This window comes from Mustela nivalis (assembly GCF_964662115.1).
Source record: "Mustela nivalis genome assembly, chromosome: 3".
NCBI lineage: Eukaryota > Metazoa > Chordata > Mammalia > Carnivora > Mustelidae > Mustela > Mustela nivalis.
The window spans coordinates 128,246,466-128,318,554 of NC_139022.1; positions in this window are offsets into that span (position 1 = coordinate 128,246,466).

The following is a 72,089-nucleotide window of genomic DNA, read 5'->3' on the forward strand; positions in this document are numbered from 1 at the left end:
CTCTATTGGGAAAGCCTACACAGGGGTGAAAAGACTGCTGAATCTCTACAGCCAGCATCCAGCAGATCCTCTACTGTCTCTTTAAATTCTACAAGAACTTACAATGACAGGAGCACAGGAAGCACACCATGGCCCTCATATATATATATATTTATATGTATTAAAACATTAAATTTCTTTTCTTCTTTTCTTAAACTGTAAAAGTGGTGAAGATTCAGTGAGAGGAGCATTGTGCCTAAAGTCACATAGCTGATCAGTGGGAGAAGCAATATTTGAAATCTACAAGTCTGACTCCAGTGCTTGCCTCTTAACCACTAAATCAACTGTGTCGAGTCATTGAAGGGAGTTTCATTTAATATAATTATTATTTAATTTGCATTCATTTTCATAGCTACTCTTTTGCTTAGATCTGAAAAAATATATTTTACTTACTGTCACCTATTTTGGGTAGAAGAATAAAGGTTGTATTATATTTTAGATCTATTGCTTTAAGCTGGAAGACAAACAGTTGGGAGGCTGGGAGTCTTGTGTTCTATGAGGAAATAAAGATCCCAGAGTAAATAGTCTTGACTTTTAGGGTAAAGCGGAATGGAGAAAACAAAGATGAGCATAAGGGGAGGCAGGTTTCATATTATTTAAGCAATGGCAGGCACCCTGCCCGAGGAGTAGAAGCAGAGAGGACTTCACTTTTTTATGGGAAAGGGGTGGCAAGCATTGAGAGAGTAGGCAGCACCGTTGGAATCTAATCTTAACTACCCCTGTTTCTTCTGGGAAAGGGCTCCATCTATGGGTGTATGTTGAACAAATGTGAAAAACACAGTATGAATCAGGTGTGTGCAGAGACCTTGCTGTTCTGAAATGGAGCTTTCGAGGTTTGCAGAGCATTCCTATAATACAGAGTTTACTCTTGCTTGCCATCAACTGCTGACATTTTCCTTCTGCCTTTCAGGTTTTGAAAGTTTAATAAGTTTGAAATTCATGGTCAAAAGATGCAATTTTAGGGTAACTAATTTCAGCACAGATTTTTCACATTTCTAAGTATATTTTAGTCAGGCAGAATTTTCATTTTTAAACATTTCTGTATCTGTTGCTTATATTTTTAGTCCCAGGAGACAACTCTCAAGTTATTTAAAGGCAAAGATTTTTACAGATAATTGCTAAATTTGCAAGTTTATTGGATGCATATAAGCCTCAGACCAAAGAAAACTAATTAAAATCTAACTTGGAAAAATAGCTGCGTCTGCTCATTATCTGATTATTTTCAAGTTCAAAGCTTCACTTTTATTTAAATTGAACTGCTTTTGTGTTTTTCTCCATCTTAGTTTGAAAAACTGTTAGGATAGAAAACCTAACCATTTTAACCATCTCCCATTGAAGTGATTAATTTGAGGTATAATTTACTCTCATCCAAATTCAATTAATATACTAGAAAAAATGGATCCCTTTTTGTTGATTACTTTTAATTGGTTCTAGTTTAATAAGCAAACATTGCTTTAATGAAGTTTCTGAGTTTATTACGGTATGAGGTTGTTCACTCCATTTCCAATATTAACTTGTCACCTTAAGGCATCGCTGCTTTATACTAGTCCAACTTGTCTTTCAGGGATGGAATTGTAAGTTTAATTTTATGTGCCTATTCTTATCTTGGTAGGGGATGAATGGGGTACTATATAGATGACTATTTTAACAACGATCTGCTCAGTGAGAACGTGTTGTGATAGAGAAGCACTGTCTGTCAGCAGAGAGGGAGAAAGGAAGAGACAGTTTAGGGAAAGGAGTGGCTGTGAGAAGTAACAAGCAGCAGCTGTTCTCTGTTACTGTGTTACACATTGGAGAAACATGGCCTGGAGGTTCTAGAGTCAACTGAGTCACTAACTACACATATTTTATACAAGGCGAGTTAACTCCCAGGCTCTCCTCTGCCTCATGTCAGAAATGAGGGGTCAAGCCCGGTGATTTCACTGCCTCTGAGATTCCATAATCCTGTATTGTTTGATTGCTCTGAAAATTGACCATAGTCCATTCAGTCCTTGGTAGTTAGTTCATTGCAAGCCCATCTTTTTGAATGCTTTGGTAAGAAAAATAAGAAAGAGCCTTCCTAGGAATTGAGGGAGAGTCACCCAGAGAGGCAATCTTATTCTTTAAAGATACCAATTCCATCCACTTCAAGAAGGTCAGATTAGTTTGCCCTAAATCTCTGCTTGAGTCATTTATTTTTTTTCAGAAGTTCTACATTTGGAATTTGCTAAAAAGTAGCTCTATTCTTACTCAGTATTTTAATATGTGAGAATTGGTATTTATCTTTCCCATACTTAAATTTTTTAGGTTAGCTTAATATTTGGAGGTATCTATTCAAGGAATGCTATTTTTCTTTCTAAAAAGTTCATAAATGTTAAAATAATTTTCTTTTCTACATTCCTCGAGTTCTTTTTGTTTCTTGTTGTATTTGTTTTTAGCAGACTTTAAAATGTAGTTTTAGATTTATACAAAAGTTGTGAAGATAGTACAGATTCCCCACATATCCCACATCTGGTTTCCTTTATTATTAATAAATTACAATAATATGATACATTAGCCCAACTGAAAACCTATATTAATATATTCTTTTTTTTTTTAAAAAAAGATATTATTTATTTATTTGAGACAGAGAGTGTGTGAGAGAGAGAGAGCATGAGCAGGGAGAGGGAGAAGCAAACTCCCCGCCGATCAGGGAGCCCTATGTTGGGTCCAATCCCAGGACCCTGGGGTCATGACCTAAACTGAAGGCAGATGCTTAAGCTGACTGAAGCACCCAGGTACCCCTTATATATTCTTAACTGAATTGCAAATTCAATTCATTTCCTTGGTTTTTGCTTAATGTCTTCTTTCTGTTCCAGGATTTCATCATAATACCACATTACATTTAGCTGTCATGTTTCCTTAGAATCCTCTTTGCTGTAAGAGCTTCTCAGACTTAACTTGTTTTTGATGATCTTGCTAGTATATATATATATTTTTACATTTTATTTTATTATGTGAGTATCATTGCCACACAATATTACATCAATTTCAGGTACACAAGTGATATAAGTTTATATATTATGCTATGTTTATCACAAGTATAGCTAAGCATCTGTCCCCATACATTTCTGTTACAATATCATTTACTGTATTCCTTATGTACTGATTTTTATTCCCACTACTTACTCATTCCATAACTAGAAGTCTGTATCTCCCTCTCCCCTGCTCCCATTTTTTCTAACCCCTTACCAACCTTACCTCTGGCAACCATCAGTTTGTTCTCTGTATTTAACATTCTGATTTTGCTGATTGTTTTTTAATTTTTTTTAGGTACCATTTAGGAGTGGAATCATATGGTATTTGTCTTTGTCAGTTTGACTTATTGCACTTAGCCTAATACCCTCTAGGTCATCCATGGTGTCCATCCTTTTTAATGGCTGTGTAATACTCCACTGTATAAATTTACCACATTTCCTATATCCATACATCTATTGATGGACACTTAGGTTACTTTCATGTCTTGGCTATTGTAAATAATGCTGCAATAAACATAGTTGTGGATATATCTTTTTGAGTTAGTGTTTTCACATTCCCTGTGTAAATACCCTATAATGGAATTATTGGATCTTATGGTATTTCTATTTTTTTAAAAGATTTTATTTATTTTTTTGACAGACAGATCACAAGTAGGCAGAGAGAGAGAGAGAGAGAGAGAGGAGGAAGCAGGCTCTCTGCTCAGCAGAGAGCCTGATGTGGGGCTCGATCCCAGGACTCTGGGATCATGACCCAAGCCAAAGGCAGATGCTTTAACCCACTGAGCCACCCAGGAGCCCCTGGTATTTCTATTTTTTATTGTTTTTGAGGCACCTCCTCACATTCCCACCAACAGAACATGAGGCTTCCCCTTTTTTTCACATCTTTGCCAACACTTATTGTTTCTTGTCTCCTTGATTTTAGCCAGTCTAATAGGGTGAAGTGATATCTTATTGTGATTTGTTTTACATTTCCCTGAGATGATTATTGATGTTGAACATCTTTTCATAAGTCATTTGGCCATCTGCATGTCTTCTTTGGAAAAATTACTATTCAGGTCCTCCACCCATTTTGTAATTAAATTTTTTTGTTGTTGTTGTTGAGTTGTGTAAGTTCTTTATATATTTTGGATATTAACCTCTTCTTGAATATATCATTTGTAAACATATTCTCCCATTCAGTAGGTTGTCTTTGTTTTCTTGGTTTCCTTTGCTGTGCAAACACCTTTTATTTTGATATAGTCCCAATAGTGTAGTTTTGCTTTTGTTTTCCTTGCCTTAGGAGGCATACCTAAAAGAATATTGCTGTGGCTGATCTCAGGGAAATTACTACCTGTGTTCCCTTCTAGGATTTTTATGATTTTAGGTCTTAAATTGAGATTTTTAATCCATTTGGATTTTATTTTTGTGTATGGTGTTAGAAAGTAGTCCTATTTCATTCTTTTACATGCAGTTGTTCAGTTTCCCAGCACTATTTGTTGAAAAGACTTTTTGCACCTGTGTATTCTTGTCTCCTTTGTCATAGTCTAATTGACCATACAAATGCGGGTTTATTTTTGGGTCTTTACTCCTGTCCATTGATTTGTGTGTCTATTTTTGCCAATACCATACTGTTTTGATTACTATGGCTTTATAGTATATCTTAAAATCTGAAACTGTGATACCTCTAGCATTGTTCTTTCTCAGGATTGCTTTGGTTATTTGGGTTCTTCTATCAATCCATACAAATTTTAGTATTATTTGTTCTAGCTTTGTGAAAAATGCTGTTGGTATTTTGGTAGGGATTGCATTAGATAATATGGACATTTAGACAATATTCTTCCAATCCATGAGCATGACATATCTTTCCATTTATTTGTATCATATTCAATTTCTTTTATCAGTGTTTTATGGTTTTCGGAGTATGGGTCTTACACCTCCTTGGTTAAGATTATTCCTAAGTATTTCATTCTCTTTCTTTCTTTCTTTCTTTTTTTTTTTTTTTAAAGATTTTATTTATTTATTTGACAGAGCAAGAGCACAAGCAGGGGGAGTTGCAGGGAGAAGGGAGAGGGAGAAGTTTTCCTATAGAGCAGGAACAGCCCAATGCGGGACTCAATTCCAGGACCCCGGGATCATGACCTGAGCCAAAGGCAGTCACTTAATCAACTGAGCCACCCAGGTGCCCTAGGTATTTCATTCTTTTCAGTGAAATTGTTAATGGTATTTTTTTCAATTTCTCTTTCTGTGACTTCTTTGTTAGTGTATAAAACCTTACTGATTTGTGGGTATTAATTCTGTATTCTGCCACTTTATTGAATTCATTTATTAAAGTTTTTTGGTGGAGTCTTTAGGATTTTCTATGTATACTATCAGATCATCTGCATATAGTGACAGTTGAACTACTTTTTTTACCAATATCAATGGCTCTTAGTTCTTTCTTTTGTCTGATTGCTGTGGCTAGGACTTCCAGTACTATGTTGAATAAAAGTGTGAGTGGACAGCCTTGTGTAGTTCTTGACCTTAGAGGGAAAGCTCTCATTTTTTCCTCCATTGAAAATGATGTTACCTGTGTTTTTTTGTATATGATATTTATTATGTTGAGTTATGTTCCCTCTAACCCCATTTTGTTGAGAGTTTTTATCAAGAATGAATGCTGAATCTTGTCAATTCCTTTTTCTGTATCTATTAAAATGATCATATAAATTTTATCTTTTGTCGATGTGGTGTATGAAGTTGATTGATATGCAAATTATTATATCATCCTTGCATCCCAGGAAAAAATCCCACCTGACTGTAGTGAATGATCTTTTTCATGTATTGTATGTGGTTTGCTAATATTTTGTTGAGGATTTTTGCATCTGTGTTTGATGACCTTGATCGTTTTGAGGAGTACTGTTCATGCATTTTGTAGAATGTTTTTCAGATTGGATTGTGATTTTTCTCATGTTTCAGCTGGTGTTATGGGTCATCATATCCTATTGAGAATACCTATTATCAACATGAGTTCTCCCTGTTGATGTTAACCTTGATTGCCTGCCTCAGGTAGTATTTGCTAGGTTTCTCCATTATGAAGTTATTTTCCACCCCCTTCCATAATTGACTCTTTGGAAGGAAGTCACTGTGAGTAATCTATATTTTGGCCATAGGCAATTATGCTTTACCTCCCTGAGGGGTAGTATCTTCATAAATTCATTGGATTGTTCTTACATGAATGGCTTTTCTATTTCTTCTCATCTATTTATTTATTCAGTCAGTTGTTTATATTTATATCAGTTTATAGATATTTAATACTTTGGGTTATAATGTAACACAACTTTATTATTGGTTACTTTAATTGTTCCAGCTTTGGTCTTGGAGAGCTCTTGTAAATGGCTGCTGTGCCATTTGACATACCCTCCCAATTTGTTTATTAAAAAATTCTTTGAGATATTCCATACTCATCTTGTATACTTACTGCCTTCTTCAAGGAGTTTTCTTTCCTTTTCTAGGGAATAGTATTAGAAATAAAGATCTGCGGGGCTCCTGGGTGGCTCCATGGGTTAAAGCCTCTGCCTTCCGCTTGGGTCATGATCCCAGGGTCCTGGGATCAAGCCCCGCATCGGACTCTCTGCTCAGACGGGAGTTTGCTTCCCTCCCTGCCTGCCTCTCTGCCTACCTGTGATTTCTGTCTGTCAAATAAATAAATAAATAATCTTAAAAAAAAAAAAAGAAATCAAGATCTGGGCTTTGGGTGGGCTCTCTGCTTCTGTATTGTTCCTTTCAGGTCTTCACAGCTGACACAACAAGGAACTATATGTGTGTATACTAAGTTGTGCATAAGTTGTACTTGTCTGTATAAATATTTCAATACATTTCCACCTGTATCTGTATAATCTAAACATGAGTTTATGCTATTATCTCCAACTTTAAACCATTGCCATATTAATCATTCTAGTCTTACCCCATGCTTGTGTGTTATCTCCCACTCCAATATTTACAAACATACTACCACCATCTCTTCTCCATTTACTTTGTTTATTCCCAGACACATGTATAGATGTTTAGATTGTTCATCTAAACTCTAGGAAAAGCAACTTTATCAGAGTACACTACTTACGTAAAATTCCTTTTACCATTTCTCTTGTCACAGCTGCATTCCATATTTGAATTTTTTTAAAGATATAAATGACGTATAAAAGTATTAGTTCCGGACGCCTGGGTGGCTCAGTGGGTTAAGCCGCTGCCTTCGGCTCAGGTCATGATCTCAGGGTCCTGGGATCGAGTCCCGCATCAGGCTCTCTGCTCAGCAGGGAGCCTGCTTCCTCCTCTCTCTGCCTGTCTCTCCATCTACTTGTGATTTCTCTCTGTCAAATAAATAAATAAAATCTTAAAAACAAACAAACAAAAAAAAAACAAAAAAAACCTATATTAGTTCCATGTGTATAATGATGATTTGATTTTTGTATATATTGTCAAATACTTACCACAGTAAGTCTAATTAATAGCTGTTAATTAGTTAAAAATTATTTTTCTTGTGATGAGAATTTCTAGTATCTACTCTTCTAGCAACTTTCATATATATACTACACTATCATTGATTTTGGCTACTATGCTCTATATTATATCCCCATGACTCACTTGTTTTATTTTTGGAATGTTTTACCTTTTGACCTCCTTCATACATTTTGCTATGTATGCCACCTGCTTCGGGTCATCAATATGTCCTCTGCATTATTTATGAGCTTGGTTTTATTTTTGTTTTGTTTTGTTTTTCATTCCATGTGTAAGAGATCATATGGTATTTATCTTTCCTGTCTGGCTTACTTCACTTTGCATAATGCTCTCAAGGTCCATTATGATGTTGTAAATGGCAAGATTTCAATCTCTTTTTATGGTGAATGGTATTCCATTTTGTACATGTTCAACATTTCTTTATTCATTCATCTATCAATGGACATTTGAACTATTTCCATATCTTGACTATTATAAATAATGCTGATATAAACATAGGTATGTATACATCTTTTCAAATTAGTTTTGTTGTTGTTTTTCCTGTTTTCTTCAAATAAACACCTGGTAATTGGATTGCTGGATCATATGGTAGTTTATTTTTAATTTTTTGAGGAAACTCCATACTGTTTTCTGTAGTGAATACAATTTACATTCCAGCCAAGAGTGCACAAAGGTCCCTTTTCCTCCACATCCTTGCCAGTATTTGTTATTTCATCTTTTGATAATTGTCCTTCTAATTAGTGCAAGGAGATACCTCATTGTGGTTTTGTTTTGTACTTTCCCTATTGATTAATAATGTTGAACACCTTTTCATGTATCTATTGACTATATGTATTTCTTTTTTGGAAAAATATCTATTCAAGTCCTCTCCCCATTTTTAAATTGTATTTTTTCCTTTTTTTTTTGCTGTTGAGTTTTGAGTTCCTTGTATATATGGATATTAACCCCTTATCAAAATACATGATTTGCAAATATTTTCCCATTCCATTTTTTGCCTCTTCATTTTGCTAATGGTTCCTTTTGCTATCTAGAAGCTTTTTAATTTGACATAGTCCTACCTGCTTATTTTTGCTTTGTTGCTTGTGTTTTTGTTTATTTTAATTAAGTAGGCTTCCTCCCATCATGGAGCCCAATGTGGAGCTTAAAATCATGACCCTGAGACTAAGACCTGGCTGAGATCAAGAGTCAGATTAAAAAAAAAAAAAAAACTTTTATTAACATATAATGTATTATTTGCCCTAGGGGTACAGGTCTGTGAATCATTAGGCTTACACATTTCACAGTACTCACTGAAGAACGTACCCTCCTCAATGTCCATAACCCAACCATCCTATCCCTACCTACAACCCCTTAGCAACCCTCAGTTTGTTTTGTGAGACTAAGAGTCTCTTAGGCTTTGTCTTCCTCCTGATCCCATCTTGTTTCATCTTTTCAATCCTTACCCCCACAACCCCTCACCCTGCCTCTCAAATTCCTCATATCAGAGAGGTCATATGGTAATTGTCTTTCTCTGATTGACTTATTTTGCTCAGCATAATACCCTCTAGTTCTATTCATATTGTTGCAAATGGCAAGTTTTTTTTGGATTACTGCATAGTATTCCATTTGTGTGAGTGTGTGTGTGTGTGTGTGTGTGTATCACATCTTCTTTATCCATTCATCTGTTGATGGACATCTAGGTTCTTAGGTACTTTCCATAGTTTGGCTATTGTGGACATTGCTGCTATAAACATTCAGGTGCACGTGCCCCTTCAGATCACCACATTTGTATCTTTAGGGTAAATACCCAGTAGTGTGATTGCTTCATTGTAGGGTAGCTCTATTTTCAACTTTTTGAGGAACCTCCGTGCTGTTTTCCAAGAGTGGCTGCATCAGCTTGCATTCCTACCAACAGTGTAGGAGGGTTCCCCTTTCTCCACATCCTCACCAACATCTCTCGTTTCCTGACTTGTTCATTTTAGCCATCTTGACTGGTGTGAGGTGGTATCTCATTGTGGTTTTGATTTGTATTTCCCTGATGCCGAGAGATGTGGAGCACATTTTCATGTGTGTGTTGGCCATCTAGATGTCTTCTTTGCAGAAATGTCTGTTCCTGTCTTCTGCCTATTCCTTGATTGGATTATTTGGGTTTTTTTTGGTGCTGAGTTTGATAAATTCTTCATAGATTTTGGATACTAGCTCTTTATCTTATCTGTCATTTGTGAATATCTTCTCCCATTCTGTCAGTTGTTTTTTGGTTTTGTTGACGGTTTCCTTTGCTGTGCAAAAGCTCTTGACCTTTTTTCTTGTGTGTGTTTATTCATTTTTTTAAATTAAATTAAATTTTTTTGTGTCTGTGTTCTGAAATTAATTTTTTTGCACCTTACCCAGTGCTCCATACAATACGTGCCCTCCATAATACCCACAACCAGACTCACCCAACCCCCGGCATCCCACCCCTCCAAAACCCTCAGTTTGTTTCTCAGAGTCCACAGTCTTTCATAGTTTGTCTCCCCCTCCAATTTCCCCTACTCACTTCTCCTCCCCATCTCCTAATGTCCTTTTGTGTTATTACATTTGCTCCACAAGTAAGTGAAACTATATGATAATTGACTTTCTCTGCTTGACTTATTTCACTCAGCATAATCTCTTCCAGTCCCATCCATGTTGATATAAAAGTTGGGTATTCATCTTTTCTGATAGAGGCATAAAACTCCATTGTATATATGGAACATAACTTCTTTATCCATTCATCTGTTTTTGGCTCTTCCACAGTTTGGCGGCTGTGGCCATTGCTGCTATAAACATTGGGGTACAGATGGCCCTTCTTTTTGCTTATCTTTGGGGTAAATACCCAGTAGTGCAATTGTAAGGTCATAGGGTAGCTTGATGTTTAATTTCTTAAGGAATCTCCACACAGTTTTCCAAAGTGGCTGCACCAACTTGCATTCCCACCAACAGTGTAAGAGGGTTCCCCTTTCTCCACATCTTCTCCAATACTAGTTTACTGTCTTATTGATTTTGGCCATTCTAAACTGGTGAAGGATGGTATCTTAGTGTGGTTTTGATTTGAGTATCCCTGATGGCTAATGATGATGAACATTTTTTGATGTGTCTGTTAGTCATTTGTATGTCTTCTTTGGAGAATTGTCTGTTCATCTCTTCTGCCCATTTTTTGAGGTGTTTATCTGTTTTGTGTGGGTTGAGTTCCAGGAGTTCTTTATAGATCTTAGCTATCAGCCCTTTGTCTGTAGTGTCATTTGCAAATATTTTGTTCCATTCCGTGGGTTCCCTCTTTGTTTTGTTGACTGTTTCCTTTGTTGTGCAGAAACTTTTGATCTTGATGAAGTCTCAGTAGTTCATTTTTGCCCTCGCTTCCCTTGCCTTTGGTGATGTTTCTAGGAAGAAGTTGCGGTGGCTAAGGTCAGAGAGGTTGCTGCCTGTGTTCTCCTTAAGGATTTTGATGGATTCCTGTCTCACATTGAGATCTTTCATCCATTTTGAGTCTATTTTTGTTTGTGGTATAAGGAAATGGTCTTTTTCTGCATGTGACTATTCAATTTCCCCAACACCATTTGTTGAAGAGGCTGTCTTTTTTTCCATTTGACATTCTTTCCTGCTTTATCGAAGATTAGTTGACCATAGAGTTGAGGGTCCATTTCTGGGCTCTCTATTCTGTTCCATTGATCTATGTGTCTGTTTATGTGCCAGTACCATCTTGTCTTGATGATGACAGCTTTGTAACAGAGCTTAAAGTCTGGAATTATGATGCCACCAACATTGACTTTCTTTTTCAACATTCCTCTAGTTGTTTAGGGTCTTTTTTTGGGGTCTATATAAATTTTAGGATTATTTCTTTCTTTGAAGAAAATTGACGGTATTTTGATAGGGATTCCATTAAATGTGTAGATTACTTCAGGTAGCATAGACATTTTCACAATATTTGTTCTTCTAATCCATGAGCATGGAACATTTTTCCATTTCCTTGTGTCTTCCTCAATTTCTTTCACGAGTACTTTATGGTTCTCTGAGTACAGTTCTTTGCCTCTTTGGTTAGTTTTATTCCTAGTTATCTATGGTTTTGATGCAATTTTAAGTGGGATCAACTCCTTGATTTCTCTTTATTATGTCTTGCTGTTGGTATATAGAAATGCAACTGATTTCTGAGCATTGGTTTTATAACTTGACACTTTACTGGATTCCTGTATGAGTTCTAGCAATTTTGGAGTGGACTCTTTTGAGTTTTCCATATAAAGTATCATATCATTTGCAAAAGTGTGAAAGTTTGATTTCTTCTCTGATGATTCAGAGAAGAATCATCTTTTATTTGTTTTTGTTGTCTGATTGCTGAGGCTAGGACTTCTAGTCCTAGGACTAGGACATAATACTAGCACCTAGGATTTCTAGTACTATGTTGAATAGCAGTGGTGATCATGAACATCCCTGCTGTGTTCCTGACCTTAGGGGAAAAGCTCTCAGTTTTTCTCCATTGAGAATGATATTCTCTGTGGGTTTTTCATAGATGGCTTTGATGGTATGTCCCCTCTGTCCTTACACTTTGAAGAGTTTTGATCAAGAAAGGATGTTGTATTTTGTCAAATGCTTTTCAGCATCTATTTAGGGCATCATATGGTTCTTGCTCTTTCTTTTATTAATGTGTTGTATCACATTGATTGATTTCCAGATGTTGAACCAACCTTGCACACAAAGAATAAATTGCCCTTGGTCTTGGTGAATAATCCTTTTAGTGTACTGTTGTATCCTATTGGCTAGTATTTTGGTGAGAATTTTTACATCTTTGTTCATCAAGGGTATTGTAATCCTGTAATCCCCTGGTTTTGGGAGCAAGGTAATGCTGGTTTCATAAAATGAGTTTGGAAGTTTTACTTCCATTTCTATTTTTTTGGAAGAGTTTCAGGTGAATAGGTATTAATTCTTCTTTATATGTTTGGTAGAATTGCCCTGGGAAGCCATCTGGCCCTGGGCTCTTGTTTTTTGGGAGATTTTTTTTTTTATAAAGATTTTACTTATTTATTGACAGAGATTGCAAGTAGGCAGAGAGGCAGGCAGAGAGAAAGGAGAAGCAGGCCCCCTGCTGAGCCAAGAGCTCCATGCAGGGCTCGATCCCAGGACCCTGAGATCATGACCTGAGCCAAAGGCAGAGGCAGAGGCTTACTCACTGAGCCACCCAGGCGATTTTTTTTTTTTTTTAATTTATTTGATAGACAAGTAGGCAGAGAGGCACGCAGAGAGAGAGAGAGGAAGGGAAGCAGGCTCCCCCACCGAGCAGAGAGCCTGAGGCGGGGCTCAATCCCAGAACCCTGGGATCATAACCTGAGCCAAAGGCAGAGGCTTTAACCCACTGAGCCACCCAGGGACCCCACCCAAGCGATTTTTGATGACTGCTTCGATCTCCTTACTGGTTATGGGTCTGTTCAAGTTTTGTATTTCTTCCTGGTTCAGTTTTGGTAGTTTATACATTTTTAGGAATGCCTCCATTTCTTCCAGATTGTTAAATTTGCTGGTGTATATTTGCTCATTATATGATCTTATAATTGTTTGTATTTATTCGGTGTTAGTTGTGATCTCTTCTCTTTAATTCATGATTTTATTAATTTGGGTCCTTTCTCTTTTTGATAAAGTCTGGCCAAGGGTTTATCAATGCCATTAATTCTTTTTTTTTTTAAGATTTTATTTATTTATTTGACAGAGAGAGATCACAAGTAGGCAGAGAGGCAGGCAGAGAGAAAGAGAGAGGAGGAAGCAGGCTCCCAGTGGAACAGAGAGCCCGATGCGGGACTCGATCACAGGACCCCGAGATCATGACCTGAGCCGAAGGCAGTGGCTTAACCCACTGAGCCACCCAGGCGCTCCACCATTAATTCTTTCAAAGAGCCAGCTCCTAGTTTTATTGATCTGTTCTACTGTTATTTTGGTTTTTATTTCATTGATTTCTGCTCTGATTTTTATGATTTCTCTTCTCCTGCTGGGTTTAGACTTTCTTTGTTGTTCTTTCTCCAGCTCCTCTACATGTAGGGTTAGATTGTGTACTTGAGACCTTTCTTGTTTCTTGAGAAAGGCTTGTATCGCTATATACTTTCCTATCAGGACCATCTTTCCTGTGTTCCAAAGATTTGAACAGTTGTGTTTTCATTTTCATTTGTTTCCATGAATTTTTTCACTTCTTTCTTAATTTCCTGGTTGACCCATTCATTCTTTAGTAGGATGCTCTTTAGCCTCCGTGTATTTGTTTTTTTTCCAACTTTGCTCTTGTGGTTGAGTTCTAGCTTCAAAGAATTGTGGTCTGAAAATCTGCAGGGAATCATCCCAGTCTTTTGGTACTGGTTGACACCTGATTTGTGACCCAGGATGGGATCTATTTTAGAGAATGTTCTATGTGCACTAGAGAAGAATGTATTCTCTTGCTTTGGGGTGGAATGTTGTGAATATATCTGTGATGTCCATCTAGTCCCATGTGTTATTTAAAGCTTTATTTCCTTCTTATCTTTTGCTTAGATGATAAATCCATTTTAGTGAGGGGGGTGTTAAAGTCTCCTACTATTATTATATTATTGTTAATATGTTTCTTTGATTTTGTTATTAATCAGTTTATATAATTGGCTGCTTTCATGTTAGGGGTATAGATATTTAAAATTGTTAGATATTGTTGGAGAGACCCTTTAAGTATGATATAGTGTCTATCCTCATCTCTTATTGTAGTCTTTGGCTTAAAATCTAATTTATTTGATATAAGGATTGCTACTCCAGCTTTCTTTTGATGTCCATTAGCATGGTCAATTGTTTTCCACCCCCCTCACTTTAAGTCTGGAGGTATCTTTGGGTCTAAAATGAGTTTCTTGCCAACAGCATTTCAATGGGTCTTTTTTTTTTTTTTAATTTTTATTTTTTATTTTTTTATTATAAATTTTTATTTTTATAAACATATATTTTTATCCCCAGGGGTACAGGTCTGTGAATCACCAGGTTTACACACTTCACAGCACTCACCAAAGCACATACCCTCCCCAATGTCCATAATCCCACCCTCTTCTCCCAAACCCCCTCCCCCCAGCAACCCTCAGTTTGTTTTGTGAGATTAAGAGTCACTTATGGTTTTAATCCATTCTGCTACCCTGTACATTTTGATTGGGGCATTAGCCCATTTACATTCAGGGTAACTATTGATAGATATGAATTTGGTGGTGTTGTATTGCCTGTAACGTGACTGTTATTGTATATTGTCTCTGTTCTTTTCTGGTCTGTTCTTTTTAGTTTTTCTTTTTGCTTAGAGGACCCCTTTCAATATTTCTTGGAGGGCTGGTTAGGTGTTTGCACATTCTTTCAGTTTTTGTTTGTCCTGGAAGCGTTTTTCTTTCCTTCCATTTTCATTGACAGCTTAGCTGGATGTAGTATTCCTGGCTGCATACTTCTGTCATTTAGTGCTTTGAATATATTATGCCAGTCCTTCCTGGCCTGCCAGGTCTCTGTGGATAGGTGTGCTGCCAATCTAATATTTCTGCCAATGTATGTTACAGGACTCTTGTCCCAAGCTGCTTTCTGGATTTTCTCTTTGTCATTGAGACTTGTAAGTTTTACTCTTAGATGTTGGGGTGTGGACCTATTTTTATTGATTTTGAGGGGGGTTCTCTTTGCCTCCTAGATTTTGATGTTTGTTCCTTTTCCCATATTAGGTAAATTCTCTATTATATTTTGTTCCAATATACCTTCTGCCCCCCTCTCTCTTCTTCTGTTTGGGATCCCAATTATTCTAATATTGTTTCATCTTATGGTATCACTTATCTGTCAAGTTCTCCCTTCGTGGTCTAGTAGTTGTTTGTTTCTCTTGCTCAGCCTCTATATTCTCCATCATTTGGTCTTCTATATCACTAATTCTCTCTTCTGCCTCATGTATCCTAGCAATAAGAGCCTCCACTTTTTATTCCACCTCAGTAATAGGTTTTTTGATTTCAACTTGGTTAGATTTTAGTTCTTTTATTTCTCCAGACCAGGATTCTCTAATATCTCCCATGTCTTTTTTGAGCCCAGCTAACATCTTGAGAATCATCATTCTGAACTCTAGTTCTGACATATTATCGATGTCCATATTGATTAGGTCCCTAGCCATCAGTACTGCCTCTTGTTCTTTTTTTTTTGTGGTGAGTTTTTCCACCTTGTCATTTTATCTAGATAAGAATATATGAATGAGAGAGTAAAAAACTAAAAGGGTGGCAAAGACCCCAGAAAAATATTAGCTACCCAAATCAGAAGAGACCCAAAGCCTGGGAAAAATAGGGGAAAATATGGGGGAATGGGGGGGGGTTAAAATATACATATATATATGACTAGGGAATAGAACAGAGCTACCCATTTGATTTGGGGTGTATTCTGGTCTCTTAGAAGAAACTACCTTCCAAAATTTTACAGAAAGAAATCTTACATATATAAGAATTAAGGGTGAACATGATGAAGGGATGGAATATGACTGTTAAAATGAAAATTAAAGATTCTTAAAATGGAATTGATAAATTGATTGGAAAAAGAAAAAGAAAAGAGGAGAGAAAGTGATCAGGGCTGGAGCCAGATATAGGGTCTATTTTGATCTATTAGAAGAAATTAAATCCAAAATTTTAAAGAAAAAAACCCCTATATGTATACAAAAAATAAGGTTAATTACAATGAAGGGAGAGAATATGAGTATAACAATGAGGATTTAAAACCAGTTTTTAGAAAACATATTGATAAGATAAAATAGTTAAAATGTTAAAAGAGGAGAGAGGAGAAATTTAAAACATAGAATTAAAAAAGATAAAATTAAAAAAATTTAACTTTGCAAGACCAAAAGATCATGGGGGAAATGCCATGAATTTTATGCATTGCTTTCTCTTAGCTCTGGAGTTCTGCAGTGCTTGTTGATTGGTGAACTTGGTCTTGGCTGGATGTTCTTGCTCATTTTTTCAGAGAGGGACCTGTCGCAGTAAATTCTCAAATGTCTTTGCCAGAGATGGAATTGCACCGCCCTTGCCAGGGACCGGGCTAAGTAATCCGCTTGGGTTCACTCTTGGTAGCTTTTGTTCCCTGGATGATTTCTGTAGAGCTTTGAAGGACAGGAATGAAAATGGCAGCCTCTCAATCTCTGGCCCAGAGGAGCTGAGAGCTCAGGACCCCCCTCCTCAGTGCACCCTCAGAGAAAACTAGTCAATCCCTCCCATCTCCCATCTCTGGCCACACTATGTGCTCATGTAGCCTGTGACTGAGCATTTCTATCTCTGGTGCACAGGCCATTTGGAGTCTCTAAACCTAGCAGATTCCTATAGTGTGTTCCTATACTATTCCTCCTGGAGGAGGAAGGTGGGTTCTCTCTGCATCTGCCACTTGTGTGGTCCCTGCTCGAAGAGCAATGGTTCATCTGTGTCTTGGGTCACGGTTTAAGATAACCTCAAGCTGAGAGCCCCACCTCTGCTATGTCTCCATAGCTGGCTTCCCTGCTCCAACACCTCCCAGATTTACCACACTCAGATACCCCCAGTCTTTCTATGACCCTGAGGGTCCTGAGACCACACTGTCCCCATGAGGGCTCCACCCCCACTTAGCTTCTGGAACAACATACCTGAGTGGAGCAGACTTCTGAAAGTTCTGTTTTTGTGTTCTGCTGCTGCACCACTTGCTAGGAACCTGCCCCCCCTGCAGTATATCTTCCCATTGCTTTGGATTCACTTCACACATCTACCTTCCCAGAAGTGGTTGATTTTCTGTTCCTAGAATTGCTTCTCTTCTTCTGTCTCCTATTGAGTTTGTAGGTGTTCAGAATGGTTTGATAACTATCTAGTGGAATTCCTGGGTCCTAATGATATTTCAGTCTCCTACTCCTTCACCATCTTGCTTCCTTTCCAAGAGTTGGAGGTTTAACCAACTGAGCCGTCCAGGCATCCTATGTTCTTTTGGTGTTCTATCCAAATAATAATTGCTAAGACCAGGGTCAAGGAGCTTTCTCCCTTAATATGTTCTTATAGATGTCTTATGTGTTCAGATATTACATTTAAGTCTTAATCCATTTTGTTTTTGTGAGTGATATAAGATAGGGGTCTCATTTCTTTCTCCTGTGTGTGACTATTCAGTTTTGTTTTCCTAAATCACTTTTTTAAAAGATTTTATTTATTTATTTGACAGACAGAGATCACAAGCAGGCAGAGAGGCAGGCAGAGAGAGAGGAGGAAGTAGGCTCCCTGCTGAGCAGAGAGCCCGATGTGGGGCTCGATCCCAGGACTCTGAGATCATGACCTGAGCCGAAGGCAGTGGCTTAACTCACTGAGCCACCCAGGCGCCCCCCTAAATCATTTTTTGACGACACTATCCTTTCTCTCTTGAGTATTCTTGCCCCCCTGTAAAATATTAGTTGATCTTATATGCAAAACTTCATTTCTGAGTTCTTGGTTCTGTTCTGTTGGTTTGCATTTTTATTTTTATGCCGGTATCATACTCTTTTGATTACTGTATCTTTGTAATACAATTCAAAACTAGAAAGCTTGCCTCCAGGTTTGTTCTTTCTTAGAATTGCTTTGGCTATTTGGAATCTTTCATGGTTATACACAAATTTTAGGATTTTTTAATATCTACAAAAATGCTGTTGGAATTCTGAAAGGGATTGCATTGAATCTGCAGATTTTATTGGGTAGTATGGACATTTTAACAGTATCAGCTCTTCTTGTCCAAGAACATAGGGTATTTTTCCATTTATTTGTGGCTTTCTTTCATCAGTGTCTTACAGTTTTCAACACACAAATCTTTCACTTTCTTGGTTAAATTTATTTCCAAGTATTTCATTTATTTTTATTGTAAATGAGATTTTTAAAAATTTTCTTTTCATATAGTTTATTGTTAGTATATAGAAATGCAATTGATTTGTGTATATTGATTTTTTGTATCCTAAAATTTTGCTGAATTTGTTTATTAAGTCTAACAGTTTTTTGGTGGATTCTTTAGGATTTTCTTGTACAAGATCATGTCATCAGCAAACAGACAATTTTAGTTTTTCCTCTCTGATTGAGATCCCTTTTAATTGTTTCTTCCTTCCTTCTTTACTTCCTTTGTTTCTTTATTTTTTGGACTAATTGCTATGGCTATGAGTGTTGAGAGTGGGCACTATTGTATTGATCTTAAAGGAAAATCCTTCAACTTTTCTTTGTTAAGTATGTTAGCCATGGGCTTGTCATATATGATGTTTATTATGTTGAAGTCTAATCATTCTATACCCAATTTGTTGAGAATTTCTATCATGAAGGAATGTTTTATTTTATCAAATGCTTTTTCTTAATTTTTTGGGTTGATTACATGATTGTCTTCTATTTTATTAAAATGATGTATTGAATTTATTGATTTGCATATGTTGATCCATTCTTGCATTTCAGGCATACATCTCTTTTAATCATGGTGCAAGATCCATTTAATATCAGTTTCCTAAGTTTTGTTAAATTTTTGCATCCGTATTCATCAAGGATATTGGCCTGTATTTTTCTATTGAATTACTGTTATCTGGCTTTGGTATTTAGTAATACTAGCCTCATAGAAAGGGTATGGGAGTGTTCCCTAATCTTTAGTTTTTTTGGAAGTGTTTGAGAAGAATTGGCATTAACACTTCTTTAAATGTTTGATGGATGTCATCAAGGAAACCATCTCATCCTGGGATTTTCATGGTTGGGAGGTTTTTGATTACTGATACAATCTCTTTAATAGTAACTGGTCTGTTCAGAGTTTCTGTTTCTTTATGATTCCAACTTGGTAGGTTGTGTTTCTAAATACTCATTTTTTACTAGGTTGTACAATTTGTTGATACAGCCGTTCATATATGTCTCTTATAATCCTTAGTATTTGTGTGATATCAATTGTAATTCCACCTTTTCATTATAATTTTATTTGTGTCTTCTTTTCTTCTATAGTAAGACTAGACAAAGGTTTGTCAGTTTTGTTTATATTTTTAAGAAACCAGCTCTTAGTTTTGTTGATCTTTTCTATTGTTCTTTTGTTCTCTGTTTCATTTGATTTTGTTCTTTTTTTTTTTTGTTCCATTTTTCCTTTTGTAACACTGGACTTAGATTGTTGTTTTTCATTTCTTTAGGTATAATGTTAGATTGCTTGAGAGACTTTTTCTTCTTAATACTGGTATTTATTGCTATAAGCTTAGCTTGTATCATAGCTTTTTCTGTGTCCCATAAGTTTTGGTATATTGTGTTTCCATTTTAATTTGTTTCAAGATATTTAACGAACGGTGTGGATGGAAGTATAGAGTATTATGCTAAGTGAAATTAGTCAATCAGAGAAGACAATTATTATATTATTTCTCTGCTATGAGGTATTTGAGAGGCAGGGCAGGGGGTAAGGGAGTGAAGGGAGGGAAAAAATGAAACAAGATGGGACTGGGGAAGGAGAAAAACCATTGGAGACTCTTAAACTCAAGAAACAAACTGAGGGTTGCTGGAGGGGAGTGGGGTGGAAAGGAAGGGGTAGCTGCATTATGGACGTTGCGGGGAGGGTATATGCTATGGTGAGTGCTGTGAATTGTGTAAGACTGATGATTCACAGACCTGTACCCCAAAGGAAATAATACATTATATGTTAATTTAAAAAAAAAGATATTTCAAAAAATTTTCTTTTGATTTTTTTATGATCTCTTGGTTGTTAAGTAGGCTGTTGTTTAATTTAATTTCCACATATTTGCGAACTTTTCAATTTTTCCTACTGCTGTTGATTTCTAGTTTCAGTCCATTGTCAGAAAATATATATATAATGTAATTTCAGTCTTTTAAAGTTTTCTGAAACTGGGTTTACTAACATATATCTATGCATGTGCATTGAGGAAAGTATGCATTCTACTGCTGTTGGGTGGAATGTTCTGTTTATGTTTTTCAGGTCTATTTTATCTGAAGTATAAAGTCCAAATTTCATTAATTTTTCTGGATTATCTACCCACTTATTGAAGTAAGATATTGAAGTCTTTTACTATTATCATTACATTGTTGTCTGTTGCTCTCTTCAGGTAGACATAGGTATTCCAACATTGGGTGCATATAATTTATAATTATCATATCCTCTTAGTGAATTGACTACTTTGCTATTATATAATGATCTTCTTTGTCTCTTGTTGCCATTTTTGACTTAAAGTTGATGTATTTTTTTTTTTGTTAAAATATAGCTATCCTCTTCTTTTTTGGTTTCTATTTATGTGGGTTATTTTTTTCCACCACTTCACTTTGAGCCTATGTGTGTACTTGAATCTAAAGTGAGTCTCTCATGGACAACATAGTTAGGTCTTGTTTTGTTTTGTTTTGTTTTTTTCCCATTCAACCATTCTTTTTATTCTTACTATTTTATTTTTTTAACATGATAAGTGTACTCTTTAATTTCCATCCCCTTTCTTCCCCACCCCCAACTACCTCCCCAATGAAAACCATTGGTTTGTTTTCTGCAGTTAAGAGTCTGTTTCTTGTTTTTTTTCCTCTCTCTTTTCCTTTGTTCCTTTGTTTTGTTTCTTAAATTACACTTATGAGTGAGATCAGATGATACTTGTCTTTCTTATTTTACATAGCCTTATACTCTCTAGCTCTATATTGTTGCAAATGGCAAGATTTCATTCTTTTTTTTTGGCTAATTATTATTCCACTGTGATATATATTGCATCTTCCTTATCCATTCATCCATCAGGGGACACTTGGGTTGCTTCCATAGTTTGGCTACTGTAAATAATGCTGTAGTAAGCATAGAGGTGCATATATGCCTTAGAATTAGTGTTTTTTACACTGTAGTGAAAATTCTGGGTCTTAGAATAGTTCTATTTTTAATTTTTGGAGGAACCTCCATTCTGTTTTCCATGATGACTGCACCAATTTTTATTCCTACCAGTAATGTAACGGTGTTCCTTTTTTTCCTACATCCTTGTCAACAATTGCTGTTTCTTGTGCTGTTGATATTAGCTATGTTGACAGGTGTGAAGTAATATCTCATTGTAGTTTCAATTCATATTTCCCTGATGTTGAGTGGTGTTGAACATCTTTTTATGTGTTCATTGGCCATCTGTATGTCCTTCTTTGGAGTAACATCTGTTCATGTCTCCTGCCCATTTTTATTTTTTAATTTTATTTATTATTTTAAAAAGATTTTATTTATTTGTGAAAGAGAGAGGGTGGGGGAGAGAGGCAGAGGGAGAATCAGGTTCCCCATGAAGCAGGGAGCCCAATGCAGGACTCAGTCCCAGAACCCTGGAATCATAACCTGAGCTAAAGGCAGATGCTTAACCAACTGAGCCATCCAGGTACTCCTTCTGCCCATTTTTACTTTGATTATTTGGTATTTGGTTATGGAGTTGTATGACTTCTTTATATATTTTAAATAGTAACCCTTTAGCAGATATGTCATTTGCAAATATTTTCTCCCACTAATGAGGTTGCCTTTAGTTTTGTTAATTGTTTCCTTCACTATGCAGAAACTTTTTATTTTGATATAGTCACTTTAGTTTATTTTTGCTTTTATCTCCCTTGCCTCAGGAGACATACCTAGAAAAATACTGCTATGACTTATGTCACAGAGATTATTGCCTATGTTCTCTTCAAGGATTTTTATGGTTTTGGGTCTATCATTTAGGTCTTGAATCCATTTATCTTTATGTATGGCAAAACCCAGTTTCATTCTTTTACATGTAGCTGTCCAGTTTTCCCAGTACAATTTGTTGAAGAGACAATCTTTCTCCCATTATATATTCATTCCACCTATGTCACAGATTAAATGACCATCTAATTGTGGGTTTATAACTGGGTTTTCTGAGTCAGTCTGTTTTTTGACTGGAGAATTTAATCCATTTACTTTTCAAGTAAGTATTGATAAGTAAGATTTACTTTTGCCATATTACTGATTTCTTGTTATTTTATGGTTCCTTTGTTTCTTTCTTCTACTCTTGCTGTCTTGCTTTTTGCTTTGTGAATTAATTCCCATAGAGGTATACTTTGATTTTTGTTCTCTTCATCTTGTATTTCCTAGAAGTTTTTTTTTTTCCTACCCCGAGGCTTACTTCAAATATCTTACATATATAACTGTCTATTGTAAACTAGTAACAACTTAACTTCACTTATACATAGAAAGGTTAGATTTTTGTTCCCCCTCCGCAGTTTGCTTTTGATTTAATATACCTCTTTGCATTATATATTAACTAATAAATTATTATGGTTATAGATACCTTTATTTTGCCTTTCAACCTTTGTATTGGAGTTAGTGGTGAATATACCACCATATTATATTATTAGAATATCCTGAATTTAACTATATACTTGGCTTTACCAATGGGTTGTTCATTTTCATGTTTTTATGTTACTAGTTAACATCTTTTCATTTCAGCTTAAGAATTTCTTTTTCTTTTTTTTTTTTTTTGAGATTTTATTTATTTATTTGATGGAGGGAAAGAGACAGTAAGAGAAGGAACACAAGCAGGGGGAGTGGAAGAGGGAGAAGCAGGCTTCCTGCCAAGGAGGGGACCTGATGCAGAGCTTGAACCCCAGATCCTGGGATCATGACCTGAGCTAAAGGCAGATGCTTAATGACTGAACCACACAGGTACGCCCAGTTTAAAGAATCTCTTTCAGCATTTCTTACAAGGCAGGTATCTCAGTGATGACCACTTATGCTTTTGTTTGTTTGGGAAAATAAGTATCTTTCTCACCTCTGTTTCTGAAGAACAACTTTGCTGGGCAAAGTATTCTTTGTTGGCATTTTTTTTCTTTCACCATTTTCTCTCTTGGTATACAAGGTCTCTGCTGAGAACTCTGCTGGTAACTTAGATTGAAAAAAAGTAGCTTTTTCTTGCCGCTTTTAAAATTCTCTGTTTGTCACTGGATCTTAAGATGGCAGAACAGTGGGGAGACCCTGGACTTGTTTCATCCCTTAAACACAGTTAGGGTGGCATGAAAACATTTTGAACAGCTAGGAAATCGATTTGAGGATTAAGAAAGCACAATTAGTGGGAGAAAACATGGGGGATATGAGATTCAGAGACATGAATGGGGGAGAGAAAAGCTGTGATGCCAAGGAAGGAGTGGGGAATATTTTTGCTGGGAGAGGACAGGGAAAGGGAGAAAGAGAACAGCACATTGGGTTCATGTAAGAAAGGACCATTGACTGGGAATTGAGAGGAAATGAGTAGGACATTTTTTTTTTTTTTTTCCAAACAGTGAAGCTCAAATTGTGAGGTTTTAGAAGTCTGTGCCATTTGCTGGAGTCAAGCTGAGTGGGCAGTGGTTCTCCTTTGGAGAGGAGGATGGAGAGCTGGGAGAAGATGGTTGACAGCATGGTGTAGGGATCTCCTGGCATGCACTGGAGGAGAATACTCTCCTTCCTGGAATACATTTAGAAGGGGGTATATTGCCTCTCTAAGAACAAGGAACCCATGGGTCTCACTGAATAGTCATTCAACAGCAGGGGTCAGAGACACATGCAGAGGGCAGAAAATCAGTTCACATCTTTTTGCTATACTTCAGGTACCTTATTGGCCATGTAGCTGCTTTTCTGGGATAGAGCTACACCAGGTACAGTACTGTAAGAGTTTCTCCAGGTAGAGAGGAGTGGGTCTGCACCTTGCCTGGTCCTTTAATATATGGAGTTTTGAATCCCACTCATGTACCAGAGATATAAAACACAGGAGAACTGTGACAAAGAGCGGGTCAATGACCTGGGCATAGACAGGTTGAAGGCAGGGATGTGATAGAGGCCTGGGCCACAGGAGAGGAAATTTTTTGCCTTTCTGTGAGGACTTCCTGAGCAGTGGTGGTTATGAGTTTCCCTCCCCAGGGAGGAGAGGGTAGGGTGATGCCATCTTCTATTCCCCATCCACTGGCACATTTGGACTTCAGTGAGCAACAGAGCACCTCCAGTGGAAGCTGGAGCTGCTCATCTTAAATGCTGCCTCTCTGTTTCCTGCAGGGACATCTTTACTAGGGTGGGTCTTACTGTGAACCAGTACAGTGGACCTCTCTCCTGGAGGACCAGCACAGGCCCACTGCATGTACCAAGTCTACTGATCATAGTGCTCCAAAGCATCATTGTCAGTTCTGGTGGAATTAGGATCAGAACCCCCCCATTTTTTCTTTTCTTTTCCCTTCTTCTTCTTTTTTTCTTTCAGACCAGGCTTATAATTTTTGTTCATTAATTTATTCCCCTTTCTCTTTCTCTCTCTCTCTTTTTTTGGATCAAGCTTCTTCTTTTCTTCTTTTTCTTTGAAATCAGTCTTATAGTTGTTTGTTTGTTTGGTTGGTTGGTTGGAGTTTTGTTGTTGTTGTTCCTTTTCCTTTTTTTGGACCTGAATTTTTTTTCCTATCAGTTTATCTTCACATATAAATGAAGCATGCCTAGTTAAAGGTCTAAGCACTCCCCAATGCAAGCAAGGAGGAACTCTGAAGATGACTGGCCCATGGGAAAGAGCAGCCAAAGCACAACAACAGAGTGCACACAGCATACACTAGAAACACTTCCTTAAGCACCAGGCCCCAGATAGGGTATGTCCCCATTTTTAATATAGCATTACTCTCAGAAGCAGGAAACATAGCAAGCTTTCATATTGCACAAGAGAGAGAAACTTAGCCAAAATGACAAGCAAAGATCAAGAAGAAATCACAGCCAGGGATTTGCTCAAAACATATATAAGCAACACATATGACCAAGAATTTAGACCAGTCATCATAAGAATACTAGCTGCACTTGAAAAAAGCAAAGAAGACACCAGAGAAACCCTGGCTGCAGAGATCAAAGACCTAAAAATTAGTCAGGCTGGTCAGGCTGAAATTTTAAAAATGCTGTAACTGAGATGCAAAACTCACTGAATGTAATCACAAAGAAGACAGAAGAAGCAGACAAACTAATAGGTTATATACAAGACAAAATTATGGAAAATAAGCTGAAAAGAAGAGGGAAAGGAAACTATTAGATCATAAATATAGACTTGAGGAACTCAGTGATTCTATAAAGTGCAATAATATCCTCATTATAGGAATCTAAGAAGAATAGCACAGGAAAAAGGGCAGAAGTTTTACTGGAACAAATTATACCCAAGAACTTCCCTAATCTGGTGAATGAAACAGGCATTTGAGTCCAAGAGGCACAAAGAACTCCCCTCCAAATCAACAGAAACAGGTTAACACCAAGACATATTATAGTGAATCTTGCAAAATACAAAGATAAGAGAAATCTGAAAACAGTGTGGGGAGATAAGGTCCTTAAACTACAAAGGTAGACACATAAGACTGGCAGCACACCTGTCCACAGAAATTTGGCAGGCCAGAAAAGAGTAGCATGATATATTCAATGTGCTTAATGGGAAAAATTTACAGCCAAGAATACCTTACCTAGCAAGGCTGTCATTCAGAATGGAAGGAGAGATAGAGTTTCCAAGACAAGCAAAAACTGAAGGAGTTTGTGAATATTAAACCAGCTCTGCAAGAAATACTAAACTAAATGGGACACTTTGAGAAGTAAAGAGAGACCAAAAGCAACAAAGACTAGAAAGGAACAGAGACTATCTACAGCAACAGTGATTTTACAGATAATATAATGGCACTAAATTCACATCTGTTAGTAATTACCCCGAATGTAAAGGACTCAATGTTTCCATCAAAAAACCTAGGGCATCATAATGAATAAAAAAACAAAGACCCATCCATATGCTGCTTACAAGAGACCAAAAACCCACAGAGTGATGTCCATGACAATGGACATCTAAAGAAAGCTGGAGTAGCCATACTTATATCAGACAAACTAGATTTTAAACCAAAGACTGTAGTAAAAGATGAAGAAAGGTGTTATATCATAATAAAAGGGTCTGTCCAACAAGAAGATCTAAGAATTATAATTATTTATGCCCCCAACTTGGTAGTAGCCAAATATATAAATCAATTAATAACAAAATTGATCTTATAGTAATGCCATAATAGTAGGGAACTTTAACATCCCACCCACAAAAATGGACAGATCATCTAAGCAGAAGATCAATGAGGAGACAGTGGCTATGAATGAAAGAGTGGACCAGATGGACTTAACAGACATATTCAGAGCATTTCATTTTAAGCAGCAAGGTACACATTCTTTTCAAATGTATTTGAAACATTCTTTAGAATAGATCATGTACTGGGTCACAAACTAGGTCTTTTTTTTTTAAATATTTCATTTATTTATTGACAGAAAGAGATCACAAGTAGGCAGAGAGACAGGCAGAGGGAGAGAGAGAGAGAGAGGAAAGCAGGCTCTCTGCTCAGCAGAGAGCCCTATGCAGGACTCAATCCCAGGATCCTGGGATCATGACCTGAGCCGAAGGCAGCGGCTTAACCCACTGAGCCACCCAGGCGCCTCCACAAACTAGGTCTTAATGGTACAAAAAGATTGAGATCACACCATGCATATTTTCAAAATACAACTCTGTGAAACTTCCAGTCAACCACGTATCATGCTTAGCGAAATAAGTCAAGCAGAGAAAGACAACTATCATATGATCTCCCTGATATGAGGAAGTGGTGATGCAACATGGAGGCTTAAGTGGGTAGGAGAAGAATAAATGATACAAGATGGGATTGGGAGGGAGACAAACCATAAGTGACTCTTAATCTCACAAAACAAACTGAGGGTTGCTGGGGGGAGGGGGTTTGGGAGAAGGGGGTGGGATTATGGACATTGGGGAGGGTATGTGCTTTGGTGAGTGCTGTGAAGTGTGTAAACCTGGTGATTCACAGACCTGTACCCCTGGGGATAAAAATATATGTTTATAAAAAATAAAAAGTTAAAAAAAAAAAATTTGGAAGAGCCACAAATACATGGAGGTTAAAGAACATCCTAAAAAGAATGAATGGGTTAACAAGGAAAATAAAGAAGAAATACAAAAATATATGGATGCAAATGAAAGTAAAAATATGACAGTCTAACACCTTTGAGATACAGTAAAAGCAGTCATAAGAGGGAAGTATATAGCATTACAGACCTTCCTCAAGATGCAAGTAAAATCTCAAACATACAACTTAACCTTAAACCTAAAGAAGCTGGAAAAAGAAAAACAAATAAAGCCTAAAATATGCAGAAGAAGGAAAATAATAAAGATTAGTGCAGAAACCAATAAGATAGTAAAAAAAAAAGTAGAACAGATCAATAAAATTAGGAGCTGTTCCTTTGAAAAAATTAACAGATTAATAACTCTAGGCAGACACTTCAAAAAGCAAATAGAAAGGACCAAATAAAATCACAAATTAAAGAGAAGAGATCACAACCAACACAGCAGAAATACAATTAGTAGAGAATATTATGAGCAATTATATGCCAACAAATTGGGGAATCTGGAAGAGATTGATAAATTCCTAGAAACATATATACTACTCAAACAATTAAGAAGAAATAGAAAATTTGAATAGGTCCATTACAGTTAAGAAATTGAATCAGTAATAAAGAATCTCCCAATAAGTAAAAGTCCAAGGCTTGATGGCTTCCCAGGTGAATTCTACCAATCATTTAAAGAATTAATACCTATTCTTCTGAAGTGGTTCCACAAAATAGAAATGGAAGGACAATTTCCAAATTTATTCTATGAGGCTAGTGTTACCTTGATTCCAAAACCAGGCAACAAACTCACTAAAATGGAGAATGACAGACCAATATCCCTGATGAGCATGGATGCCAAAGTTGTCACCAAGATACTAGGTAATCAAATCCACCAGTACATTAAAAAGATTATTCACAGGGCACCTGGGTGGCTCAGTGGGTTAAAGCCTCTTTCTTTAGCTTGGATCATGATCCCAGGGTCCTGGGATCGAGCCCCACATCAGGCTCTCTGCTCACCCAGGAGGCTGCTTCCCCTTCTCTCTCTGCCTGCCTCTCTGCCTACTTGTGATGTCTGTCTGTCAAATAAATAAATAAAATCCTTAAAAAAAAAAGATTATTCACCAAATTCAAGTGGAATTCCTGGGCTGCAGGGTTTCTTCAGCATCTGCAAATCAATCTACATGATACACCACACTAATAAAAGAAAGGATAAGAACCATATGATCTTCTCAATAGAAGCAGAAAAAGCATTTGATAAAATACAGCATCCTTTCTTGATTAAAAACCCTCAAGAAAGTAGGGATAGAAGTAACATACCTCAATACATAAAGGTAATATATACAAGATCCACAGCTAATAATTGTTGTCAGTGGAAAAAAACCCTGAAATCTTTTCCCCTAAAGTTGGGAATGCAATAGGGATGTCCACTCTCACCACTGTTCTTTAACATAGTATTGGAAATCCTAACCTCATCAGTCAGACAACAAAAATGAATAAAATACATCCATATTGGCAAGGAAAAAAAAATCAAACTTTCTTTCTTTGCAGATGACATATTACTTTATGTAGAAAATCTGAAAGACACTACCAAAAAATTACTAGAACTGATACTTGAATTCAAGAAAATCACAGGATAATCACAGGAAAATCAATATACAGAAATATGTGGCATTTCTATACACCAATAATGAAGCAGGAGAAAGAGAAATCAAGGGATCAATCCCATTCAAATTGCACCAAATACCCCTAAGATACCCAGGAATTAAAAAGAGGTGAAGGATCTGTACTCAGAAAATGATAGAACACTTAAGAAAAATTGAAGACCCATAGAAATGTAAAAATATTCCATGCCCATGGAATGGAAGAACAAATATTGTTAAGATGTCTGTACTACCCAAAGCAGTCTGTACATTCAGGGAAAACCCTATCAAAATAACACCAGCATTTTTCACAGAGCTGGAATAAACAATTCTAAAATTTACATGAAATCAGAAAAGATCTTGACTAGCCAAAGTAATATTGAGAAAGAAAAGCAAAGAGGGAAGCATCATAATCTCCGACTGAAGGTCATATTATAATGCTGTAATTATCAAGGTAGTATGGTACTGGCACAAAAACAGACCCATAGATCAATGGAACAGAATAGAGAGCTCAGAAATGGACCCACAACTATATGGTCAACTTATCTTAGACAAAGCAAGGCAAAAAGACAGTATCATCAAGAAGTGGGTTGAGAGAATTCGATAGCCACATGTAGAAGAATAAAACTGTTCTATTTCTTACACCTTCCACAAAAATAAATTCAAACTAGATGAAACACCTAAATGTGTTACAGGAATCCATCAAAATCCTAGAAGAGAACACAGGCGGCAACCTCTGTGATCTTGGGCTCAAGCAATTTCTTACTAGACACATAGCCAGTGACAAGGGAAACAAAAGCAAAAATGAACTATTCGGACTTCATCAAGATAAAAAACAACAACAACAAAAAAAACACACCTGCATAATGAAGGAAACACTCAACAAACTAAAAGGCAACCTACAGAGTAGGAGAAGATATTTGCAAATGGCCTATATGATAAAGGGTTATATCCAAAACCTATAAAGAACTTCTCAAACTCAAAACCCAAAACCCAAAAAAGTCAGCCAAGAAATGGGCAGAAGATATGAACAGATGTTCTCCAAAGAAGACATACAAATGGCCAACAGACATTTGTAAATATGCTCCACATCACTTGGTATCAGGAAAATACAAAACAAAACTGTAGATTAGATACTACCTCACACCAGTCAGAATGGCTAAAATTAACAAGTCAGGAAACAATGATGTTTTTGGTGAGGATGTAGACGAATGGCAACCCTCCTACACTATTGGTGGGAATGGAAACAGGTGTAGCCACTGTGAAAAACAGTATGGAGGTTCCTCAAAAAGTTGAACATAAAGCTACCCTGTACACCAGCAATGACAATACTAAGTATCTATCCAAAGGATAGAAAAAATAGTGATTTGAAAGTTCTCATGTACCCCACTGTTTATAGCTGCAATGTCTACAATAGATGAAACATGGAAAGAGCTCAAATGTCCATTGACAGATGAATGAATAAAGATTGTGTGTGTGTGTGTATGCATGCATGTGTGTGTGTGTGTGTATAGAGAATATACATATATTCTTTTTGATGGCTAAGTAGTATGTATATATATGTATGTATATAGTAGTATGTATATATACATATACATGCATGTGTGTGTGTGTATATACATACTACTCAGCCATCAAAAAGAATGAAGTCTTGCCATTTGTCACAATGTGGTTGGGACTAGAGAGTATAATGCCAAGTGAAATAAGTCAGAGAAAGACAAATACCATATGATTACACTCATTTGTGGAATTTAAGAAACAAAACATAGGAATGTGGGGGAAGGGAAGGAAAAATAAGATAAAAACAGAGAGGGAGGCAAACCATAAGAGCCTCTTAACTTTAGTGAAAAAACTGCAGATTGCTGGAAGGATGATGTGGGGGGAATGGGGTAACTGGGTCAAGGGCATTAAGGAGGGCACTTGTGAAGCCCTGAGTATTCTATGCAACTGATGAATGCCTAAATTCTACCCCTGAAACTGAAACTACACTATGTTAACTAACCTGAATTTAAATAAAATCTTGGAAGTAAAATTTTTTTCTGTTTCCTCAATTTAAACAATTTTATTATAATATGTCTAGGAGAAGATAATTTTGAATTGAAATTTTAGTGTGACATATAACTCCATGAATTTGAATATCTCAATTGTTCCCCAGGTTCAGGAGATTTTCAACTATTCTTTCTTTCTTACCTCTTTCCTCCTTCCCTTTTTCCTTTTCCTGTCCAAGATAAAAATGAAGTAGAAGCCTGTGGTAAGTCTTAGTTTTTCTCTACTTTGAATGTATCTCCTGGGGTGTAACCTTGTGCATTGCATTTAATTATTTGTTTACACATTTCCCTTATTCCCTGGTAGGTTATCAGCTCTTCTTGAGCTGAAAATAAATTGTCATCATTCCAGTCCCTAATATAACGCTTTGATATAGTTAGTGCTATTTAAATGTTTAAATCTTTGAATATGGGAGCAGAGTAAGATTGCCATAGTGTCACCAGGCTTACACAGTTGGGTTACCTTCAAACAGAAAGTTAATCTGCCTTTTGAGTGTTTACAGGTAACATTTGACCTAATACATAGTGTACTGTGCAAAAGTTGGATGTCTGGAATTGTAGGAATGGATCTTGGCTCTATCATTTAAAACTTGTATGACCTTGGTGATGCAACATGGAGGCTTAAGTGGGTAGGAGAAGAATAAATGAAACAAGATGGGATTGGGAGGGAGACAAACCATAAGTGACTCTTAATCTCACAAAACAAACTGAGGGTTGCTGGGGGGAGGGGGTTTGGGAGAAGGGGGTGGGATTATGGACATTGGGGAGGGTATGTGCTTTGGTGAGTGCTGTGAAGTGTGTAAACCTGGTGATTCACAGACCTGTACCCCTGGGGATAAAAATATATGTTTATAAAAAATAAAAAATTAAAAAAAAAAACTTGTATGACCTTGGGAAGATAATTTAACTTTTTTATTCCTTAGTTTCCTCTTTTGTAAAGTGTGGGTAATAATAAAATCAAGTTCATAGCATTCCTGTGGGTTGAATAATTCACTAGTAAAAGGACATGGCATAAGGCCTTGCAGATATTGCTTTGAAAAGATGGACACTATTACTATTAAATTACTTTATTTGAATTTTATTCTTAATTGGCATAGTTAAAATATTCCTTCCCATTTTATTTTCCCTCTGCTAGAATATGTTTAACTTTAGTGCTCTTCCTTTATTTCTACAGATTTGTAGAAATAATTTAATTCTACAGATTATTTTCCTCCTAATATTTGTGTGTTTATGTCTTTTTCCCGAGCAGTGAGCAGAATGATTATTTCTCACAGAACACACTCCGAACTTGGCTGCTGGTTTTAGAAGTAATTACTTTGGCATTATCTTCCATTGCCCCACATTTGCCATCTGTTGGCACCATCATTGAAATGATCCAAGTCTTCTGTTACCTGGCAGTATTTTATTTATATATGTATATGTGTGTGTGCGTGTGTGTGTGTGTATGTATATTTTTAAAATTTTACCTCCAACTTACATTTTACCTTCCAGATGGAGAAATTGTCTAATTTCTAAAGGAAGTCCAACTATTTTGAGGTTTTAGAGGACGTCTATAACTTGCAATTTGGAAAGATATCTGTTTTACTTTTTAAAATCCTCTCAAATGTCAGAAAACAATAACCTAAAAATAAAAAAAATTGCAGAATATTGTGCTAATTTTGGCTTATGCTATAATTTTATTAATTCAGTACTGCTCAAAGGGTGGCCCACCTTTGTAATTTCTACACTGGGACTAGCAATGATTTTTGAACACTAAGAGATTTTCAAGATAATCTGTGTGCTATAAACTTCAGCATGGAGACTGTGTAGTTTTGGAATCCAAGCCAATTTCCATCTTGGTCTTCCAATTACTTGATGTTCTTTTAAAATGTCATTCTCAAGGACTGCTCACAAGGCTGAGTTTGCATCCCCGGAACCACAACTCCTTGGGATCTTCATGTCATATGCAGGATGTTTTCATCCCTACCACAACCCTCTTTTCATTGCCCATTTGAATTTATCTTTCATGTACATCTATGCTAAAGCCTCCTATAAATCTTACTGGAGTGCCTCAGCCTCTGAATTTTCTCTGTCATGGAAACATATTGAAAGGACTCCAGGAGGGCAGTGATAATGAGTGATCCGCGCATTTTCCTCATTCTTTTGTTCAGACCTGCTAGAGAGACTGCATATTTCACAGAAGAATGGTGCTGACTGAAAGATGCTCTCTTGAAATAGAGGGATTAGTGTGTTAGGTTTCCTTGAAGATATATTTTATTCGCACTTTAATTATGAGAGCTAAAAAGCATGAGCATGAACTACTGAGGATATTAACTGTGAAATTTTATCTGCATTGTTTCTGTTTGCATTCTGTATAGTCTGTCACATGGGAACATATCAACATAATGTTATACAGTTTTGGTTATAAATTGGAGTTTGCCTATTCATTGATAAAGCTACACCTACTTTTTGATAATAAGTAAATAACATTGATAATGTCTAGTGTTGGTGAAAATGTAGGAAAGCAATCACAATTATTCTTAAACATTGCAGAATAGTGATGACTGATGCCAAATTTGGGGAGGGTAATCTGGCAGCATTTAGCAAAACATTTAATGAAACTCTGTTGAGCAGGTACTGTGGAGCAGGCACCATTGTAGCTGCTGAGGATATGGCAATGGCAAAATAGTCTTTACCCTTATGAATCATGCTTTTATTTGGAGTGGGAATGGAGACCTAAAATAAATAACCAAGCAAACACAAAGTATGTCAGATGGTGACTAGTGCTCTGTACAAAAATAAAGCAGGATAAGAGAGATAAGAAGGTCTCTTTCTTTTTTTTTCTTTTTTTTTTTTTTAAAGATTTTATTTATTTATTTGTCAGAGAGAGAGAGAGAGAGCGAGAGCGAGCACAGGCAGACAGAGTGGAAAGCAGAGTAAGAGGGAGAAGCAGGCTCCCTGCGGAGCAAGGAGCCCGATGTGGGACTCGATCCCAGGACGCTGGGATCATGAAGAAGGTCTCTTTCTTATGGGGAGGTGTGGTATTTTATGTGGAATAGTCGTGAAGGGCCCCACTGAGAAGTGATTTTTGAATAGACTTGATGGAACTGAGAAAGGGAGACATCCAGAGACCTGGGCAAGGGGAGTTCCAAGTAGGGGAAACAGCAAGTGCAAAGACATCTAAGGTGGAGGTTTGCTTAAAAGGGTTAGGGCATAGTGCTGAGGCCAGTGTGTCTTTTGTAAATATTTTATTCAAATGTAAATATTTATTAAAAAATATATATATATATTTATATCTCTACCAGCCTCCTTCTTTCTTTATAGTTTTGGACTTTGGAAACGTGCATAGAATGGCCTTCCCTGTGGTCACAATTATGCAACAAAAACCAGTCACTTCTTTTAAACCCTACTGATGAGTTTGTTCACATCTAAAACCTTTTAAAATCAAACATTGATTAGGAAAATGATCATGTAGTGATTGTATATCACAACAGCGTATATCCTAAAATCATCTATGTTTATGTTGACAGATTTTTTTTTTTTTTGCCTGCTCAGACTTTAGCTAGGTTCCTGAATCTTCTCCCAGACATATCTGTGTACTTACTTATAAAATCCACTTTGAGCAAGAACTCTATCAAGTCAGATTAGCTGGAGTTCCCTTATCCTCAATAGCAGATCTCTCATTGTATCTGATCAGCTCCTCATCTTCCACCAAGCTGGAAGTGATGTTTGATCGCCCTAGCCTGTCTGCAGCACACTCCTTCCTGTTAGGTCAGCTCAGCCAGAATCCTCTTTATTTCTGTTTCCTCTTAGTAATTTTCCATCCACTTCCCCCAACTTTGTTCATTGGCTATGAATTCCCAGTTGACCTCGCTATATTTGGAATTGAGTCTGGCTTGATACTGTATCTATTTTCCCCTATTGTAATAGTCCTGAGTAAAATCTGTCTCATTATCTTTTTTGACAAAAATTAATCATGAGTTATTATGATGGATCAGTCTTGGATGATATTACTTTTGTGGTTTTCTTAAATATATATATTATTAGATATGCCTGTCAATCCAATGCAAAAGATCAGATTTGATTATGTTGTACTCACTGATTAATGGCAAATATGCTGAAAACGTAGGGTAAACCAAAAATAACTTACTTTCCTTGATTCCACTTATTAACACTTGCAAACAAAATACTAGAGAAGAGTTTTTTTCTGCTTTCATATAGACACATATGGAACTGTCTTTCTGGAAAGTAAGTCTTAAATACAACTTGCTGTGAGGAAGAGATGCTCAATATTAGAATTTGCATATGAACAGTTAAATGTTAAACTATTGATGAGTTATATATCTTTTATTGGTACTAATTATATTGCCCTTAGAATCTTTGAAAGATCTGTTGATAAATTCTATTTCTAATAGGAAGGATGTTCTTCATAGGGCCTTAGCTGGAAAGACATGTGTTTGTGTGCATGTGTCTGCGTAGTGCATTCAGTCTTGGAGTTGTGTGAACTCTGATACTTCATTAAAACATAATACTTACTCATATACTGCCTTTAAGCTGGATTTTGGTATCCTTCTATGTACAGTGGTCCAAATTCTCCAATGATATTAGCAGCTCCTTGAGGGAATGGTATATGGGAAATAGAATAACATATATATATTTTTAAGGTAACTTATTTATTTGAGAGAGGGAAAGAGAGAATGTGAGCAGAAGTGAAGGGGGTAAGAGCCAGAGAGAGGGAGAGAGAATTCCCAAGTGGACTCCTGCTGAACACAGGGCCTGACATGGACTCAATCTCAGAACTCTGGGATCATAACCTGAACTAAAATCAAGAGTTTGTTGTCCAACTGACTGGGTCACCCAGGTGCCCCTAGAATGACAAAATTTTTAGGTACAACAGGGAAATGCACATTACATTTTTTCCCCACAATGTCAGAGTAAAATATGATCATTATGAGTAAGCTAGCTATCATATTTTTCCATTGCTGGTTAATGTAGGCCTCCATGGTTTCTCTGAACTTTGCAGAGAAGTGGCTCAGTAGTCTATATGTTAATTATTCCCTTGCCTAATATAAATAAACATGCAATAAAAAATGTTAATTAACACAGGTCTGGTTATTTAAACAATGCATTATTTAAGAAAGATGTCTAATATTTAATGTTAATTTTCCTTCATGGATGTCAATAATATGTGACCTTTTGTTATTGAAATTGATAAGTGATTAATCAGTAGCTTAAATAAACATAAGAGCCTTAAGATCCAATATGATTGCTCATAAAAATACTTTTGTAGTGGATCCTTAAAGACATATCAAGTATTTATTGTTTTGCAAAATCTGATGGTAACATTCTGTGTGTTGCCTAAAGGCAGCAATTCTTCATCTGAATGTTTTCATTATGACAGTTTCTTTTGTTGTTTTTTTCTTGTTGTGGTGTACATTAAGGTAAAAATAACTTGTGTTCTTAAAGCAATTCCTTTAAAAGGAAATGTAGTAAGCTAGTAGTTCATTTTCATATCCAATGGGCAAAAGTAACTCTTGTCTCTCTAAAGTAATTTTAATGAAGTACCATTTCATTTTGACTCACTACAATGCCTATAAATACTTTTATATTCTTTAGGAATGTATACATGTAACCATTCAGACATTGTCCTTTGTTAGAATGCAAAGCATTGATGTCTGTGTTTAAAAACTATTTTCAAGTTCATTTGGAGATACCCAAGTTTTAATTAAATAAGTGTTAGAAATAATGAATAAGGATGGAAAAATGGAATAAAAATGTATCAGCCTCTCAGACTTTGCTGATTTGGTGTTAGGGAACTGTATATAATATCTAATTTTAACATTCTTTATAGTGTGACCTAACAAAGGAATATTTTATTCTTCACTGACTAGTTTCCTTCTAATTTGCTAAATAATGCATTTCTAATTTGCTAAAATAATAGTAAAATGCAGGAGTAATACTGTTTAATTTTAAAATAACTGAGTGTTTTCATTAGTATTCCCATTCTATGATGTACTTCTCTCTTTCTGAGAACTACTGCTGTGATTTAGGAAATTTAAAAATTTTTAGATTCTCATTAGTGTTCAAATCATTAAATCATTTCATCAAGTTTTAAAGAACTTTGTTGCTGTTTTTTTTAAAAGATTTTATTTATTTATTTGACAGAGAGAGAGATCAGAAGTAGGCAGAGAGGCAGGCAGAGAGAGAGGGGGAAGCAGGCTCCCTGCTGAGCAGAAAGCCAGATGTAAGGCTCGATCCCAGGACCCTGAGATAATGACCTGAGCCGATGTCAGGGGCTTAACCCACTGAGCCACCCAGGTGCTCCAGCTGCTGTTGTTTTAAAAGATTTTATTTATTTATTAGAGAGAGTGCACAAGAAGAGGGAGTGCCAGAGGAAGAGGGAGAAGTAGACTCTCCACTGAGCAGGGAGCCCAATATTATGCTCCATCCCAGGAACCCGAGATCATGAACTGAGCCAAAGGCAGGTGCTGAACCTACTGAGCCACCCAGGTGCCACAAGAATGATGTTGTTTTAATAGAAAAACTAATATACCTGAAAGAAGAAAAGTTAAATGACATCTATTAGTGGACATTTGTTTTCTGGCTACCGACAATCTCTTTCTTAGGTAGCCATGCTTCCAAACCCTCTGGTATATTACTTCTTTTCCACTTGCAGACCACATGCTTCTAAGGTGTTGACATTATCCTGGTTTTCAGAAAAGGACATGTGCCTCTGATCTCTCCAGACATAACATTCCCTCATCCACAATGATCGTATCAGGGTGGCACCTGACCATGGTAGAGACAGTAAGAAAGTAAGAAACAATGGAAGGAAACAAAGTGAACTCCTCTTTCTCTTCCTTCTCTTCTAAAAAGGGTCTGAGAATGACTTACAATAGTAGTATTAAAAGTAACAGGTCAGGGACGCCTGGGTGGCTCAGTTGGTTAAGCGGCTGCCTTCGGTTCAGGTCATGATCCCAGTGTCCTGGGATTGAGTCCCACATCGGGCTCCTTACTTGGCGGGGAGCCTGCTTCTCCCTCTGCCTGCCACTCTGTCTGCCTGTGCTTGCTCTCACTTCTCTCTCTATGACAAATAAATAAATAAAATCTTAAAAAAAAAAAAAAAGTAACAGGTCGTGGGGCACCTGGGTGGCTCAGTGGGTTAAAGCCTCTGCCTTCAGCTCGGGTCATGATCACAGGGTCCTGGGATCAAGCCCCGCGTTGGGCTCTCTGCTCAGTGGGGAGCCTGTTTCCCCTTCTCTCTCTGCCTGCCTCTCTGTCTACTTGTGATCTCTCTGTGTCAAATAGATAGATGAAAACTTAAAAAAAAAAAAAAAGCAGGTCATGAATTTGTCAAATTAGATTATATTATTGAAGTAAAACGTACTTTTAAAACACAACTTTATAACATAGTACTGAAGTTTCTTGGACTCATAGTAATTATGAGTATTTAATATCATAGTGCTTATATTAAAATATGTTCCCCAAGTCTTTGACACTCTTTTCTATAAAAACTGGATCCTAATTTTCTTCCTCTTAACTATGAGCTGGCTAAACTTAGTAACTTTCCTCTAGTGAATTAAATGTGGAGGAAGTGATGGTGTGTCACTCCCAGGAGGCATAAAAAACATCGCAGCTTCTGTCTTTCTTTCTTTTGAATTATTGCTTTGGTGAAAGTTAGCTGTTTTGTCATGAGGACACTTAAGCAACTCCAGTAGAGAGGCTCTCATGTCAGGAAAGTGAGGTCTTCTGCCAAGAGACAGCACCAACCTGCCAGCTAAGCAAATGAACCATCTTGGAAGAAATCCTGTAGATAGTTGTAACCTTGGCCAACACGATGGTTGCAATCTTATGTGAGACTTGAAGCCAGAGCTCCTAGGTTAGGCAGCTCTTATGATCCACACAGAAACTGTGAGGTAGTACATATTTATTGCTCTTTTAAAGACACAAAGTTGTGAGGTAATTTGTTATGTTTAACCCTTTACTCCTTCAAAATGAATACTGACAGAGAAGCATTTGATCCATTTAGAGTTCTATAAAGCTATTATTGTAGGACGCTTTTCTTCCAGTGGTTGTAAATTATGCTCTGGACATTTACTTTAGTACTGACTTTGAAAACCTTGTGATTCTCTGTACAGCAGGTAATTAAAGGCAAACAAACAAAATACTTAAGATTTTAAAAACCCAACTTATAGTAGTATTTATTCTTGAAACTTGATTTTTAAGTCTTAAATGTTAACCTGGATGTTAACCAGGATTTTTTTGAGCTGTAGGATTTTCATTTCATACCCTAATTACAGTACAACCACCTCTTCAAGATTTTCATGGTTCCTGAGGGACTTAACTTTTCTGAGTCAGTGCTGCCTTTGGGAATTTGAGAATCTTTATTCCTTCACTCCTGCATTCAAGTATTCCACCAACAAATATTTATTGAGCATCTGGTAAGTGCCAGGCACTATTTTAGGTCTTTGAGATGAATGAAACAACCTTCCTCATGAACAAGGTTAGTTTGGGAACTGTCTGTCCATCTCTGTCTGTGTTTCATTCCTGAACTCAGCAGTAAGATTCAGCCTTTCCCCTCATTTTTCACCTAATCATTTATTTAAGGGATTTTTTTTTTAGGTTTTCCTGAATTTTTGAGTATCTGGAGAGTTTTACACTGAGGAAACATGTAACTTAAACTATCACTGTAAGAACTCCTGTTTTTAGGAGTTCTGTAGCTATTTCCATAAATTAAGCTTCTGATTCCCTGGTTGTGTTTTGTGGTCCTCTTTGCCCCTTATTCCCTCTTTTTTGTTCTCTTTCCCCACTTTTGGTTCTCTGTAGAATAGGTAATTAAAGCAAGTAATTAATAAAGTGAGTAATTAAAAGCAAGCCAAAGAGGATACTTTTTCTTTGTAGTGCTTTGTTTATTTTTAGTGCTGAGAATTTTTACCTCTTTTCCATTGTTTTTGCTTTTGCCAAACTGTAGTCACTTGCACTTTCCCATAGCTCACTTTTTCAGCAGTGCATTTTCTTTCTTTCTTTCTTTTTTTAAAAGATGTTATTTATTTATTTGTCAGAGAGAGAGCGTGCAAGCACATGCAGACAGAGAGGCAGGAAGAGACAGAGAGAGAAGCGGGCTCCCTGCTGAGCAAGGAGCCGGATGTGGGACTCGATCCCAGGATGCTGGGATCATGACCTGAGCTGAAGGCAGCCGCTTAACCAACTGAGCCATCCAGACGTCCCAGCAGTGCATTTTCTGATGCAAGATTGACTCCCTCTGCAGAAAGGAATCTGATGCTTTCTGTTACAGAAATCATTTTCACACTACTCCAATATTTTTTGCTGAAGTGATAGGTGCTATGATCAATAACACCCAACAAACTGCTTGGAGTAGTGGTTGAAGTAGTTCAAGGATTACTTTCTGTGCAGCTACATAGAATCTATAAATATTTATTTCCCAGTGATTAGGGATACCTAATGATAGCTACATTGTCCAAGAAGGCTATTATTGACAGATAAATGAAAAAAAATTTTTCAATCTTCAGTTTTTTATTTAAAAACAAAAGTTGGCCTTTTCAACCTATTTTCTCTTACTTGTCAGAATAGTTTCATCCAGGATATAGTTAGTCTTAATATTAGAATCAGTATTCCATTAAGCTAGGCTATAAATCATCCTTCCCTTAAAATTTTCTTTAAAAATTTATTTTAGAAATTAATTTTAAAAATTTATTTTAGACATTTAAAAATTTTTTTTAAATTTCTTTTTAGAAAAAGAGCATGTGCAAGAAGGAATGGGGCACATGGAGAGAGAAAAGGAGAATCCTTGATCAAACTCCATGCTAAGTGGATGTGGGGCTCTATCCCAGGACCTTGAGATAATGACCTGAGCTGAAATAAAGACTCAACTGCTTAACTGACTGAGCCACCTAGGTGCCCCTAAATCATACCTTTTTATGTGAGGAAAATACCAGGGAGAACAGTGAGATTGAAAAGTGTATGTTTTGAGAAAAGTCTTTGTGAAGTCTTTGCTCATTTTTCTTCTTTTCCTCCCCCTTGTTTTAGACTTGTACAGATTCATTACTTTTTAGAGGATACAATTATGGAATCTCGTGGAAGGTTATGAAAACACAAAGTCTGAACTTTTAGGGTAGGAGCAAGCATAGGGCACAGATTTAATTACTTTTGTTATCCCTAAACTTTTAAAGATGTACCTTCTAATGAATTTGATTTTTCTATCAAGTGAAGCATTTTTTTGATATTGCATTGCTAACTACTTCTGTTCGTGATTTTTGAAGTTGGCAGAGACAGAGTGAAAGAACAGTATAGTTTTTTTTTTAAAATCTGAAAACCTTAAGAGAGAGTTACTTTTAACAAAATACAAGAGCTAGTAATTGTTTCTTTTCCTTGCTTTCCCATCTTCATTCCTCCTGTTTCTTTTCCTTTACTTTTTCACTTACTATATGTTGGAGAACTTGAAAATATTAAGCAAAATGAAACAGCTATGTAGGATCATAGCATGTATTCAGGCAGAGATAGAGATTATTATGTTGTTAATCCCAAAGTAGAAATCCATCAGTTTTCTTCCCTTATAAGTGCTCAGTAAATGTATGTCTGATTTAAAAATTAATCTATGTTTTATCAGTCTAACTTTTCTTTAAGAGGAGGTTTGAGATTTGAGTCTTATGCATTTGTTTTAAGCTGCTTAAAATGGATATATGAGTAAAAAATATGGATTCTAGTTATAACAAATTAAAAAAAATTTTTTTAATGATTTTATTTATTTATTTGAGAGAGAGAGAGAGCGAACATGAGAGGACAGAGGTCAGCAGGAAAAGCCGACTCCCTGCTGGGCAGGGAGTCCAATGTGGGATTCAATCCCAGGACTCCAGGATCATGACCCGAGCCAAAGGCAGTCGCTTAACCAACTGAGCCACCCAGGCGCCCTAGTTATAACTAACTTTTAAGTTTGATGTTATGCATGCCATTTATGCTCTTCAGACACCATTTTATTTATTGTATAGATATTTTGTATCAGCTGATGTTTAAGATTTTTTCCTAGCTTTTAAGCTTTAAGAGTCGGTGATTCTAAATGTCCCTTTATTTTGTCTTAAAGAGTGGCATTATTTAATGTAACATTATCACTGAGTGTAACTAGTATCAGTCCATGGCTATCTCAATAGTACCTGGTGATAAAACTTATTTTATATGACCTTTCGATTCTCCAAAAGAAAATTTTTTTTAAGCTAGTGAAGTGGATATTTGCTATCTTCTTTGATAACCTTCTACTTAATCCCTTTTCCATATAGTTGCCAGTTTCTATTTGGGCATCTAGTGATGGAGCCAAAACTCGAGGCTAAACCAATCGGAGCATTTCATTGGTTACTTTGGTTCAAGGTTGCCATCCTGTTCCTGTGTCACCTAAACTGATCCAGTCAGTGAAATTACATGTTTTTATTGAGAATTCTGTACAAAACAAATTTCCTGCTAGCTATAAATGAGGAAGCACAAATCCGAGGGTATTAGCAGCCATCGCAGGATCAAAAAGTAAGCCAGTTTTAGGAATATGCAAACATATTAGAAGGCAGAGTGCGATGTAGAAAACACACATGGTTTTTGTGGCACAATTGAGTTAATAAAGATCTTTATCTTTAAGCCAGTTTGAATTTCCTTTTATTCATGCTCAAAGCCAATGTTTAGCTTTCTGAGTGTGGTAGCTAAAGTAAATTCACGAGATTAATCAAATTGTAGAGGGGCCAGTGCAACTATATGATGGACTGTTACTAGAAAGAGATCCTTAAAACACCATGAAGGATCTTCAGCTTGTTCTTTAGAATAATATAATGGGAAAAGGATGGACCTTGGAATAAGGTAAACTTTGTTTGAAATCTCAACTCATTTACTTAATATAAAGAGAACTTAACGTTTATTTACCATTTACTGTGTGTTGAGTGCCCTGAGTTTGTTATCTCATGTAATCCTCTTACTTATTTTTATCCTCCTTTTACAAGTGAGGAAACTGAGGATTAGATAGTTATAAGGCATAGTTAAATTTCAAACCCAGATTTGTGCTATCCAGTCTTCATTTTTATTTACTACATCTTTGAAAAATGGAGCTCTGTGTATATATTTTATTTGGCATAAGTTTTTTAAAAAAATGTTTGAGCCAGCATTTGGAAATTGAAAGATTGCATGTAAAGATCTGCTCTTGCATCTGCCCTTGGCAAATGAGGTCTGGCCACTGTGTCTTTATTCCCAGCAGAACTATTAGCAGCATAGTTACTCTATTTGCTCTTCCAGTTAGTTAAGACATGCCCTTTGCAATTTGCTTTAGCTTCTATCCTTCTATATTGTTATTCTGACTCCAAAGCTGTGTCAAAAGCAGTGACCATTTCTTCCACACTGTTGCTTTTCTTACAATAGAGAAATATTCATACCCATAAAAATGAATAATTGATCTAGAGGGTGGGGATTAAAAAAATTTTTTTTGTTAATATATAATGTATTATTAGCCCTAGGGATACAGGTCTGTGAATTGCCAGGTTTACACACTTCACAGCACTCACCATAGCACGGACTTTCCCCATTGTCTATAACCCAATCACCCTCTTCCTTAACCCCTCCCCCCAGCAACCCTCAGTTTGTTTTGTGAGATTAAGAGTCTCTTATGGTTTGTCTCTAGAGAATGGGGATTTTAAGGAATGGGAGAGTATATTCTTTTTTCTTCTGGATTTGTTGAGATATGATTGATATATAACATTGTGTAAGTTCATAGCAAATAGGGTGTTGATTTGATATACTTACATATTGCATAATGATTATACCATACCATTAGCATAATCATGTCATATAATTACCTTTCTTTTTTTGTGGTGAGAAAATATAAGATTATGGTTAATGATACTGAATTACATACTTGAAAGTTGCTCTGAGAGCATATACTCTGAACTGTAGAGAGGAAGAACATTTCTTCTTATTTAATATGCAAGGATTACACCTAATTTACTCATTTATTTTATTTGTTTGGCTCCTGTGAGCATTTAAGTTTATGAACTTGTACCAAAGAATCTTTTTTTTTTTTTTTCTGTGTAATTTTGGAAAAAATTTCTCCAAAGCTCCTTTCCCTCATTTTAAGAATGAAGTTTTTATGGCAGGATTAAATGAGATAACCTATTTAAACATTCATTCTATTATCTGGCATCTGGTAATTGCCTAAAAAGAGCAACCTTTGGTCCCTTAAGTCATTCTTCTTCATGTATGAATCTGACCTACATTACTGTTGTACAATTGTTGACATACTGTTTTATTCTTTTTATGTCCATGGCTTTGCTGTCTGTATCATTTGCAAACTATTATTTACTTGCTTTTGTGCTTCATTTGCCTGTGGATAGTGCCTTTCAAACTGAGGGCTATAAAGAGAAAAGTAATTAGTAGCATGTGGATGAGATTTCAGTGGGCTGAAACATCTGTGGTATAAGAGAAATCAAGGCTTCATCCAGGAGAGGGGTTTTATGACAGAAAGAGGCCAAATTGCACATCCAGAATAAAATGGGTACTGACCGTCAGGAAAAAGAGATACTTTAATTGGTGATTGTACTGTCAGAGTTTGCAAGAAGCTGTCACTATAGGAGTGACCTCTCCTGAGGAATGTTAGGTCAAATGAGGGAAGAAAAATAGATACGTCTCAGTCCTTGCCCTTTTGGAGCCATTCAGTATATCAAGTGAAATAAGAGTTTGATGATATGAAAGTCAGTTTCAATATCTATCTTTAACTTTGGAAGAAAATAAATTCTCCTTTTTGGTGTCTCTGTAAAGAAGGGATTTATGTTTGAACCTAGTCATTCATTGTAGAATCATATGATTGCAACTTTAGCTGAGGGATATAGAAAAAAAACACATAGATTAAGAAGCCAAAAAATTGTTATTTATAGCCATCAACATACCGTGGAATTTGAGCTATCATTAAAAGGATTGAATTATGAAACTTTAAAGCAACAAAAAATATTTAATTCTTTTACTGTACACCAACTTCTCTGAATTTTTCCAGCTGGTTAATACGGGAAACAAGGTCTTTTAGCTTTCAGAGTAGTGGTCTTTTCATTAAACTGTGCCTTCCTATTATGGTTCTTTTTGAGCTGCTGCTCAAAGATCAGATACTAAGTTAACATTCAAAAAAGTATAGTGAGAATGAATGCCTATTTGTGGTCAGTTCTTTTAGGGATAATTTGGCATTGAGATTGAAAAATAAGATCAGCCCCTCTTTGACTGGCTGAACATAACTTATAAAGTCAGTAGTCTGTGTCTGCCGTATAAACTGAAAAACAGAAAACTGATTGCAGTGAGGGTGACCTTAGATTCATTGCAGAGAAAAACAGCAATGAGAGAGGAAGAGGATTCTGGGGTCCCCTATTCGCAATCTTGTGTTCTGTGAGGTACCACTAGAATCTCCTAATGGATTCCCTCTTTTGTTTAAAGTAGTTCAAGAAGATTATTTCTTTTTTCATCTTTCTTTCTTTTACTATCATCAAATAAGAGTGTACATGTTTCCTTTTGATAGTTCATGTCTTTGTATTTGAGGTTTCCTGTTGGGCTCCCCGCCGAGGGGAGGAGGCGCCCGGGCCAGCCGGAGGCCTCTCCTTGGGGCTGAGCGGGATGGCGAGTGTCGCGAACCCGGAACGCACCCACAGAAGACACCGGGCTCTGGGGATCTGTCGAAGCAGGATCTCACTTTATTGTGCGGGGGCACACCTTATATAGAGCAGCAGAAGGGAAGTGAGGACAGAGGGGGAAGAGCCACTAAGATTATGCCAAGTAGCAGTTGCTGGGTAAGGCATGTCGGGCGAGAGGAGGAAGTGCCATAGGTTTCAGGAACCGAAACTGTGAAATTGGCGCCTTGTTGGCCGGAGGAGATGGCAAGCCGGTGCCATCTTTATTCTGGGCCGCACCCTGTGGAGGCATCTCTAGTTATGTGCCTTACATTTCCCCCTTTTGTTTTTGTAGGCATGACTTCTGTCTTAGGTTGCCAGTGACAAGACTTACCCGTCATTGAGGGTCATACAGCGTAGGTATGTCCTCTGTCTTAGGTTGCTCTGTGTCTTTCATTGGTCTTACCCATCACTGAATATCACGCTGCTATGAGGGGCATCTCTTTTAAGGCCTGTCTTAGGTCGCTCCAACCGGTATGGAGTCTTACCCGTCATTGGCCAAAAGAGATTAGTGATATATCTCTTCATCGCGGGTGGCCGGCCTTTGGTAATGTACTTGAACGCTCATAAGCTGAATGGCTTCCATCCTCTTTTGTATAAATTGAGTTAGCTTATTGATAAAGCAGGGGCCAAAGGAAATTACAAGGAGCAGAATTAAGAGGGGGCCCAGAAGAGGAGCGAGGTATGGGAGGAGACCCCCGAATCCGGTCCAGAACGGACTGTTCCATATCTCTCGGCGTCTTTTTTCCAGGTCTTCTTGTAGTTTTCTAATCTTATCTTGAACTATACCCGATTTGTTGGCATAGAAGCAGCACTCTTCCTGTAAAAACAAACAGATGCCTCCCTTTTCGGCAGTTAAAAGATCAAGACCTCTGCGGTTTTGGAGTACTACAGCGGTTAAGGAGTCTAATTGTTCCTGGAGGTTTAAGATGGTTCCTGCTATTGTTTGGAGATCATCAATATTGATAGCTGGATCCTGATGTTGGAGAGAGTCTTATTCAGTGAAAGAAGTTTACATCATTTGTTGGGAGAGTGTTTTATAAAAATGGAGAGAGGTGCCCAAACCGGCCGACCCAGTGGCTACCCCGGCAGTGATGCCGAGCCCCAATAAGAGAGGGATGGCGGGATTGGCTCGAGCATTTCTCTCTGCAATTTGTTGGCATTCCTCCTTGTATAGGGCTGTCCACTTTATATATAAGGCCCCTGGAAGAACGGCCCTAGCTAGCGACCGCCAGTCAGCTGCTGTACATGGGGCATGGGCCAGACCTCGGAGGATGGTTTCTGTCCATGGGGCATTGGGCCCGTCCTCTAATACTGCCTTTTTGAGCTCCTTAAGGTCCCCAGGTTCCCATGGGTACCAAGGAGCCGGACGGTTGCCTCCTGGGTTAACGTTTACGGGGAAAAGAGAGCAGCTGGAAGGCTCAGGGGAGGTATGCTCTGGAGGTGGGGGGCAATAAGGAGGCGGAGGAGTGGGCGCTGATGGTTGGAGGAAGGGGTTAGTAGAAGGGGGGCACGTAGGAGGGCCTTCAGCCCGAGATTTGGGTTGGAGATCCGGGGGCCAAGGAGCTGCATTAAAGGGATCTAGCGAGGGATAGAGCCTCTTTGGTTTAACAGGGGGGTCTCCAGTGGTGTTTGAGACGGTGGAGGTGGGCTCCTTTGAGGGCTGGTGGGATACATTTGGGGCAGCTGCTTCGGGAGGGTCCTTAGTGGCCTCAGGTTGTGTGGGGAGAGGAGTTTGGGATCTAGGGGGGCGGGATGTCTCCTTTGACCCCTTGGGAGGTCAGGGAGGAAAGCAACTTTTTAATGCTGCAAGGGTAGGGTATGTACCCGGGGGGGGACTTCACCCCTGTTGACATGGGCTTTGCGAACTAATTGTTCGATAGGGTCCCAGGTGTCCCAGTCAAAGAGATTACTTTCAGGCAGCCAAGGGGTGGCTTTAATAAGGGTTTCCCATGTTTTGAGAGCCTGGGAGTCAGTGAGGGAAAGACCGCGGCTCTTCAGAAGGAAGCGTAGGGATTCTAAGGAAGGGTCATTTTTAGAAGAGGACTGCCCCATAGCTTATGGGGGTACACTCACCCGTAGACCGATTGGCCCGTCAGCGAGAAGAGCGAGGTTCCTCACACGTGGCACCAGTTGTTGGGCTCCCCGCTGAGGGGAGGAGGCGCCCTGGCCAGCCGGAGGCCTCTCCTTGGGGCTGAGCGGGATGGCGAGTGTCGCGAACCCGGAACGCACCCACAGAAGACACCGGGCTCTGGGGATCTGTCGAAGCAGGATCTCACTTTATTGTGCGGGGGCACACCTTATATAGAGCAGCAGAAGGGAAGTGAGGACAGAGGGGGAAGAGCCACTAAGATTATGCCAAGTAGCAGTTGCTGCGTAAGGCATGTCGGGCGAGAGGAGGAAGTGCCATAGGTTTCAGGAACCAAAACTGTGAAATTGGCGCCTTGTTGGCCGGAAGAGATGGCAAGCCGGCGCCATCTTTATTCTGGGCCGCACCCTGTGGAGGCACCTCTAGTTATGTGCCTTACAGTTTCCTTGATGATAATTCGCATCTTTTTTTTTTTTTTAACCTCATCAGGGCACTATATATAATATTATTTACTATTTACTAAGTACTTTCTAGGTGCCAGGCACTGTGGTAGGTATAAAACAAACATTATTCATAAGGTTTACCCTGCAAAAAAGGAAATAATATTGACATCTAAAAAGTACTATTCAGAATTATGAAGCAACTTGTCCAGCATTTCTCACTAATGGCATGTCTTCATTTATTCCTTAAGTGCTATTTTTTTTTAAATTTACTTATTTATTTGACAGACAGAGATGACAAGTAGACAGAGCAGCAGGCAGAGAGAGAGGAAGGGAAGCAGGCTCCCTGCTGAGCAGAGAGCCCAATGCAGGGCTCAATCCCAGGACCCTGGAATCATGACCTGAGCTGAAGGCAGAGGCTTCAACCCACTGAGCCACCTAGGCACCCCTCCTTAAGTGGAATTTTATTAAATGCCTGCTATATCCAAGATTATTCCAGAAGCACTGAAGATGCACAAATGAGCAATACAAACAGGGTCTCAGTATTCATTGTTCTACATTCTAAGGGAGGTTACAGGCAATAAACAAGTAAATATAAATACAAAGAAATGGTGAAGATAAAAAATGTGATACAGGATTTTAAAAATGGGAGATTGGTGATTATTTTAGGTTAAAATTGTTAGAAAAGACCTAAAATTGTTAGAAAAAAATTTGAGAAAAGACCTAAGAGGATACAAGAGTGAGCAAGCAGAGCCCTGCAGGAGATGGTTTCCAGGGAAAGGCAACAGCAGGTGCAAACAAACTCTTGCTGAAAGGGAAGCCAATCAGTGGAATACTAGGAATCCTAGAAATACATTCACATACTCAAATTTTATTTAGTGGAAACTATCTCTTAAAGAGGTGCTGCACAGATAACTGAAAAAAGGGTAGATTTAGGCATAAAGAAGTTCTTGGATACTTTGTTGTTTATATGGAAGGATGAAGTTGAATCCCACTTTCCTTCCATAGATCCCCACCCAAACACCAGTTCCTGGTGACATTAAATATGAAGAGATATTATTTTATATTTTTAGAGAAATGTTCTTCTTAAACTTGACAGAGAAATTCAAGCTATAAAGGAGAAAGTTAATAAATTTAAAGAACATTAAAGATAACTTACAGTTATCAAAATATATCATAAATCAGTAAATGCAACTGGCCCCCAAATTATGATATATTTATAATACTTGAGATATAATATCCACACTGTGTAAAAGACTCTTATATGTCAATAAAAAAATTCAAATCATTAAAAATATGATCAAGATAGAGCAAGCATTTCACAGAAAAGGAAAATAGGGATGGCAAAAAACGTAGAGATCCACTATTAATAGTATGCAGAGGGATGCAAATGATAGCCATGGAGTGACTTTATTTCACATGTACCAGACTGGCAAAAGTTTTAAGAGATATGAAATTATTGGGACACCTGGTGACTTAGATGGCTGGGCTTCTGACTCTTGATTTTGGCTCCCATTGTGATCTCTAGTTAGTGAGACTGGGTCCCACCTGGGGCTCCACACTTGGTGGGGGATCTGTTTGGGATTTTCTCTCTCCTGCCCCTCCCCCTGCTCAAGTATTCTTTCTCAAATAAATGAGTCTTTAAAAAATACAAAATTATGGAATGTTGGCCAAGGTGTGGAGTGATGTGAATGCATATTCTGATGGGGGAAGTATAAAGCTGATAAAATCCCTTCAGAAAACAAGCTAGCATTATCTCTTAAGGAAGGCACACACAGGGGTCTTAAGAACCAGCAATTCTACACCCAGACTTAGACTTTGGAGAAAGTCTTAGGTATATTTAAGTGACATATTATCACTTAAATATGATTTATCTACATCTATATCTATCTATATATCTATCTATATCTATATCTCAAGATTTTTTTCTTTTTTAATGATTTTTTCTTAATAGAGGAAAACAGATGTGCATCATTTAAAACTGGATAAATAAATTCTTATTTGTGTGTACAGTATCTTCTTATTTGGTAATGGATCATAGATGGATTTCAAAAACACAATGCTTGCAAAGACTGGATGAAAAAAAAGCTGTGGCAATGTCTAAATAAACCTTAAAAATTGCATGACCAAGGTTTTTGATTAGGGATATGCCCAGATGTATGATTAGTCTATATGATTAGTCTATAGAAAATCAAATGATGATGAAAAATGCAGGAGTTACATCTCAGGGCTATGGAGGGGCTTTATTCAGGGAGGAACACCCAGAGGTTTTCAGAAACAGTTGTACGGCTCTTTTGCTTAAGCTGGTTTCTGGGTGCTAGGTACTTGTTTTATCATTGTTTAAAACATATATCTAACAAACTTTAAACGTTATATTTAGTATTTTCTCTGTATAAAATAGGTTATGATTTCAAATAAATAAAATAGGAATCTCTCACTTCTCCCATGTTGCTACACTTTCCAAAGGCCATCAGAAAGCAGTCATTACTTTCCCAACCTGAAACAATGCAGTTGATTCTAGTTCTTTATTTCTTTTTTGGAACACCCCTAACATCTTTTTAATTCTTCATTTATCATTTTATAGACATAAATGTCTATAAATAAATGTCTATAAGGTTTTAAACTTCAGTGAAAAAAAATACCAATTTCCTGTTTGGATATGAGTAATCAAATGTACAACTAAGTAAGTAAAATGTACAATATTATTGTCAAATACCATTATGGACTTTTTTATTGACCAAAGAAAACTATGTTTTAAAAATTATTAGATGCCTTAAAAGCCCTTCAGAACATTGATAACTGGCAATCAATGAAGAATATTTTAAGTTTTTAATTCATTTTATCTATAGAGGTGAACTAGAAAAACTTGTATTATAAATGCATGAAATTGAAGATTGGGAGAAGAGATGTGTAGGAAAGGAAAACGATAGAAATTTGTCTACATCATATTCCATTTTCCCCTAAATATTCTTTCCTATTCTTCCTGGATGGCTGCTTATTCTTTGGTAATACTGCTTGAACATTTTAATCCATTAAGTAAGAAAGAACTTCTGACTCCACTTATTCAAAGGGAATAACCTTAAACTAATGCCACTTTTAATTTACCAATAATTATAATTTAGAACTGTTGGAGGGGAGGAACAAAGATGGACCATTTAGGGAAAGGGCTTATTTTTCTGCCTCTTTGCAAAATGCCATATGTAATATAAAGAGTGATAAATATTGAAACTACAGGGGTTCTAGGAACAAAATTACTTTTAAGAGTGTCTTTTCTCTTATTTCTTATTGTGGTTTTGGTCGAGGGATCTAATTCTTTTCAATATTAAATATTCTGCCTTAAAGTGTTTTAAAAATGGTAGACTAGAAACAGTGTATATTCATTCAAATCTTTAAATATTCTTGTATGTATAACATTAAGATTACTCTTTCATGATTAACTCATAAGAATATCTGTGATGTAGGATTAACTCATTAAGAGTATCTGTGAAGCAAGACCTGGGCCTATAGAGAAGAAGCCTTGAGTTATACATAAGTCAAGCTTTTTGAGACATGTGGCACTTTTTCTATAGAGAAAACCTCTATTTTCCTTTCAGTACTGGGGTGTATTATATTTCCACCATTTGCTGTACTCAGGAATATAAAGATACTTTGCATATTTCTACTATTACCACATTTGGTCTTTGCTCTCTGTATCCATTATGGTTCTTTAGTTGCAACCAAATAAAAAGTACTATGATAAGCTTAAGCAAAGTGGGTATTTGTTGGAAGGATACAGAGTAGTTCAGAGAATTGAACCAAAGTATGATGATATAAATTTAAAAAATGACCACAGTCATTCTGAAAATTTAAGTAGCAGAAATGGATGGTCTTTATTTTTAAAAAGATTTTATTTATTTGTTTGAGAGAGAGAGAGAGAACACAAGCTGGAGGATGTGAAGAGGCAGAGGGAGATGCAGGGACAGGGAGCCTGACACAGGGCTTGATCTCAGGACCCTGGGATCATCACCTGTGCTGAAGGTAGACCCTTAGCCAGCTGACCCACCTAGGACCCAGTGGATGGTCTTCATAGAGCACTTTTATTAGATGAGTGACTCAAAGTTCTTTTAATCTGTAGATCCTTCTGCTTAAGATTTAATTTCTAGGAAGAAGATCTTTGACTTTCTGCCCACTTTTGGCCAAGAGATGAGAAGATCTTGATTTATTTTTCCACTACATTTATATCCAAAGAAAAGTCAGGATCCTGTGACTTTTTTTCTTTTTAATAAAAAGGAAACAAATTGTATAAAAGTATCATTTTCGCAATACTGATTACCAAGATTTATTGCCTAGCAAAGTTCTCCTTCTCTCCTAATTTTAAAATAGCATAATTTCCATGGACACCCAGTTTACAATATTAAACATGGATGATATAAGTAACTTTCTAATTAAAATAGATTGAAAAGAAGGCAAGAGTAGAAGAATTGTGATTCGGAAAGTATTAGTGAATATAGCAACCTGGACTAGAGAGATTCTTAGAATTAAGTGAGCAAGTCTAAGTTTGTTCTTCATTAAATGGATGTTTATGCCAAGAGAATGGTTGTTTCCTTGCATTTTCTTACATTCCACTGTTCCTTCAAATTAATAAGTTCCATGGCCTCTGCTGCCCATAAAATATACAAATAATTTGGTGGACATAGGTTAAGAATGTGTTCTAAGATCCAATGAGATGAAATTAATAGGAGGTTAAGAAGCTGTTGAATAAATGAATATCTTCTTCAGATTTCTTTTCTGGTTGTAGAGAACTGAATGGCCGAGTGTCTGACTTGTTGGACTTGGGCTAATGAATCTTGGAGAAACTAGAAATGCATATTGCCCATTTGTAGCATAGTGTATCTACCTCATGGTACCCATATCTTCTAAAATATGGGCATTTTTATTAAGTTACATCTTTATGTTTATTGTCTAATCAAAGCTGATAAAATTGAATTGATTTTCATTTTAGTTTGTGGGCAGCCTTATCAAGAATTTTACTGGAAAATAAAATATAGAGGCAAGTTTAATACAGAGGTTGATTATAATCTATAATTTAAAAAAATAAAAGCTACTTACATAACTAAATAATGGGGACTGGTTAAAATTATGCAAAGGTACCCAAATGATAGACCACTAAGTAGTTGTTAAATGATTATTTTGTAGATTATGAAATGACATGGAATAATCTTTACTGCAATTTTAAGTGGAAATAGTGAAATGCACTACTTCATTAATATATGTTTTGTGAAATGGAGATACCATATAGGCACATAAAAACTGGAACAAAGAGGAGTCAAGATGGCGGAGAAGTAGCAGGCTGAGACTACATCAGGTAGCAGGAGATCAGCTAGATAGCTTATCTAAACATTTCAAACACCTAAAAATACAACGGGAGATCTAAGAGAAGAACAGCAATTCTAGAAGCAGAAAATCAACCACTTTCTGAAAGGTAGGACTGGTGGAGCAGTGAATCCAAAATGACGAGAGAATAGACCACTGGGGGATGGCCCGGCTCCCAGCAAGCGGCGGAGCAACAGAGCACAAAGTCAGGACTTTTAAAAGTCTTCTCCACTGAGGGACATCGCTCCAGAGGCTAAAGTGGGGTGAAGCCCACGTGGGGTCAGTGTGGCCCCAGGTCCCGCAGGGTCACAGAAGGATTGGGGGTGTCTGAGTGTCACAGAGCTTGCAGGTATTAGAATGGGAAGCCGGCTACAGAGACAGAGCCAAGGAGTGAACTCTCAGCTCAGGGTTACCTTGAACCAGTCACAGGCTGGGTGAGCTCGGAGCGTAGCCAGAGGCCAGGGAGACAGGAGTGATTGGGCACTATTCTCAGAGGGCACACTGAGGAGTGGGTCCCCAAGCCCTTGGCTCCTCCGGGTTGGAGACTGGGGGCCACCATTTTCATTCCTGTTCTCCGGAACTCTACGGAAAGCGCTCAGGGAACAAAAGCTCCTGAAAGCAAACCCAAGCTGATTACTCAGCCCAGCCCCTTATAAGGGCGGTGCAATTCCACCTGGGGCAAAGACACTTGAGAATCACTACAGCAGGCCCCTCCCCCAGAATATCAACAAGAAATCCAGCCAGGACCAAGTTCGCCTACCAAGGAGTGCAGTTTCAATACTAAGGAGAGCAGTGGAATTCCAGAGGAGGAGAAAGCAAAACACGGAACTCATGGCTTTCTCCCCATGATTCTTTAGTCTTGCAGGTAATTTAATTTTTTTTCAAAATTTTTTTTTCTTCTGCTAAATTTTTTTTAACTTTTATCCTTTTCTTTTTTAACGTTTTTTAACTAGTTTATCTAATATATATTTTTTTTCTTTTTTGTATTTTTTCTTTATTTGTTTTCTTTTTTTAATTGTTTCTTTTTTTTTTCTGAACCTCTTTTTATCCCCATTCTTCCCCCCATGGTTTGTGATCTACTCTGATTTGGTTAAAGCATATTTTCCTGGGGTCTTTGCCACCCTTTTAGTATTTTACTTGCTCCTTCATATACTCTCATCTGGACAAAATGACAAGGCAGAAAAATTCAACACACAAAAAAGAACAAGAGGCAATACCAAAGGCTAGGGACCTAATCAATACAGACATTGGTAATATGTCAGATCTAGAATTCAGAATGACGATTCCAAGGTTTTAGCTGGGCTCGAAAAAGGCATGGATGATATTAGAGAAACCCTCTTGGGAGATATAAAAGCCCTCTCTGGAGAAATAAAAGAACTAAAATCTAACCAAGTTGAAATAAAAAAAAGCTATTAATGAGGTGCAATAAAAAATGGAGGCTCCCACTGCTAGGATAAATGAGGCAGAAGAAAGAATTAGAGATATAGAAGACAAAATGACAGAGAATAAAGAAGCTGAGCAAAAGAGGGACAAACAGCTACGGGACCACGAGGGGACAATTTGAGAGATAAGTGGCAACATAAGACGAAACAACATTAGAATAATTGGGATCCCAGAAGAAGAAGAAAGAGAGAGGGGAGCAGAAGGTATATTGGAAAGAATTATTGGAGAGAATTTCCCTAATATGGCAAAGGGAACAAGCATCAAAATCCAGGAGGTGCAGAAAACCCCCCTCAAAATCAACAAGAATAGGTCCACACCCCATCACCTAATAGTAAAATTTACAAATCTTAGTGACAAAGAGAAAATCCTGAAAGAAGCCTGGGAAAAGAAGTCTATAATATACAATGGTATATTATACTTATCCACAGAGACCTGGCAGGCCAGAAAGAGCTGGCATGATATATTCAGAGCACTAAATGAGAAAAACATGCAGCCAAGAATACTATATCCAGCTAGACTTTCATTGAAAATAGGAGAGATAAAAAGCTTCCAGGACAAACAAAAACTGAAAGAATTTGCAAACACCAAACCAGCTCTACAGGAAATATTGAAAAGGATCCTCTAAGCAAAGAGAGAGCCTAAAAGTAGTAGATCAGAAAGGAACAGAGATAATATACAGTAACAGTCACCTTACAGGCAATACAATGGCACTAAATTCATATCTCTCAATAGTTACTAAAGTTATTAGTTATTAAATTCAAAAAAAAAAAAGGGACGCCTGGGTGGCTCAGTGGGTTAAGCCGCTGCCTTCGGCTCAGGTCATGATCCCAGCGTCCTGGGATTGAGTCCCACATCGGGCTCCTTGCTTGGCAGGGAGCCTGCTTCTCCCTCTGCCTCTGTCTGCCATTCTGTCCGCCTGTGCTCACTCTCTCTCCCTCTCTCTCTGACAAATAAATAGAGAGGCAGGCAGAGAGAGAGGAGGAAGCAGGCTCCCTGCTGAGCAGAGATCCTGATGTGGGGCTCGATCCCAGGACCCTGGAATCATGACCTGAGCTGAAAGCAGAGGCTTTAACCCACTGAGCCACCCAGGTGCCCCCCCCTTTTTTTCACCATTTTGGACATGTATTTTATTGTATAGAAATTTCCAGCAGAGTTAGCATTAAGTACCTTTGTTAGGAGATGCCTGTGGGAATCTAAGTCAGAGAACAGGGACAGGCAGGCCTGTCAGCTCTTCCTGAAAAACCACACAACACTGGGACAACCACCAGCTGGGCCTCAAGGTACGAGGTGATGGGCCACCCAAGGTACAGTCTCGCATCCCCCATGTTAGTGGGCTAAATGCCCCAATCAAAAGACACAGGGTATCAGAATGGATAAAAAAACAAAACCCATCTATATGTTTCCAGCAAGAAATTCATTTTAGACCTGAAGAAACCTCCAGAATTAAAGTGAAGGGGGTGGAAAACAATTTACTATGCTAATGGACATCAGAAGAAAGCAGGGGTGACAATCCTTATATCAGATCAAATAGATTTTAAGCCAAATTCTATAATAAGATATGAGGAAGGACATTATATCATACTCAAAGGGTCTGCCCAACAAGAAGATATAACAATTTTAAATATCTATGCCCCCAACGTGGGAGCAGCCAACTATATAAACCAATTAATAACAAAATCAAAGAAACACATCAACGATAATACAATAATAGTAGGGGACTTTAACACTCCCCTCACTGAAATGGACAGATCATCCAAGCAAAAGTTCAACAAGGAAATAAAGGCCTTAAATGACTCACTGGACCATATGGACATCACAGATATATTCAGAACATTTCATCCCAAAGCAACAGAATACACATTCTTCTCTAGTGCACATAGAACATTCTCCAGAATAGATCACATCCTGGGTCCTAAATCAGGTCTCAACCGGTATCAAAAGATTGGGATCATTCCCTGCATATTTTCAGACCACAGTGCTCTGAAGCTAGAACTCAATCACAAGAGGAAATTTGGAAAGAACCCAAATACATGGAGACTAAACAGCATCCTTCTAAAGAATTAATGGGTCAACTGGGAAATTAAAGAAGAATTGAAAAAAATCATGGAAACAAATGATAATGAAAACAGAACAGTTCAAAATCTGTGGGACACAACAAAAGCAATCCTGAGAGGAAGATATATAGCAGTACAAGCCTTTCTCAAGAAACAAGAAAGGTCTCAAGTACACAACCTAACCCTACTCCTAAAGGAGCTGGAGAAAGAACAAGAAAGAAACCCTAAACCCAGTAGGAGAAGAGAAATCATAAAGATCAGAGCAGAAATAAATGAAATAGAAACCAAAAAAAACAATAGACCAAATCAACAAAACTAGGAGCTGGTTCTTTGAAAGAATTAATAAGATTGGTAAAATAGTGGCCAGACTTATCAAAAAGAAAAGAGAAAGGACCCAAATAAATAAAATCATGAATGAAAGAGGAGAGATCACAACTAACACCAAAGAAATACAGACAATTATAAGAACATACTATGAGCAACTCTACGCCAACAAATTTGACAATCTGGAGGAAATGGATGCATTCCTAGAGACATATAAACTACTAAAATGAACCAGGAAGAAATAGAAAACCTGAACAGACCCATAACCAGTAAGGAGATTGAAGCAGTCATCAAAAATTTCCAAACAAAAAAAATCCCAGGGCCAGATGGCTTCCCAGGGGAATTCTATCAAACATTTAAAGAAGAACTAATTCGGATTCTCCCGAAACTGTTCCAAAAGATAGAAATGGAAGGAGAACTTCCAAACTCATTTTATGAGGCCAGCATCACTTGGATCCCCAAACCAGACAAGGATCCCATCAGAAAAGAGAACTACAGACCAATATCCTTGATGAACACAGATGCGAAAATTCTCACCAAAATACTAGCCAATAGGATTCAACAGTGCAGTAAAGGGATTATTCACCACGACCAAGTGGGATTTATTCCAGGGCTGCAAGTTTGGTTCAACATCCGCAAATCAATCAATGTGATACAACACATTAATAAAAGAAAGAACAAGAACCATATGATACTCTCAAGAGATGCTAAAAAAGCATTTGACAAAGTACAGCATCCCTTCCTGATCAAAACTCTTCAAAGTGTAGGGATAGAGGGCACATACCTCAATATTATCAAAGCCATTTATGAAAAACCCACTGCAAATATTCTCAATGGAGAAAAACTGAAAGCTTTTCTGCTAAGGTCAGGAATATGGCAGGGATGTCCATTATCACCACTGCTATTCAACATAGAATTAGAAGTCCTAGCCTCAGCAATCGGACAACAAAAGGAAATTAAAGGCATCCAAATCGGCAAAGAAGAAGTCAAACTGTCACTCTTAACAGATGATATGATACTATATGTGGAAAACCCAAAAGACTCCACTCCAAAACTGTTAGAACTTGTACAGGAATTCAGTAAAGTGTCAGGATATAAAATCAATGCACAGAAATCAGTTGCATTTCTCTGCACCAACAAGACAGATGAAAGAGAAATTAATGAGTCAATCCCATTTACAGTTGCACCCCAAACTATAAGATACCTAGGAATAAACCTAACCAAAGAGGCTAAGAATCTATACTCAGAAAACTATAAAGTACTCATGAAAGAAATTGAGGAAGACACAAAGAAATGGAAAAATGTTCCATGCTCCTGGATTGGAAGAACAAATATTGTGAAAATGTCTATGCTACCTAAAGTAATCTACACATATAATGCAATTCATATCAAAATACCATCCACTTTTTTCAAAGAAATGGAACAAGTAATCCGAAAATTTATATGGAACCAGAAGGTACCTCGAATAGAATATTGAAAAAGAAAGCCAAAGTTGGTGGCATCACAATTCTGGACTTCAGCTCTATTACAAAGCTGTCGTCATCAAGACAGCATGGCACTGACACAAAAACAGACACATAGATCAATGGAACAGAACAGAGAGCCCAGAAATAGACCTCAACTCTATAGTCAACTAATCTTTGACAAAGCAGGAAGGAATGTCCAATGAAAAAAAGACAGCCTCTTCAACAAATGGTGCTGGGAAAATTGGACAGCCACATGCAGAAAAATGAAATTGGACTATTTCCTTACACCACACATGAAAATAGACTCAAAATGGATGAAGGACCTCAATGTGAGAAAGGAATGCATCAAAATCCTTGATGAGAACACAGGCAGCAACCTCTTCGACCTCAGCTGCAGCAACTTCTTCCTAGGAACATCGCCAAAGGCAAGGGAAGCAAGGACAAAAATGAACTATTGGGATTTCATCAAGATCAAAACTTTTGCACAGCAAAGGAAACAGTTAACAAAACCAAAAGACAACTGACAGAATGGGAGAAGATATTTGCAAACGTCATATTAGACAAAGGGCTAGTATACAAAATCTATAAAGAACTTAGCAAACTCAACACCCAAAGAACAAATAATCCAATCAAAAAATGGGCAGAAGACATGAACAGACATTTCTGCAAAGAAGACATCCAGATGGCCAACAGTCATGAAAAAGCACCTCCACATCACTTGGCATCAGGGAAATACAAATCAAGACCACAATGAGATATCATCTAACACCAGTCAGAGTGGCTAAAATTAACAAGTCAGGAAATGACAGATGCTGATGGGGATGTGGAGAGAGGGGAGCCCTCCTACACTGTTGGTGGGAATGCAAGCTGGTGCAACCACCCTGGAAAACAGCATGGAGGTTCCTCAAAATGTTGAAAATAGACCTACCTTATGACCCAGCAATTGCACTACTGGGTATTTACCCTAACGATACAAACGTAGTGATCCGAAGGGGCATATGCTCCTGAATGTTATAGGAGCAATGTCTACAATAGCTAAACTATGGAAAAAACCTAGATGTCCATCAACAGATGAATAGATAAAGAAGATGTGATATATATATATATATATATATATATATATATATATATATATATATATATATATATATCATGGAATACTATGCAGCCATCAAAAGAAACGAAATCTTGCCATTTGTGATGACATGGATGGAACTAGAGGGTATCATGCTTAACGAAATAAGTCAATTGGAGAAAGACAACTATCATATGATCCCCCTGATATGAGGAAGTGGAGAAGCAACATGGGGGCGGGGGTTAAGGGGGTAGGAGAAGAATAAATGAAACAAGATGGGATTGGGAGGGAGACAAACCATAAGTGACTCTTAATCACACACAAAAAACTGAGGGTTGCTGGGGGGAGGAGGGTTGGGAGAAGGCGGTGGGATTATGGACATTGGGGAGGGTATGTACTATGGTGAGTGCTATGAAGTGTTTAAACCTGGTGATTCACAGACCTGTACCCCTGGGGATAAAAATACCTTATATGTCTATTAAAAAAATAAATTTTTTACTATAAAAAATAAACTGGAATCAAAACAGAAAGTTAGGTAATGCCTGAGTCATAGAAATAAGGATTATTCTTCTTTTATTTTTTTAGACCTTTCTGAATTTTTAAAAATTTATTCAGTGATAACATATTGTTTCCTGAAGCAGAGAAAAAAACCCACTGTTTTACAAATATGTGGTGATACACATTCAGGTTGTAATTTCATTTATGTAACAAACATTCGTTGATTATCTCTTTTTAAAAATTGAAGTATAATTGATATAAAATATCCTATTAGTTTAAAGTGTTATTAGAGTGATTTGATATTTTTATATATTATGAAATGATTTCCATGATAAATGTAATTACCATCTGTCACCATACAAAGTTATTACAATATTATTGACTGTATTCCCTATGCTACATTACATCCCCATGACTTATTTTATAATTGGAAGTTTGTACCTCTTAATCCCCTTTACTTATTTCATCTACCCATCAACCCTTCTCTGCTCTGCTAACCAACAATTTGTTTCCCTTGTCTGAGTCTGTTTCTCGTTTTCATTGTTGTTGCTCTTGTTTTGTTTCTCATATTTCATATATGACGAAGTCATACAGTATTTATTTTTCTCTGTCTGACTTATTTCACTTAGCATGATACTCTTTAGGTCCATTCATATTATTGCAAATGGCAAGGTTTAATTCCTCTTTATGGTTGAGTAATATTGCATTGTGTGTATGTACCATGATTTCTTTATCCATTCACCTGTCAGTGGACACTTAAGTTGCTTCGCTATTTTGGCTATTGTAAATAATGCAGCAATGAATATAGGGGTGCACATATCTCTTTGAATTGGTGTTTTCATTTTCTTTAGATAAAAATCCAGAGGTTGAATTGCTTGATTGTTTGGTAGTTTTATTTTTATTTTTTGGGGGACTCGCCATACTTTTTTCCATAGTGGCTGTATCACTTTATACACCCACCAAGAATTTTACTACATTTCCCTTTTCTCCACATCCTCATCAATAATTATTTTTTGTCTTTTTGATAATAGTCTGACAGAGATGAGGTGATACTACATTGTATTTTTTTTTAAGATTTTATTTATTTGACAGAGAGAAAGATCACAAGTAGGCAGAGAGGCAGGCAGAGAAAGAGGGGGAAGCAGGCTCCCTGCTGAGCAGAGCCCGATGCGAGGCTCGATCCCAGGACCCTGAGATCATGACCTGAGCCGAAGGCAGTGGCTTAACCCACTGAGCCATCCAGGTGCCCCTACATTGTATTTTTGATTTACCTTACTCTGATGGTGTTGAACATCTTTTCATGTGTCTCGCTGGCCACTTCTGGGTCTTCTTTGGAAAAAGGTCATCTATTTTTTAATCAGGTTGTTTGTTTGATACTAAGTTGTGCAAATTCTTTATATATATTGGATATTAACTCCTTACTGGGTGTATGCTTTGCAGAACTCTTCTTCCATTCAGTTGGTTGCCTTTTCATTTTTTTGATGGCTTCCTTCGCTGTGCAAAAGCTTTTCAGTTTGATGCAACCCCATTTGTATTAGCTTTTGTTTCCCTTGCATGAGAAGACTTGTCCGAGGGGGGAAAATATTGCTAAGACTGATGTCGAAGACCTTATTGCCTGTTATTTTTCTAGGAGTTTTATGGTCTCAGGTCTTACATTCAAGTTTTAATCCATTTTGAATTTATTTTTTATGTTGTATAAGATAGTGGTCCAGTTTCGTTCTTTTGCATGTAACTCTCCCATTTTCCCAATACTATTTATGGTAAAGACTGTCTTTTCCCCATTGTATATTTTTGTCTCCTTTGTCATAGGTTAGTTGTCCATATATGAATAAGTTTATTTCTGGGCTCTCTGTTCTCTTGCATTGATTTATGTGTCTGTTTTCATGCCAGAACCATACTGTTTTGGTTATGATAGTTTGTAGTATAATTTGAAATCAGGAAATGTGATACCTTCAGCCTTGTTCTTCTTTTTCAAGATTGCTATTCAGGGTCTTTGTGGTTCTGTACAAATTTCAGGTTCTTTGTTGTAGTTCTCTCGAAAATGCCATTGGTATTTCAGTGGGGTTGGCATGGGAGCTATAGATTGCTTCAGGTAATATGGACATTTTAATAATACTAATTCTTCCAATCCATGAGCATTATGTATCTTTCTATTTACTTGTGTCATTTTCAATTTCTTTATTCATTGTCTTAGAATTTTCATTTCTTATTAAACTTATTCCTAGGTTCTTTATTCTTTTTTAGGCAATTGTATATGTGATTGTTTTCTTAATTGCTCTAATAGCTCATTATTAGTGTATAGAAACACAACCCATTTCTGTATATTAATTAATTTTGTATCCTGTGACTACTGAATTCACTTGTTCTAACCGTTTTTGTTTTTGTTTTTGTTTTTTTTTTGTTCAGGTCCTTAGGGTTTTTTAAAAATTATTTTTTAAAAGATTTTATTTATTTGACAGAGAGAGACACAGTGAGAGAGGGAACACAAGCAGGGGGAGTGGGAGAGGTAGAAGCAGGCCCCCCCATTGAGGAAGGAGCCTGATGTGGTGTTCCATCCCAGGACCCTGGGATCATGACCTGAGGCTAAGGCAGACACTTAATGACTGAGCCACCCAGGTGCCCCAAGTCCTTAGAGTTTATATATAGAGTATCAAGTCATCTGTAAATAGTGACAGTGAAATTCCTTTCCATTTGGGGTGCTTTTTACTTCTTTCTCTTGCCTAATTACTGTCTAGGACTTCCAATACTATGTGATGTGGTGTACTTTTTCATGTGCCTGTTAGCCATTCACAGGTCTTCTTTGCAGAAATGTCCGTTCATGTCTTCTGCCCATTTCTTGATTGGATTCTTTTTTCTTTGGGTGTTAAGTTAGCTAAGCTCTTTATAGATTTTGGATACTAACCCTTTTTCTGATATGTCATTTGCCAATATGTGCTCCCATTCTGTCGGCTGTCTTTTGGTTTTGTTGACTATTTCCTTTGCTGTGCAAAAACTTTTGATTTGATGATGTCCCATTAGTTCATTTCTGCCCTCGCTTCCCTTGCCTTTGGCAATGTGTTTAGGAAGAATTTGCTGCAACTGAGGTTGCTGCCTGTATTCTCCTCAAGGATTTTGATGGATTTCTGTCACACATTGAGGTTTTCATCCATTTTGAGTCTATTTTTGTCTGTGATGTAAGAAAATGGTCCAGTTTTATTCTTCTGCATGTGGCTGTTCACTATTCCCAACAACATTTGTTGAAGAGACTGTCTTTTTTCCATTGGACATTCTTTCTTGCTTTGTCAAAGATTAGTTCACTATAGAGTTGATGTCCATTTCTGGATCCTGGTCTCTCTATTCTGTTCTATTGATCTGTGTGTATGTTTTTGTGCCAGTACCATACTGTCTTGATGATGATGGCTTTGTAATGGAGCTCAATGTCTGGAATTGTGATTCCACCAACTTTGGCTTTCTTTTTCAACATTTCTCTAGTTATTCAGGGTCTTTTCTGGCTCCACATAAATTTTAGGATAATTTGTTCCATTTTTTTTTTGAAGAAAATTTATGGTACTTTGATAGAGATTGCATTAAATGTGTAGATTACTTTAGGTAGCATAGATATTTTCACAATTTTTGTTCTTCCAATCCATGAGCATGGAACAGTTTTCCATTTTTTTGTGTCTTTCTCAGTTTCTTTCTTGAGTACTTTATAGTTTTCCCGAGTATAGTTTCTTTGCCTCTTTGGTTAGGTTTATTCCTAGGTTCTTATAGTATTGGTTGCAATTGTAAATGGGATCAATTTTTTAATTCCTCATTCTTTTGTCTTGATGTTGGTATGTAGAAATGCAACTGATTTCTGAGCATTGGTTTTATATTCTGACACTTTATTGAATTCCTGTATGAGTTCTAGCAGAGATGGAGTAGAGTCATTTGGGTTTTCCACATAAAGTATCATATCATTTGCAAAAAGTGGGAGCTTGACTTCTTTGCTGATTTGGATGCCTTTTATTTCTTTTGGTTGTCTGATTGCTGAGGTTAGGACTTCTAGTACTATGTTAAATAGCAATGGTGATAGTGAACATCCCTGCTGTTTTCCTGACCTTAGGGGAAAAGCTCTCCGTTTTTCTCCATTGAGAAGGATATTTTCTGTGGGTTTTTCATAGATGGCTTTGATGATATTGAGGAATGTACCCTCTATCCCTACACTGTGAAGAGTTTTGATCAAGAAAGGATGCTGTACTTTGTCAAATGCTTTTTCTGCATCTATTGAGAGTATCATATGGTTCTTGTTCTTTCTTTCATTAATGTGTTGTGTCACATTGATAGATTTGCAGATGCTAATCCAACCTTGCAGCCCAGGAATAAGTCCCACTTGGTCGTGGTGAATAATCCTGTTGATGTACTGTTGGATCTTATTGGCTAGTATTTTGGTGAGAATTTTCGCATCTGTGCTCATCAAGGATATTGGTCTGTAATTTTCCTTTTTTTAAGAGTCTTTGGTTTTGGGATCAAGATGATGCTGGCCTTATGAAATGAGTTTGGAAGTTTTCCTTCCATTTCTTTTTTTTTTTTTTTTTTTTTGAGCAGTTTCAGAAGAATAGGTATTATTTCTTCTTTAACTCTTTGGTAGAATTCCCCTGGGAATCCATCTGTCCCTGGGCTCTTGTTTTTTTGGGAGATTTTTGATGACTGTTTCAATTTCCTCACTGGTTTTGGGTTTGTTCAGGTTTTCTATTTTTTCCTGGTTCAGTTTTGGTAGTTTATATGTCTCTAGGAATGCAACCATTTCTTCCAGATTGTCAAATTTGCTGGCGTATAGTTGCTCATTATATGATCTTGTAATTGTTTATATTTCTTTGGTGTTGGTTGTGATCTCTTCTCTTTCATTCATGATTTTATTAATTTGGGTCCTTTCTCTTTTCTTTTTTGATAAGTTTGGACAGGGGTTTATCAATGTGAATTGTTTCAAGGAACCAGCTCCTACTTTCCTTGATCTGTTCTACTGTTCTTTTGGTTTTTATTTCATTGATTTCTGCTCTGATCTTCATGATTTCTCTTCACCTGCTGGGTTTAGCCTTTTTTTGCTGTTCTTTCTCCAGCTTCCCTAGGTGTAGTATTAGGTTGTGTACTTGAGACCTTTTTTGTTTCTTGAGAAAGGCTTGTATCACTGTATACTTTCCTCTCGGCACCATCTTTTTTGTATTCCAAAGATTTGAACAGTAGTGTTTTCTTTCTTTCTTTTTTTTTAAAATTTTATTTATTTATTTGATGGAGAGAGAGTACAAGTAGGCAGAGAGGCAGGCAGAGAGAGAGGAAGGGAAGCAGCTTCCCCACTGAGTAGAGAGCCCGATGCGGGACTCAATCCCAGGACCCTGATATCATGACCTGAGCCGAAGGCAGCGGTTTAACCCACTGAGCCACCTGGGTGCCCCGAACAGTAGTGTTTTCATTTTCATTTGTTTCCATGAATTTTTTTTTATTTGTTTCTTAATTTCCTGGTTGACCCATTTATTTTTTAGTAGGATGCACTTTAGATTCCATCTGTTTGAGTTTTTTCCAACTTTCCTCTTGTGATTGAGTTCTAGTTTCAAGGCACTGTGGTCTGAAAATATGCAGGGATTGATTCCAATCTTTTGGTACTATTGAAACCTGATTTGTGACCCAGGACATGATCTATTCTGGGGAATGTTCCATGTGCACTACAGAAGAATGTGTATTCTGTTGCGTTGGGATGGAATGTTGTGAATATATTTGTGATGTCCATATGGCCCAGTGTGTCATTTAAAGCCTTTATTTTCTTGTTTATCTTTTGCTTAGATGATCTTCCCAGTTCAGTTAGGGTGGTGTTAAAGTCCCCTACTATTATTCTATTACTGTCAATGTGTTCTTTGATTTTGTTATTAATTGGTTCATATAATTTTCTTCTCCCATGTTAGGAGCATAGATATTTAAAATTGTTAGATCTTCTTGTTGGAGAGACCCTTTAAGTATTATATAGTGTCTTCATCATCTCTTATTATAGTCTTTGGCTTAAAATCTAATTTATCTGATATATGGATTGCCACACTAGCTTTCTTTTAATGTTAGATAACATGGTACATTGTTTTCTACCCCTTCAATTTAAATCTGGAGGTGTCTTTGGGTCTAAAATGAGTTTCTTGAAGTTAGCATATCAATGGGTCCAGTTTTTTTTTTTTTAACTCTTCTGATACCCTGTGGTTTTTAATTGGGGCATTTAGCCCATTTACATTCGGGATAACTATTGATAGATATGAATTGAGTGCCATTGTATTGCCTGTAAGGTGACTGTTACTATATATTGTCTCTGTTCCTTTTTGGTTTGTTACTTTTAGGCTCTCTCTTTGCTTAGAGGACTTCCTTCAATATTTCCTATAGGGATAGTTTGGTATTTACACATTCTTTTAGTTTTTGTATGTCCTGGAAGCTTTTTATCTCTCCTGTTTTCAATGATAGCCTAGCTGGATATAGTATTCTTGGCTGCATTTTTTGTTTTGTTTTGTTTTTGTTTCGTTTTGTTTTTGTTTTTGTTTACTGCTCTGAATATATCATGCCAGTCCTTTCTGGCCTGCCAGGTCTCTGTGGATAGGTGTGCTGCCAATCTAATATTTCTACCATTGTATATTACAGGACTCTTGTCCCAAGCTGCTTTCAGGATTTTCTCTTTGTCAGAGAGATTTGTAAGTTTTACTATTAGATGTTGGGGTGTGAACTTCTTTTTATTGATTTTGATGGGGGTTCTCTGTGCCTTCTGAATTTTGATGCTTGCTCACTTTGCCAAATTAGGGAAATTCTTGGCTATAATTTGCTCCAATATAACTTCTGCCCCCCTCTCTCTTTCTTCATCTGCTGAGATCCCAAGTATTCTAATATTGTTTCATCTTATGGTACCACTTATCTCTAAATTTCCTCCCCTCATGGTCTAGTAGTTGTTTGTCTCTCTTTTGCTCAGCTTCTTTAATCTCCATCATTTGGTCTTTTATATCACTAATTCTCTCTTCTGGCTCATGTATCCTAAGTAAGAGCCTCCATTTTTGATTCCACCTCAGTAATAGGTTTTTTAAAATTTCAACTTTGTAAGATTTTTTAGTTCTTTTATTTCTCCAGAAAGGGATTTTATTTCTCCAGAGAGGGATTTTCTAGTATTTTCCATGTTTTTTTTGAGCCCAGCTAGCCCCTTGAGAATAGTCATTCTGAACTCTAGTTTTGACATATTACTAATGTCCATATTGGTTAGGTCCCTAGCCATCAGTATTGCTTCATTGCCTCTTGTTCTTTTTTTTTTTTTTTTTTTTTTTTTTTTTTTTTGGTGGTGAATTTTTCTGCCTTGTCATTTTATTCAGATAAGAATAGATGAATGAGAGAACAGAATACTAAAAGAGTAGCAATGACCCCAGAAAAATATACACTAACCAAGTCGGAAGAGGCCTGAAACTTAGGGGGAGAAGAAAACAGAGGGGGGAATATATATATATATATATATATATATATATATATATATATATATGTATGTATATAGGTATATACATATACATGTATATAGGTATGTATATATGTATATATATATGTACATACCTATATATGTATGTATGTATATGTATGTATGAATATATATTCATACATGCATATATATATATGTATGAATATATATTCATACATGCATATATATATATATATATATATATAAAACTAGTGAATAGAACAGAGTCACACACTTGATTTTGGGTGTATTTTGTCTGTTAGAAGAAACTGCCTCCCAAAATTTTAAAGAAAGAAAAACTTTATACACACACACACACACACACACACACACACACACAATAACAGTATAGATGATTAGGAGATGGAATATGACTGTAAAGATGAAAATTAAGAAAGATTCTAAAAAAGAAACTGATAAGTTTGTTGAAAAAAAGGAAAAAAAAAGAAGGAAATGATGTGATCAGACTGTTGACTAGAACAAAGCCATGTACCAGATTGAGGGTATATTTTGATCTGTTCAAAGAAGTATCCCCAAATTTTAAAGAAAGAAAAAAACTCTACGTATACATAAAAATAAGGCTAAATATAATGAAGGGATAGAATATGACTATAACAATGAATATTAAGAAAGATTTTTAAAAAGGTATTGAGAAGGTATAATAGTTAAAAAAAGTTAAAATAAGAAAGAAAAAAAATTTAAAATAAGAATAAGAAAAAGAATAAGAAAAAAATAAAATAAAGAAAAAGTAGCTTTGAAGGATAAAGAATCATGGATGATATCTCATTGTGGTTTTAATTTGAATTTCCCTGATGGCTAGTGATGATGAACATTTTTTTCATGTGTCTGATAGCCATTTGTATTGTCTTCATTGGAGAAGTGTCTGTTCATATCTTCTGCCCATTTTTTGATATGATCATATGTTTTGTGTGTGTTGAGTTTGAGGAGTTCTTTATAGATCCTGGATATCAACCTTTTGTCTGTACTGTCATTTGCAAATATCTTCTCCCATTCCGTGGGTTGCCTCTTTGTTTTCTTGATTGTTTCCTTTGCTGTGCAGAAGCTTTTGATTTTGATGAAGTCCCAAAAGTTTATTTTCACTTTTGTTTCCTTTGCCTTTGGAGACATATCTTGGAAGAAGTTGCTGTGGCTGATATCAAAGAGATTACTGCCTATGTTCTCCACTAGGATTCTGATGGATTCCTGTCTCACATTGAGGTCTTTTATCCATTTTGAGTTTATCTTTTTGTACGGTGTAAGAGAATTGTCGAGTTTCATTCTTCTACATATAGCTGTCCAGTATTCCCAGCACCATTTATTGAAGAGACTGTCTTTTTTACACTGTATATTTTTTCCTGTTTTGTCGAAGATTATTTGACCATAGAGTTGAGGGTCCATATCTGGGCTCTCTACTCTGTTCCGCTGGTCTATGTGTCTGTTTTTATGCCAGTACCATGCTGTCTTGGTGATCACAACTTTGTAGTAAAGCTTGAAATCAGGTAATGTGATGCCCCCAGTTTTATTTTTTGTTTTTCAACATTTCCTTAGCGATTCAGGGTCTCTTCTGATTCCATACCAATTTTAGGATTATTTGCTCCAGCTCTTTGAAGAATACTGGTGGAATTTTGACTGGAATGGCATTAAAAGTATAGATTGCTCTAGGCAGTATAGACATTTTAACAATGTTTATTCTTCTGATCCAAGAGCATGGAATGGTCTTCCATCTTTTTGTGTCTTCTTCAATTTCTTTCATGAATGTTCTATAGTTCCTTGAGTACAGATCCTTTACCTCTTTGGTTAGGTTTATTCCCAGGTTTCATATGGTTCTTGGTGCTATAGTAAATGGAATTGATTCTCTAATTTCCCTTTCTGTATTTTCATTGTTAGTGTATAAGGAAGTTACTGATTTCAGTACATTGGCTTTGTATCCTGCCATGTTACTGAATTGCTGTATGGGTTCTGGGAAAAAATCCATGAATTCTATGTTCTAGAGTTCCACAGTGATGAGCTTGCTCTTGGCTGGATGTTCTTGCTGATCTTCTTGGGAAGGGGCCTGTTGCAGTGATTCTCAAATGTCTTTGCCAAAAATGGAATTGCCTTGCCCTTGCTAGAGGCCAGGCTAAGTAATCTGCTTGGGTTTGTTCTCAGGAACTTTTGTTCCCTGAATGGTTTCCATACAAATTTGGAGGATGGGAATGAAAATGGTGACCTCCCAATCTCTGGCCAGGAAGAGCTGATACCTTGGGGCCCCATTTCTCAGTGCACCCTCAGAGAAAAGCAATCACTTTTGTCTCCCTGGTCTCTGGCCACACTCTGTGCTCACCCAGCCTGTGACTGTGTGTTTCTATCTCTGGTGCATGGTGGAGTCTCTAAACCCACCAGATTCCTGCAGCATGCTCCTGCACCACTCCTCTTGGCAGAAGGAGGGACTCTCCCTGGATCTGCCACTTTTGGGTACCTTCCCAAAGAGTAGTGGTCTGACTGTGCCTTGGATCATGGTTTAAGGAAACTCCGAGGTGAGAGCCTCCTCTTTATTTCTGTCTTTGCAGCTGGCTTCCCTAATCCAATACCTGGGGTCTCTGCAGCACTCAGGCACTCCCAGTCTTTCTGTAACCCCATGGGTCCTGAGATCACACTGTCCCCCTGAGGGCTCCTTGTTTACTTAGCCTCTGGAGTGATGTCCCTCAGTGGAGCAGACTTCTAAAAGTTCTGATTTTGTGCTCTGCTGCTCTCTCACTTGCTAGGAGCCGGTCCCTTTCCGCACAGTCTATCTTCCTGTTTGTCACCTCAGATTCACTTCTCTGCACATCTTACCTTCCAGAAAGTGACTGCTTTTCTGTTCCTAGAATTGCTGCTCTTGTCTTCAGTCTTCTGTGAGTTTGTCGGTGTTCAGAATGGTTTGATAAGTATCTAGCTGGACTCCTAGGATCTGATTATCTTAGGTATCCTTCTCCTTCTCTGCTATCTTGTTCTTCCTCCCAGTGTTAATTCTTTTTATATGTTAGGTAGGTTTCACCTGTGAAGCTGTCTGGTCCTAGCCTTCTGTTTTCTGTATTTTAAAATTAATTCAGTTTCATTACTTGTAAGTGGTCTATTCAGTTTTTGTTGTTGTTGTTGTTTGTTTCTTTCTGATTCAGTCTTGGAAGATTGTATGTTTCTAGGAATTTGTTCATTTATCCTAGGTTTTTCAATTTGTTGGGATGTAGCTACTCATTTTAGTCTCTTATGATCTTTGTATTTCTGTGGTGTCAGTTGTAGCTTCTCCTCTTTTATTTTTGATTATATTTTTTTGTATCCCCTCTCTTTTTTTCTTGATGAGTTTGGCTAGAGGTTTATTGGTATTGTTTATCTTTTGAAAGCACTAGCTTTAATTTTGTTAAAATTAAAATTAAATTAAATTAATCTTTTTAATTAATTTAAATAAATTAAATTAAATCTTTTTTATTTATAATCTTTAAGTCTCTTTCATTTATTTCCATTCTTTCTTATTTCCTTCCTCCTACTAACGTTGGGCTTTGTTCTTATTCTGCTAGTTACTTTAGCTAAAAAGTTAAATTGTTTATTTAGTATTTTTCTTGTTTCTTGAGTTAGGCCTCAAGAACTTCTCTGTAAAGTTCCCTCTTATAATTCTTACTGCATACCACAGATTTTGGAAAGTTATGTTTCCACTTTCATTTGTCTCAAGGCATTTTTTTTTTTTTTAATTTCTTCATGGACCCACTGGTTGTTTAATACCATGCTTATCTCCATGAATTTGTGGGGTTTTTTCCTCCCCAATTTTCTTCCTATAATTCATTTCTGATTTTATACTATTGTCAAAAAAGGTGTTTGATATGATTTCAGTCTTTTTGGATTTATGTATGTATTTATTTATTTCCTTTTGAGAAAGAGAGAGAGTGAGCACGAGGAGTGAAGGGAAGAGGCAGAAGCGGAGGGAGAGAAATAATTCCAAGCAGGCTCCACATCCAGGACAGAGCCTGATATGGGGCTTGATCTCAAAGCCCTGAGATCTTTACCTAAATCAAAGTCTGGAGTTGGACACTTAACCGAATGAACCACCAGCTGCCCCAGTCTTGAATTTACTAAGACTTGTTTTGTGGTCTCACTTGTGATCCCTTATGGAAAATATTCCATGAGTACTTGAGAAGAGAGTATAATTTGCAGTTTTTGATTGTTCCATATATATCTTATTCAGTCCATCTGGTCTAA